Source organism: Schistocerca serialis, chromosome 3 (assembly GCF_023864345.2).
Source record: "Schistocerca serialis cubense isolate TAMUIC-IGC-003099 chromosome 3, iqSchSeri2.2, whole genome shotgun sequence".
In the NCBI taxonomy this organism is placed as follows: domain Eukaryota; kingdom Metazoa; phylum Arthropoda; class Insecta; order Orthoptera; family Acrididae; genus Schistocerca; species Schistocerca serialis.
In genome coordinates, this window is record NC_064640.1 from 769,005,025 (window position 1) to 769,077,113 (window position 72,089).

The following is a 72,089-nucleotide window of genomic DNA, read 5'->3' on the forward strand; positions in this document are numbered from 1 at the left end:
CCTTGTTCCAAGATATTTGATTGCCTTGGTGGTTTTCATAATGTGCTCTACCAGCGGGTTAATTCTCTGTTGTCTGTTGTCTGCATATTTTGTATTTTGGAGCAAGCTTTCATAATCCTTTAGAATCAAAATATTTTGACCATGAGCTCTGCAAGTAATTTAAAACTGCAGGTATAGTTCTGGCTTCTGCAGAAAAACTGGAAGTCTCACTAGCAAGCGAATTTAATTCCTTCAGCTAAAATTTGTGTTCACAGGAACGTGCAAATTAATCTGCCATTACCCGTGTTTTTGTAGTCTTCATTACACATGTCTCGAAATACTCTGGGAAATTATGAACGGTGCCAGTTTTTATTTAACTGTTCGGTTCCAGCGAAAATTTTGTTGGGAAGCAGGGAATTTCGGCTGTTGAAGTTATTTAATTATACTGGTGTGGTGTGCGTACTGTAAGACCTTTGGTACACACCGTCAGATTATTTGACTTGTCGCTCTAACGAAGTAGGCGAGTGTCAGCAATATGTCTCGTGGTCTTATCGTGGCGTGTTTATCTTCTGCCGTTAGGTCAGACGATAGAAATGCCACTTGCACGCTCGGAGTAGCAGGTTGACGGTCACCAACTTTAAACAGAACGTGATTAATTTTCACACACATTTATTAAAATAATAAAAAGGCATAGTACGTAACTTGATTCTGGATGCTGTTTATAATTAACAATCTGAAGTTCCTTTGGGTACAGGAATATGGTAATCTTATTAGGCGCAGATTGAAACTTGACTATAGACTGGTACACACAAGTGTAGACTAAAGCAGACTGATGCAGACTGACTAATCGGAGGTCTGTACACTCGAGCGTTCAGGTATCACTGCGCGAGTGTGATCAGCGAGGAGAAAAGGTTCTACGTTAGCAGCAATCTCATTGACTGCGTTACATATTAATACGCGGATCGGCGGAAGCAGAATTTGGTCTGTCTCTAAGACAGCGCCATATCGTAGTGCGGAGGCGGACGAGCGCTGCGCCTGCGCTGTTGTGCTTAGCGGGGCGCGCTCTATTGGGAAAGTTGTGTACGCGCTGACTACGCGGAACTATGTACACAACAACTGGTAATCTGTGCTGTGGTATGTTCGCTGTCTTCGGAGTTTAGGTAACATTTCCTTTAACTCTAGAAAGCCTGTACATAATTCTAGTTTTTAGGCGGTGTTTGTTATCTGCCCATTCATTTCTCCGTAAGACAGTCTTTAGACTTTCTTTATTAGTGGGTTGTCAATAGTACAGTGAATTCCAGAAGCAATATGTCTGTCGTTAATTAATACTGTAAGGCGTTGAGCATGTCCACAACTTCTAGCATTGCATTTGTTGGCGTGGTACGAATAGCACCCATGCAAGTCCTGAGTCAGCTAAAATGGATTTTTATAGATAAGAAATTTATTTCCTGTTCCTTCTACAGAACAATATGCTACCATAGTCGACTTTAGATATTATTAGTCTCTAATATTAACAGCAAAATATTATGACCAGCACCCCACCATACCCTTGTAACCGAGAGCAACACACTGAGAAAAGGCTAGATCTTCTCTGTGCCCAGTCCATGAGAGGCGTAAATCCATTGTCACTCCCAGAAATTCTAGAAATTTTGTTTGACTCTTCACTGGGAAGAGTCAGTCAGTGTGAAATCCTTCACCATCCGAAACTAACGACAGTCGTCTTGAGAACTGAAGGATACAGGTCTTTAAATGCCAGCCACAGATCTAACTTCAACGTTGCAAAACTTATTACTCTGCTGGTTTCTTCAAGGATGGTAGCAGAACTATATATGCATACGTTGTCTCTTAGCGGCCTGATTCCGATGTCCGCTCTGTGAACATAAAATAGTGGGCTTAATTTCGATCCCTGTGGAAGGCCCACAGTGTCGTACCTCTTGGGGGCCGTACAGGATATTAGGCAGGAGAAGCAGTTTCTTTGGTTCTTCAATGTATATATGTGTTGCAGGAATCATTAACAAACGTGCAAATAAAGGCAATGGGTTTTACAGAAAATGTGTATTTTACGTTTCAGACGCATGCTTGAGTGTAACGTAATGAACGATGAGTGGCAGCTATTAAAATATACACATCACAAATTATGCATCACCCCGGTTCACAGAACTCCTGAAAATAGACGTTGGCTGTCACTATTGTATCACAGACACAGTCCCTTTGACTTTTCAGAGATGTCACTAAACCCGACCAAAGATGTAAACAACCATGCATGAGCAGCGACTATTAGACGGAGGGGTCAGACAGACGATCAGTAAGCCGGTACAGTAGCTCAGCGTGTTCGGTCAGAGGGTTTAACTGCCCTCTCTAATAAAAAACTGAGTTAATCGATTAACAACGAACTTAACGGATGTCTTACGACGTCCGCCCCGAGCACATGCAACGAACAAAAGTGAACAAAATGAGATAAAAAAAATTTAAAAATATGGTCAGCGTGACGGACTGCCGTCTACGGGGCCCGGGTTCGATTCCCGGCTGGGTCGGAGATTTTCTTCGCTCAGGGACTGGGTGTTGTTTTGTCTTCATCATCATTTCATCCCCATCCGACGGGCAGGTCGCCCAATGTGGCGTCGAATGTAATAAGACCTGCACCTAGACGGCCGGACCTGCCCCCGTAAGGGACCTCCTGGCCAATGACGCCAAACGCTCATTTCCATACAAAGAAGGACGTACACGGCTCGTGTTGTCTGTAGTTCGACCATGCCAAGACGGTCAATACCGCGGTTCGATCGCGTCCATATTGTTACTTTGTGCCAGGAAGAGCTGTCAACAAGGGAAGTGTCCAAGCGTCTCGGACTGAACCAAAGCGATGTTGTTCAGACATGGACGATATACAGAGAGACAGGAACTGTCGATGACGTGCCTCGCTCAGGCCGCCCAAGGGCTACTACTGCAGTGGATGACCGCTACCTACGGATTATGGCTCGGAGGAACACTGACAGCAATGCCAGCATGTTGAATAATGCTTTTCGTGCAGCCACAGGATGTCGTGTTACGATTCCATCTTTGGAGCCACAACACAATGCAGCGCAGTACAGATGGGCCCAATAACATGCGGAATGGACCGTTCAGGATTGGCATCACGTTCTCTTCACCGATGAGTGTCGCATATGCCTGCAACCAAACAATCATCGGAGACTTGTTTGGAGGCAACCCGGTCACATTCTCCAGCGAGTGCAGCAAGGTGGAGGTTCCCTACTGTTTTGGGGTGGCAAGATGTGGAGCCAACGTGGGCGGCTTGTGGTCATGGAAGGCGCCATAATGGCTCTATGATACGTGAATGCCATCCTCCGACCGATAGTGCAACCACATTGGCAGCATATTGGTGAGGCATTCGTCTTCATGGACGACAATTCGAGCTCCCATCGTGAACATCTTGTTAATGACTTCCTTCAGGATAACGACATCGCTCGACTATAGTGGTCAGCATGTTCTCCAGACATGAACCCTATCGAACAAACCTGGGATAGATTGAAAAGGGCTGATTATGGACGAGGTGACCCACCAACCACTTTGAGTGATCTATGCCGAATCGCCGTTGAGGAGTGGGACACTTTGAACCAACAGTGCCTTGATGAACTGGTGGATAGTATGCCACGACGAATACTGGCATGCAACAATGCCAGAGAATGTACTACAGGGTATTAGAGTACCTGTGTGTACAGCAATCTGGACCACAACCTGTGAAGGTCTCGCTGTATGATGGTACAACATGCAATGTGTAATTTTCATGAGCAGTAAAAAGGACGGAAGCGATGTTTATGTTGATCTCTATTCCAATTTTCTGTACAGGTTCCGGAACTCTCGGAACAGAGGTGATGCGAAACTTTTTGTGATGTGTGCAAAAGTGTTTTGTGATCGCCCCAAGTGCTTAGAAGAACAAATTATACTTCTGTGTTTATAAGGAGCCCAGCGTAGAGAACGACATGTATCCCAGTATAATTATGAAATTAGGTGGTTTGGCTCGTGTTCTAAGTCAAGTGGCACGGTTTCGCTGTCTGAAGCTGCAACAACAGGAAAAGGCGTTATGCCCCAAATACACATTTGCATTGGATCTATAAGGGGCGGTCGAAAAGTTTACGTCGAGGGTGTTGCTGCAGCATATATGCAACGTACAGTCCAATAGGGGTATATAAGCACTGACATGTAGGTAAGGGATTAGTGAGACATTCGTGTCTTTCCGACGTGCGTCCGTTGACGTTATTACCAAATGCGTCCAGGGGCAGCATGTCTATCGAAAACCACACTTGTGGAATGGTGCGACGAGGGGTGTGTCAGCTTCATGATAACGCAAGTCCCCATATCGCAAATGTAATGAAGAAATTACCCCAACTCAATTGAGATACATTCGAGCACCCGCCCTGTAGTCCTGATCTCTCTTCACGCGATTATCGTGCTTTCGGTCCCTTTGAAAAGGACCTTAATGGGCCGCCGACGATTCCTGTCGTACGAGAATATGTAACAGGCAGTTACGGACTTCTTTAAGCTGTAAGTCACGGTATTTTATCAGAAAAGTTAACTTCACCATGGTGCATCGGTGGGATGATTGCCTCAGTGCTTACAGTGGTTAAGCCTGATTGGCTTACCAATACTGGACTGTACAGCCTCCGAACGGAAACTTTTTACTCACCTCTTGTGCAGTTGCTGAGATGAAGACCGAAAATTTATGGTACTATGATGCTGTAATTACTTTCAGTAGTGGAATCAATGCTAGACTGAGGGTACTTGAGATGCTAGAGAGTGATAGGACATAAGGCTAAGTGGACACAGCAAGAGTAGAAACACCTGATGTTTCAGCAAAAATTATACACAGAAAACGTATAAAAAACGGGAAGGCAGCTGTGACTTTGTACCAGTTGTTATGAAGATGACCTGCAATATACAGCAGGGTGTTTATAATTAACGCCCTGTAGCAAAGTAAGATCATCATGAAGTATGAACCTTGCCGAGGAGCGGAGCCTCAACGAAATAAAGAACGGTTCTGTAGGTGAACCCAAAACAGAGGATTATCTGTGGACCGTCGTTATGCTACTGATCTAAAATGAAAGGTTTACCATTTATCTGAAAGGATTTTCTTTTGTATTCAACTAAGTGAGTTTATTAAAATTTTGACAGTGTAAAGTTTCATATAAACCAGATGAGTTAGATCTATCGCTTTTTGGATTGCTATGGAGAAACCTGTAAAAGTGTAAGGCAACACACAATTTTTTTTTGAGAAGGTGGAATATTTTAGGGACGGAATGAATGAATGTGAAAAAGCATTTCCAAATTTTCCAAGAAATTTCTTACTTTATTGTTTTCATTCTTTTATCCAAAAATTGGTTCAATTCAGCTCTCCACGGTAGACTATCTTGTACATGTTTCTTCCGCTCTGCGTGTCTGCTGGAATCTAGATGCATTTGAACCTCTTCTTGTATTTGGGTCTTTGTCTCACTTTACAATTTTCACTCTCCACACTTCCCTCCATTACCAAATGGATGCTCCCTTAGCGGCTCAGGGTATATGCTGTCAAACAACTCCTCCTTTCAGCCAATTGGGCATAAATTTCATTTTTTTCTCTAAATCGGTTCAGAACCTCATTATCAGTTGTTCGATATAGCTTTCAGAATTCCGTCTTTTTTGGAATTCGTACGAATTTCAGTAACTTCTGTTTGCTTATTTCTGGACTGCTTATTGTCCACGTCTTATGTCTATACAATACTACACTGTAGACAAATACCTTCAGCAAAGACTTCCCAATAATTACATTTATATTCTATGCTAACAAATTCCTCTTTTTTTAAAGAAATTTTTTACTGCTTCTGTCAGTTTGCATTTTATATCTTCTCTACTTTAACCATCATACGTTAATTTGCTGCCCAAATATCAGAACTTATTTACTGTTTTTGTGTTTCATTTGCTAATATAATACTCTCAGCATAGCCTACTTTGTTGATTTTCATCTTATAATCTCTTTTCAGGATGATATCTGTTCTGTTAAACTGTTGTTATAACTCACTTACATCTCTGACAGATTTACGATGCCATCAGGAAAGACCAAAATTTTTATTTTTTCTCCTTGAACCTTAACTCTCTTTTAGTTTTTCTCCTTGTTAATCTTCACAGGTTGTTTAGTGTACAAGTTAAATATCATGAGGCATGGGCTATTACCCCGTCTGTCTCCGTTCTCAACTACTTATTCCCTCTCATGTCCTTCGGCTCGTATGAATGCTGTCCGGTTTGTGTACAAGGTGCAGATAATCTTTTGCTCCTTGCATTTTATCTTTGCTATCTCTAGAATTTCAAAAAGTGTATTCTAGCCATGTTGTGGTTGTTGTTATTGTTGTTGCTGTTGTGGTCGTCAGTCCTGAGACTGGTTTGATGCAGCTCTCCATGCTACTCTATCTTGTGCAAGTTTCTTCATCTCCCAGTACCTACTGCAGCCTACATCCTTCTGAATCTGCTTAGTGTATTCATCTCTTGGTCTCCCTCTGCGATTTTTACGCTCCACGCTGCCCTCCAATACTAAATTGGTGATCTCTCGATGTCTCAGAACATGTCCTACCAACCAATCCCTCCTTATCGTCAAGTTGTGCCACAAGCTCCTCTTCTCCCCAATTCTATTCAATACCTCCTCATTAGTTACGTGATCTACCCATCTAATCTTCAGCATTCTTCTGTAGCACCACATTTCGAAAGTTTCTATTTTCTTCTTGTCCAAACTATTTATCGTCCACGTTTCACTTCCATACATAGCTACACTCCATACAAATACTTTCAGAAACGCCTTCCTGACATTTAAAACTATACTCGATGTTAACAAATTTTTCTTCTTCAGAAACGCTTTCCTTGCCATTGCCAGGCTACATTTTATATCCTCTCTACTTCGACCATCATCAGTTATTTTGCTCCACAAATAGCAAAACTCCTTTACTACTTTAAGTGTCTCATTTCCTAATCTAATTCCTTCAGCATCACCCGACTTAATTCGACTACATTCCATGATTCTCGTTTTGCTTTTGTTGATGTTCATTTTATACCCTACTTTCAAGACACTGTCCATTCCGTTCAACTGCTCTTCCAGGTCCTTTGCTGTCTCTGACAAAATTAAAATGTCATCGGCAAACCTTAAAGTTTTTATTTCTTCTCCATGGATTTTAATCCCTACCCCGATTTTTTTTTTTTTTTTTTTTGTTTCCTGTGCTGCTTGCTCAGTATACAAATTGACCAAAATCGTGGATAGGCTACAACCCTGTCTCACTTCCTTCCCAACCACTGCTTCCCTTTCATACCCCTCAACTCTTCTAACTGTCATCTGCTTTCCGTACAAATTGTAAATAGCCTTTCGCTCCCTGTATTTTACCCCTGCCACCTTCAGAATTTGAAAGAGAGTTTTCCAGTCAACATTGTCAAAAGCTTTCTCTAAGTCTACAAATGCTAGAAACGTAGGTTTGCCTTTCCTTAATCTAGCTTCTAAGATAAGTCGTAGGGTCAGTATTGTATCACGTGTTCCAGCATTTCTACGGAATCCAAACTGATCTTCCCCGAGGTCGGCTTCTATCAGTTTTTCCATTCGTCTGTAAAGAATTCGCGTTAGTACTTTGCAGCTGTGAATGATTATACTGATAGTTCTGTAATTTTCACATCTGTCAACACCTGCTTTCTTTGGGATTGGAATTATTATATTCTTCTTGAAGCGGAGGGTATTTCGGCTGTCTCATACATCTTGCTCACCAGATGGTAGAGTTTTATCAGGACTGGCTCTCCCATGGCTAGCCATACTGTAAAGATTTTCCCTAAATCTACAAATACTGTGATCATGGTTTGCCTTTCTTCAGGCTATGTGCTAGAACAAGTCTTAGTCTTAGTATTGCCTCGCGTAATTGTACATTTCTCAGGAGCCCAAACTGATCACCCCCGAGGTAGACTTCCTCCAATTCTTCCACTCCTGTGGAAATAAATGTAGTCAGTATTTGTACTCATGACTTATTAAACTGAGAGTCTGGAAATATTCGGTTGTCAGCGCCAGCCTTCTTTGGAATTAGAACTTCTATATTCATCTTGAAGTATTGCGGTATTTCAGCTGCCTTGTATATGTTACACTTCAGGTGGAGTAGTTTCGTCATGGTTGGCTCTCCCAAGAGTCTGAGTACTCCTCAGGGAATGTCTTTTACTCCACGAGCCTTGATAATAGTTAAAAAAGTTGACGTGTATTTCATCTTAATGCTGAAATTAGTGAAACAGACGAACAAATATTATGTTCAATTAGAACAATACGTAAAAAAAAATAGGAGCACATATGCGAAGAAAAGCGTCGCACTTCGTTAGTGCAGCCCCGCGACAGGAGATGTCGACGTCACAGTGTGAATCTCCTGCTTGGGATGAACATTACTTCCACCTGCAAGTTTAGAGCCGGCTCGTTTCTCATCGAGTGCCTCCGAGATTTAGTGAGCTGCGTCGCAGAGGATTCATCTCTGGTCCGCATATCTCTCCGCTCGGAATGTTTACTGCAAACCGCAGCCACCATTACATGCTTCATTTACCTTAATCTCTTCCTTCCGCCACGGCTTCCCCTTCATTTGCAGGTTGGCTGGCTGTAACCGCTTGAAAATACGTTATGACGTCGTTCCGCTATATGCGTCAGATTTCTCGGTGTCTTATCTCGCACATTTACCCTTCAAGACCTGCCATTTCCAATCGTAGAAAGTTATACGATCTGTAAGTTATTTAGCAGCTTCAGATTGGAGACTTTCTTCATTCCCCCTGTCCGATTACTTTCATTTGCTCATTATTCCTTCATTACAATAATTACAAAATAAGCTACACTTTCAGGATTTCTACCTGAGAGACACGACGTCTGATTATGTGCCGGGGATGGTGGTTGTCGCTGAAACAACCGGTTTTCGTTTCTTTTTTTTTAGTTTAACTCGACTGTTAAAACTACTCTAAATAACTAGTTTCTGAAATAATCGATTTTCAGTTTTTTATTACTATTATTTCCTCCACTAAACGTCGAAATCGATCTGAGATTGAAAAATTTGGCTTCCTCAGTCTCAAGATACATGGAATCAAAATATTAACTAGGAAAATAACGTAGTCCGTTGTAATGATACTTGAATTACGTAACCATTACGGCACCTCATCTGAAACTCTCGATACCATCAATATTCTACTGTGCTTCTGTAAAGTAGTTAACGTATTTATGAGACAACATTCAGATTTGATTTCATTTTTGATACATCCATATGTTTATATTGCAATGATATTATTCTTACGTGTATTCTTTCTTTCGTCACTATGATCTTTGACGGACTTGTAACTCTGATTTTTGGGTGCGTAAGCAATTGTTAGTTGTTAGAGAGTCAGACCTGGAGAAAGTCAAGTGTTGGAAAGACGTATATTGTATTCAGCTTATAAAATGTGAACTTTAACAGTGACTGTAAGGAAGATGTTTTCAAGTATGTTTTGTATTGTGAAGTGATGTTTGTGTGTTACGTTATATTGCAATAAAAGCAATTAAAAGGAGGTGTAACTTAAATGCGGAGTGCTGATTATGTTTTTTACATCACTATTGTGCTAATTTTCAAAGATCTAATCTTCAAGAATCTTTTGTGAAGCGCATCTACAAAACTTTTGAATATAGCAGGATAAAACCTAGGCCTCTTTGCATCCGAGCTTGGAATCATAACCACCTAGATTTTCAACGATTGAGCCATGATTTTACGACAAGACCAGCGCGGGAAACACAAAAAGATGAGTGCCTAGTTTTTTTATTATTACATGAAATGACTATTAACTGTGCTCTAATGACACCTGCCACATAATATGACTGTTGTTGCCCGAAAATACAGTATTTAGCAGCGTGAGCAATACCACCGTTATTAAATGCTGACCTTTGTTGTGGTAGGGTTGTTAGACCGTCCACCGTTCGCTACTTTTCTAGAAATGTAACAAGCTGTTGAATACCACGAAAAATAACCACTATTCTCCTATTTGTTCTATTTTTTTCCTACTCTCCTTAAAAATCATGTTGTGTTCGGGGATCTATTTCAGCATTACGAATAGTTAGTGCTAAACTGAGGTAGAAGGAATGTATTCTCCGTGTTAATCTGTCAAGTTCTAAGAGCAGGTAAAGGCATATTTTGTAGACATCGGCAGCAATTCAGCCAGTTTTTATTTTATGTTATGAATACATTGTTGTTAAGGTTTAATTTATTACTGATAGCATAATTTCCTTCCTCTTTTATTATTTCACAGTAATTGTAAACAAAACCTTAATTTTGTAAAGTAAATAAAGCATTATACTTCAACGCTACGACACTTCGTAAAAATATTTCCAGACTAGGGACGGTGCTATTCTGCAATACAAAAGATGTCTGGCGACAACTGAGAGAAACTATCGTATAGAGCTGGTGGGAGCAAATCCTGTACTCTGCACGTACATGCGTACCTTAAGCCACGACACGTGTTGCTCGTTTCTGTCGAAACTCTAATTAAAATAGCACTGATCGCTTTTGTCATTTTCTATAATAACCCAATATTTCGAAGCAATGCAAATTTCACGAAGTATAAATTTCTCTTCTTTTATAAAAGGGCTTAATTAAAAACGAAAAATTTTAGCACTGATGATATGGCCAATTGATATTTCGCTCTTTACTCGGTTATCAGTAAAAAAAAAAAAAAAAAAAAAACATCTGTTATAACGGGGAACAAACATATACCGAAGAATATCGGTTACTCGGAACTAAAATACCGATATCGGTTTTAACTAGTTGGCTGTTCTCATCCCTATTACGTTCTGGAATGTTTCGTTTGGTTCCATTTTTATTTCGTCATTTATTTACCTTCTTTACATTTCGTTACGTGCGGATAGCGTCCGGAAGTGGCTATCCATTAAACTGAATTGTATTTCTGACTACTAACGCTATTCGATAAAAAGAGGACGGCTGATCGCTATGTACGGTTAGCAGGATAAGTTTCCACTCTGCAGGTGTTTGACACTTTCTGGGAGATGAAATTCTGGCAGTTTTAATCTACCAGGAAGTTTCAAATCAAAGCACACTGTTCTGCAGAGTGGAAATTTCATTCGTAGACCATTTCTCCGATATTTGCTTCCTTCCAGCAGCGTTAGTCCCGCTTTGTGTAGTTCTCATGGTAGGAGAGAGAACTCCAGGAAGTGAGGCTTTGAAGGCGGGTTATTATTCTCGCCCAGATTTCTCAGTCGATTGAGCATTTGTCCGCGAAGAGCGATTGTTTCAGGTTCGAATCCAACTATGGCACTAATTTTTAACCTGTTAGAAAGTTTTAAATAAGCACTTAACCTGTTATCAGTAAAGCCGCGTACACTGACAGAAAACTAAATCACAATACCGAGAGTGTTAGTGAGTTACAGGAATAAAATTGTTTAGACAACATATTTATTTGATTAAAGTTTCCAAGTCTCAAATTATATTATGTGTGATAAGAAATGTGGAATGGTGGTATCTTAATAACCGCTGCAGTCGCCATGATTCTGAATTAATGCAAGCAAATACAGGGTGTTTCAAAAATGACCGGTATATTTGAAACGGCAATACAAACTAAACGAGCAGCGATAGAAATACACCGTTTGTTGCAATATACTTCGGACAACAGTACATTTTCAGGCAGACAAACTTTCGAAATTACAGTAGTTACAATTGTCAACAATATATGGCGCTGCGGTCTGGGAAACTCTATAGTACGATATTTTCCACATATCCACCATGCGTAGCAATAATATGGTGTAGTCTCTGAATGAAATTACCCGAAACCTTTGACAACGTGTCTGGCGGAATGGCTTCACATGCAGATGAGATGTACTGCTTCAGCTGTTCAATTGTTTCTGGATTCTGGCGGTACACCTGGTCTTTCAAGTGTCCCCACAGAAAGAAGTCACAGGGGTTCATGTCTGGCGAATAGGGAGGCCAATCCACGCCGCCTCCTGTATGTTTCGGATAGCCCAAAGCAATCACACGATCATCGAAATATTCATTCAGGAAATTAAAGACGTCGGCCGTGCGATGTGGCCGGGCACCATCTTACATAAACCACGAGGTGTTCGCAGTGTCGTCTAAGGCAGTTTGTACCGCCACAAATTCACGAAGAATGTCCAGATAGCGTGATGCAGTAATCGTTTCGGATCTGAAAAATGGGCCAATGATTCCTTTGGAAGAAATGGCGGCCCAGACCAGTACTTTTTGAGGATGCAGGGACGATGGGACTGCAACATGGGGCTTTTCGGTTCCCCATATGTGCCAGTTCTGTTTATTGACGAAGCCGTCCAGGTAAAAATAAGCTTCGCCAGTAAACCAAATGCTGCCCACATGCATATCGCCGTCATCAATCCTGTGCACTATATCGTTAGCGAATGTCTCTCGTGCAGCAATGGTAGCGGCGCTGAGGGGTTGCTGCGTTTGAATTTTGTATGGATAGAGGTGTAAACTCTGGCGCATGAGACGATACGTGGACGTTGGCGTCATTTGGACCGCAGCTGCAACACGGCGAACGGAAACCCGAGGCCGCTGTTGGATCACCTGCTGCACTAGCTGCGCGTTGCCATCTGTGGTTGCCGTACGCGGTCGCCCTACCTTTCCAGCACGTTCATCCGTCAAGTTCCCAGTCCGTTGAAATTTTTCAAACAGATCCTTTATTGTATCGCTTTTCGGTCCTTTGGTTACATTAAACTTCCGTTGAAAACTTCGTCTTGTTGCAACAACACTGTGTTCTAGGCGGTGGAATTCCAACACCAGAAAAATCCTCTGTTCTAAGGAATAAACCATGTTGTCCACAGCACACTTGCACGTTGTGAACAGCACACGCTTACAGCAGAAAGACGACGTACAGAATGGCGCACCCACAGACTGCGTTGTCTTCTATATCTTTCACATCACTTGCAGCGCCATCTGTTGTTGAAAATTGTAACTACTGTAATTTCGAAAGTTTGTCCGCCTGAAAATGTACTGTTGTCCCAAGCATATTGCAACAAACGGTGTATTTCTATCGCTGCTCGTTTAGTTTTTATTGCCGTTTCAAATATACCGGTCATTTTTGGTTCAAATGGCTCTGAGCACTATGGGACTCAACTGCTAAGGTCATTAGTCCCCTAGAACTTAGAACTAGTTAAACCTAACTAACCTAAGGACATCACAAACATCCATGCCCGAGGCAGGATTCGAACCTGCGACCGTAGCGGTCTTGCGGTTCCAGACCCGGTCATTTTTGAAACACGCTGTATGTATGTACTGTTTTCTAGAGGTGCATATGTCATACACTATTGGCCATTAAAATTGCTGCACCAAGAACAAATGCAGATGATAAACAGGTATTCATTGGACAAATATATTATACTAGAACTGACATGTGATTACATTTTCACAACATTTGGGTGCATAGATCATGAGAAATCGGTACCCAGAACAACCACCTCTGGCCGTAATAACGGCCTTGATACGCCTGGGAATTGAGTCAAACAGAACTTGGATGGCGTGTACAGGTACAGCTGCCCATGCAGCTTCCACACGATACCACAGTTCATGTTGCTCGGCCACCATTGACCAGGTGTTTTCAATTGGTGAGAGATCTGGAGAACGTGCTGGCCAGGACAGCAGTCGAACATTTTCTGTATCCAGAAAGGCCCGTACAGGACCTGCAACATGCGGTCGTGCATTATCCTGCTGAAGTATAGGGTTTCACAGGGATCGAATGAAGGGTAGAGCCACGGGTCGTAAAACATCTGAAATGTAACGTCCAGTGTTCAAAGTGCCGTCAATGCGAACAAGAGGTGACCGAGAATACCATCACGCCGGGTGATATGCCAGTATGGCGATGACGAATGCGCAAGCGTTCCTGTCTGTGATACAGCGTCAAGGGTAACCGCAGCCATGGTCTCAGAGTTGATAGTCTATGCTGCTGCAAACGTCGTCGAACTGTTCGTGCAGATGGTTGTTGTCTTGCAAACGTCCCCATCTGTTGACTCAGGGATCGAGTCGTGGCTGCATGATCCGTTACAGCCATGTGGATTAAATGCCTGCCATCTCGACTGCTAGCGATACGAGGCCGTTGGGATCGACACGGCGTTCCGTATTACCCTCCTGAAACCACCGATTCCATATAACCAGCCATTGGCTCTCGACCAACGCGAGCGGCAATGTCGCGATACGATAAACCGCAATTGCGATAGGGTACAATCTGACCTTTATCAAAGTCGGAAACGTGATGGTATGCATTTCTCGTCCTTACACGAGGAATCACCCCGGGTTCCCGGGTTCGATTCCCGGCGGGGTCAGGGATTTTCTCTGCCTCGTGATGGCTGGGTGTTGTGTGATGTCCTTAGGTTAGTTAGGTTTAAGTAGTTCTAAGTTCTAGGGGACTGATGACCATAGATGTTAAGTCCCATAGTGCTCAGAGCCACGAGGAATCACAACAACGTTTCACCAGGCAACGCCGGTCAACTGCTGTTTGTGTATGAGAAATCGGTTGGAAACGTTCCTCATGTCAGCACGTTGTAGGTGTCGCCACCGGCGCCAACCTTTTGTGAATGCTCTGAAAAGCTAATCATTTGGATATCACAGCATCTTCTACCTGTCGGTTAAATTTCGCGTCTGTAGCACGTCATCTTTGTGGTGTAGCGATTTTAATGGCCAGTAGTGTAATTTTGGGATGTTGTTGCAGCCTGTTGCACTTGGGAGTCAAATATGCTTTTGTTAACGCTGATATTGGATGATGCTGGATTTGCCACACCATAACTTCCCGTACATGCTGGATTGGAAAAGTCTGGTGATCCCAGTGGCCAAGTCAGCTGGTCGATACTCTGTAGAACACGGTGGGTGACGACAGCTTTATGAGGGCCCGTGTTATCTTGTTGGAAAGCACCCACTTGAGTACTGAGGATGAAAGGTAGTACAACCGATTCAGACACCATCCTGAAGTACAAATTTGCCTCCAAGCAAGTGCTCCTGCTATTATACAAAACCGGTTCGCATATCGTGGTATAGGTCCAATGTGTTTATGCCTCAGACAACTTGATTCCTAGCTCTCATCTAGACTCCTCCTTACTAACATACAGCCATTACTGATATCAAGATGGAAACGGCTCTCACTCAAGAACAAAACGTATATTCACTCCATCCTCCAATGAGATTTAGCTTGACGCAACTGAAGTCAGAGTTGATAGAGATTCGGACTTAATGGAATGAAAGATACAGGGCGTCTGGCTCGGAGCTTTCCTTCAAGTAACCTATTACTTACATTTAGCATGTGTCTCTAGACCAAATGAAATTTTCTGAGGTTTAAAAACAAAAGGATCCAGTTGTATTTCGGTCACGAAACAAAATTATTTTTAAAAGATCTATACTATTACCTATATACTAGCATTACTGCATGACGCCCTTTGTGGGGAGGGGTGGGGGGGGGGGGGGGGAAGGGGTTACAACTTGTGAAGCGAATGTATGGCTATCTCCCTAATATACACTACTGACCATTAAAATTGCTACACCATGAAGATGACGTGCTACAGACGCGAAATTTAACCGACAGGAAGAAGATGCTGTGATATGCAAATGATTAGCTTTTCAGAGCATTTACACAAGGTTGGCGCCAGTGGCGACACCTACAACGTGCTGACATGAGGAAAGTTTCCAATCGATTTCTCATACACAAACAGCAGTTGAGCGGCGTTGCATGGTGAAACGTTGTCGTGATGCCTCGTGTAAGGAGGAGGAATGCGTTCCACCACATTTCCGACTTTGATAAAGGTCGGATTGTAGCCTGTCGCAATTGCGGTTTATCGCATCGCGACATTGCTGCTAGCGTTGGTCGAGATCCAATGACTGTTAGCAGAATATGGAATCGGTGGGTTCAAATGGTTCAAATGGCTCTGAGCTCTATGGGACTTAACATCTGTGGTCATCAGTCACCTAGAACTTAGAACTACTTAAACCTAACTAACCTAAGGACATCACACACATCCATGCCCGAAGCAGGATTCGAACCTGCGACCGTAGCGGTCACGCGGTTCCAGACTGAAGCGCCTAGAACCACACGGCCACACCGGCCGGCCTGGAATCGGTGGGTTCAGGAGGGTAATACGGAACGCCGTGCTGGATCACAACGGCGTTGTATCACTGGCAGTCGAGATGACAGGCATCTTTCCTGCATGGCTGTAACGGATCGTGAAGCCACGTCTCGATCCCTGAGTCAACAGATGGGGACGTTTGCAAGACAATAACAATCTGCACGAATAGTTCGACAACGTTTGCAGCAGCAGGGACTGTCAGCTCGGAGACCGTGGCTGCGGTTGCCCTTGACGCTGCATCACGGACAGGAGCGTCTGCGATGGTGTACTCAACGACGAACATGGGTGCACGAATGGCTAAACGTCATTTTTTCGAATGAATCCAGGTTCTGTTTACAGCATTATGATGGTCGCATCCGTGTTTGGCGACATCGTGTTGAACGCACATTGGAAACGTGTATTCGTCATCGCCATACTGTCGTATCACCCAGCGTGATGGTATGGGGTGCCATTGGTTACACGTCTCGGTCACCTCTTGTTCGCATTGACGCACTTTGAACAGTGGACGTTACATTTCAGATGTGTTACGAGCCGTGGCTCTACCCTTCATTCGATCCCTGCGAAACCCTGCATTTCAGCAGGATAATGCACGACCGCATGCTGCAGTTCCTGTACGGGCCTTTCTGGATACCGAAAATGTTCGACTGCTGCCCTGGCCAGCACATTCTCCAGATGTCTCAACAATTTAAAACGTCTGGTTAATGGTGGCCGAGCAACTGGCTCGTCACACTACGCCAGTCACTACTCTTCATGAACTGTGGTATCGTGTTGAAGCTCCATGGGTAGCTGTACCTATACAAGCCATCCAAGCTCTGTGTGACTTAATGCCCAGGCGTATCAAGGCTGTTATTACGGCCAGAGGTGGTTGTTCTGGGTACTGATTTCTCAGGATTCATACACCCAAATTGCGTGAAAATGTAATCACATGTCAGTTCTAGTATAATATATTTGTCCGATGAATTTCCGTATATCATCTGCATTTCTTCTTGGTGTAGCAATTTGAATGGCCAGTAGTGTAGTCCTCTCGCTACGCGCGTACTTTGTTCTCTGTACTATGCAGCTATGACAGTAATATTGAGACATACGGAGGTCATTGAATAAGTAATCCACAATTTTTTTCTGGGCCAGTGTGGGTTGAAAAAACGCTGATGTTATTGTAGGACATCGTGGAAATTCCTGCTTCAACCCCTTTAGTTTCAGTGAGGTTCCTGTAGGTAGCGGCGTTATACGTAGCGATCGAAATGGAGTCTGTAACGGAAGTGCGTTCGAAGTAGAGAGCCGTCTTTGGCTTTCTGTTGGCTGAAAACCAGAGTATCGCAGATATTCACAGGCGCTTGAAAAATGAAAGACGTTGCAGTGAACAAAACTATGGTGAGTTGTTGGACGAGGCGTTTGTCGCGATCGCAGCATGGTTGCACAAACCTGTCCAATCTCTCACATGCCGGCCAGCATCACACAGCGGTGACTCCAGCAACGTTGAAAAGTGCGGACGAACTCCGAGGTGATCGATGGATCACAGTCGAATACTTCACTGCTCGGCTTAACGTCACTGTTTGTAGTGCTGACACGCCGCGACGAAGGACGATCTGAGCAGAATTGCTTGCGTGTTACGTCATCACAAAAATGCAAACTGTTTTCATACTCTCCGGGACAACGCAAGGCCTCACACAAGTCGGCGCACCCGAGAGGAACTCACAACGCTTCATCGAACTGTTCTTCATGATCCACCCTACGGCCCGGATGTCACACATTCTGACTTCCATCTGCCTGGCCCAATGAAGGATGCATTCCACAAAAACAAGCAGTGCGTGGATGATGCAGAGATTACTAATGGAGCAAGACGCTGGATACGACGTCGACCGGTGGTACCATACAGACCCTGCCAGTAAAGTGGCGTAAGGCCGGTGCATTGGAGGAAGATTATGTTGAAAAACAGAGTTCTGTAGCCAAAGGAGTAAGCCATAATATGAAAAGATCGTCGCATTACTTATTGAAAGCCCCTCGTACATATTCAGGGTGTTACAAAAAGGTACGGCCAAACTTTCAGGAAACATTCCTCACACACAAAGAAAGAAAATATATTATGTGGACATGTGTCCGGAAACGCTTACTTTCCATGTCAGAGCTCATTTTGTTACTTCTCTTCAAGTCACATTATTCATGGAATGGAAACACACAGCAACAGAACGTACCAGCGTGACTTCAAACACTTTGTTACAGGAAATGTTCAAAATCTCCTCCGTTAGCAAGGATACATGCAACCGTCGCATGGAATCCCTGATGCGCTGATGCAGCCCTGGAGAATGGCGTCCACAATACGAGCACGAAGAGTCTCTACATTTGGTACCGGGGTTGCGTAGACAAGAGCTTTCAAATGTCCCTATAAATGAAAGTCAAGAGGGTTGAGGTCAGGAGAGCGTGGAGGCCGTGGAATTGGTCCGCTTCTACCAATCCATCGGTCACCGAATCTGTTGTTGCGAAGCGTACGAACACTTCGACTGAAATGTGCAGGAGCTCCATCGTGCATGAATCACATGTTGTGTCGCACTTGTAAAGGCACATGTTCTAGCAGCACAGGTAGAGTATCCCGTATGAAATCATGATAACGTGCTCCAATGAGCGTAGGTGGAAGAACATGAGGTCCAATCAAGACATCACCAACAATGCCTACCCAAACGTTCACAGAAAATCTGTGTTGATGACGTGACTGCACAATTGCGTGCGGATTCTCGTCAGCCCACACATGTGGATTGTGAAAATTGACAATTTGATCACGTTGGAATGAAGCCTCATCCGTAAAGAGAACATTTGCACTGAAATGAGGATTGATACGTTGTTGGATGAACCATTCGCAGAAGTGTACCGTGGAGGCCAATCAGCTGCTGATAGTGTCTGCACACGCTGTACATGGTACGAAAACAACTGGTTCTCCCGTAGTACTCTCCATACAGTGACGTGGTCAACGTTACCTTGTACAGCAGCAACTTCTCTGACGCTGACATTAGGGTTATCGTCAACTGCACGAAGAATTGCCTCGTCCGTTGCAGGTGTCCTCGTCGTTCTAGGTCTTCCCCAGTCGCGAGTCATAGGCTGGAATGTTCCGTGCTCCCTAAGACGCCGATCAATTGCTTCCTGTCGGGACACCTTCGTTCTGGAAATCTGTCTCGATACAAGCGTACCGCGCCACGGCTATTGCCCCGTGCTAATCCATACATCAAATGGGCATCTGCCAATTCCGCATTTGTAAACATTGCACTGACTGCAAAACCACGTTCGTGATGAACACTAACCTGTTGATGCTACGTACTGATGTGCTTGGTGCTAGTACTGTAGAGCAATGAGTCGCATGTCAACACAAGCACCGAAATCAACATTACCTTCCTTCAATTAGGCCAACTGGCGGTGAATCGAGGAAGTACAATACATACTGCCGGCCGAAGTGGCCGTGCGGTTCTAGGCGCTGCAGTCTGGAACCGCGAGACCGCTCCGGTCGCAGGTTCGAATCCTGCCTCGGGCATGGCTGTGTGTGATGTCCTTAGGTTAGTTAGGTTTAAGTAGTTCTAATTTCTAGGGGACTAATGACCTCAGAAGTTGAGTCCCATAGTGCTCAGAGCCATTTGAAACATTTGAACAGTACATACTGACGAAACTAAAATGAGCTCTAACATGGAAATTAAGCGTTTCCGTACACATGTCCACATAACATCTTTCCTTTATTTGTGTGTGAGGAATTTTTCCTGAAAGTTTGGCCGTCCCTTTTTGTAACACCCTGTATACACAACCTAATCAAAAATATCCGAACATCCCAACGACATGCGGAATTGACCATTAGATGTCACGAGAAGGGGACAGACCAGAAGGAATGAAGGCGGGGAATGTTTTTTTCAGCAGAGTGCAGTAACAAGAGAATGGGTCAGTCAAGAAGACTAAATTACTTCGAACGTGGACTAATTATCGGATGTCACCTGAGTAACAAATGTATTGGAGACATTTCAGGTCTTGTAAATCTACCCAAGTCGACTGTTGATGAACTCGGGACCGAGTCTCTGTCCGGCACACAGTTTTAATCATCCAGGAAGTTTCATATCAGTGCACACTCCGCTGCAGAGTGTAAATTTCATTCTGGAAACATCCCCCAAGCTGTGGCTAAGCCATGTCTCTGCAGTATCCTTTCTTCCAGGAGTGCTATCTCTGAAAGATTTGCAGAAGAGCTTCTGTGAAGTTTGGATGGTAGGAAACGAGGTACTGGCAGAAATGAAGCCGTGAGGACAAGCTGTGAGTAGCGGTTGGGTGTCTCAGTTGGTAGAGCACTTGCCCGCGAAAGGCGAAAGTCCAGAGTTCGATTCTCTGTCCGACACACAGTTTTAATCTGTTAGGAAGTTTGCTATATGCGTACACTCCGTTGCAGAGTGAAAATTTCTTTCTGTTGATGAAGTAATTGTGATGTGGAAACGCGAAGAAACAATAACATCTAAAGGAAGACCAGGCATACCGAAAGTACTGACAGGCAGCGACCGACGAGCATTGCAGAGTGATGTTGTAAAAGGTAGCGTGAAACAGCTGAAGGAATCACTCGTGAGCTATAATGTATTACCAGAACTGCAACTAGCATAATGGCTGTGCGTTTGGTGTTAGAAGCAATAGGGTACGATGGTCGAGCAGCTCCTCTTAAGCTACAGTTTCTGTAGTTAAAGCTAAGCGACGCTTGAGATGTTGTAAAGAGCGACACCATTGGACTGTGAACGACTTGAAACAACAGATTTGGATTGACGAATCACGGTACACCCCGTGGCTCCCGATGCGAGGGTTTTGGTTTGGCGAATACATGGAGAACGTTACTTGCCATAATGTGATGAGCCTACGATGAAATATGAGGGTGTTTTTCGTGGTTAGGGTAAGGTTTCCTTATTACGCCTAATAAGTCGGTAAATGATAAAGGATATGAACTCCTTTTACAGCGTTGTGGCCTGCATACGGTAAGGAACAATTAGGGGATGACGATTTTACCAGCAAGACAGTGCACGCTGTCATACGGCAGTATCTATTAGGCAATGCTTTGTGGACAATAACGTCCCTGCAATGGACTCGACTGACTCCTGACATGAACCCATTGTAACACTTTTGGGATCAGTTAGAGTGTCGACTTCACTACATATCCTACTGTCCTATAACACTACCTTCTCTGGTTCCTGTTCTTGAGGAAGAATGGGGTTATATTCCTCCAAAGACATTCATACATCTCATTAAAAGTGGTCCCAGCAGAGCTGAAGTCGTCATAAAGGTGAAGGGTGGACGCACCCCGGATTAGCCGAGCGGTCTAGGCGCTGCAGTTATGGGCTGTGCGGCTGGTCCCGGCGGAGGTTCGAGTCCTCCCTCGGGCATAGGTGTGTGTGCTTGTCCTTAGGATAATTTAGTTTAAGTAGTGTGTAAGTTTAGGGACTGGAGATCTTAGCAGTTCAGTCCCATAAGATTTCACACACATTTGAATTTTTATTTTATTTTATTTATTTATTTATTTTTTTTTTTGGACGCACCCCGTATTACTGTCGATTACTAGGTTTCCGGATACTTTTTATCGGATAGTCTATCACGTATGCTTAGATATCGCATGAAATGCCGTCTACGAATCGTATGTAGTTGTTGCAACAGATCAGAAATCGTTTCATTATTCACTTTGCAACAATAACTGACAGCAAAAGACAACACTAAAAATGTGACGGCTAGGTCCTGTTGCAGGGTCTTTGCAGTAGTATTACTATCGTTAAATATTTTATTTTTTTATTCCAGTCTTTGAACGCAATATGACTGGTTTCAGTCAGTAATGACCATCCTCAGATCTTTTCTACATCATGTCCTAAAGTGATAAGGCCATAAGGACATCGTCAAAACATATAAATATACTCAACACAGCATCGTCGCATCCAAAATAAGGTGTATAATGGGCCACATCCTCCACACAGCTGCAAAAATGACTGTGTGGACGAGGTGGCCTATTCTACACCTCATTTTAGATCTAAGTGACGATGCTGTGCTGAGTATATTTATATGTTTTGACGATGCCATTACGGCCTTATCACTTTAGACCATGGTGTAGAAAAGATCTGAGGGTGGTCATTACTGACTGCCGGTCATCGTCAAAAGAACTGATATTGTGATCAAAGACTGGACTAAAAAATATTTCACGGTATTGTATCACTGTTCATATACGTGACTATGTCGCAGCTCGTGAATATTGTCTTTATTACTGGTAGTGATCAGATACAAATAATTGACAGCCTGAAGTCTTCCACTTTCTGCCACTTGAGAGGTAAGCTGTCACTAATCAAGTGATTTGCAAACACTAAGTATAGTGCACAGATTGAAATTTGGCTGATTTTACTTGTCGATGCAGGTTGGGTGTGGCAAGCGTCGCTAGGAAGGAAAGTGGCGCGGAGGAAGCATGTTTTGTAACAATTGTCTAACCTGAATGTGAGTAATTACCTTTCTTTTCTGAGAAGAAGTCATAGATAGCACTCGCGATGCACTAAGAATTGCTTCATGATTCTGAATAAAAACAGTTGTTGGCTATAAGCAGTATCAGTTGTCACATTTATTCATTATGTCACGGTTCAATACAACACCTACAACAACTAAATATCATTTATCTTTCAGCATTTTAAAAACATAAGTGTTCTGAGGTAATCTTTTTCAAGCCAAAGTGTAAATAGACGCGAATTTTGATGATGGCAGGGGAAAAGGGGGGTATTAGTAGCTAATACCTCATTGCAATTAGGAGTAATGGTCTCAGAAAGATTGGGAACCGCTGCTCTAAACTCTAGAGTCTTAACAGCACTCATTAGTGATTCTGTTTGCTGCAGCGTCTTGAGCCAACAGAATCACTAATGAGTGCTGCTGATTCATTACGATCGCGACGTTACCTAATGGATATTATGCTGGGTAGTAACTTCTCGAACCAGCATTCAATTGCCACTTTGACCGATATTGTTCGCGCCTAAGGTTGTTGGGCTATGCCCGGCTCTGTTTAAAAGGAATAGTCGGTAATACCGTTGGGTCGAACCGCAAACGTCTGCTTTTATGTCCAGCAGCTAACTTGCTGCAAATAATAACCTGCAGCTGTGACCCTGCGGGGAAATACTATGCTTGGCTAGGGCTGCGAATTAATAAAATAAACATAGATATTAAATAAAAAGATAAATGATAATTACTGAAAACGATTCTATTCTGGCGTCTGTAACTGACGTAAACGACAGCAGAGAATTATGTAGAATAACGTTTATTCAAGAATGTAAATCTCAAATATACGGAAAGTCGCCCTTCGATAACCATTTATAAGAAAGACAGAAAATCACTCTATTAAATGCAGTAACGTTGCGGTCAGAGCGTTACGAGAATGGTAGCAGAATCCCGAAGCTTAAATCATCAAAGATGCGACAAAAACTAAGTACATTTCGTGCTCACATAACACGAAATATTCGCCACCTCAGTTATAACGTAAAGTTCAGCATTACTATTTACCCATAAACACACGAGATATAACATAATGCGACCGGAAAAAGTTAAAGTTCTGCACTGGAGCGCATCCAAATCTTGGGGAAGTTAGTGCCCTTTCAAAAGACAAACTATTGTAGCGGCCATTCACCGTCCAGAATCAATAACCAACAAAACCAAATATCGCATTGTTCCATAGTGCTTCTTCAAGAACTCGCGTAAGTGTGTCAAGAATCGATCCTTCGACCGCCCCACTCAAAAAGTGTCTGTCTCCGATTGACTCCGGTAGTCTCCCACGACAGTCGAACTCTTGTTGACTAAAGGCCATCCCCACCAACAATACATCGTTTCTGTGCTCTACAGACATGATTTCAACTCAACCAGACCATTACCCGCACTAATCTAATACGTTATAACAATATTTAAATAAAGAAATCTCATAAACATTCTTCCACACTCAGAACATTTTCTATGAATACACTAAAAGTTTGTTCACAAATAAATATGCTAGCAATCTTGCGCCACTATTCTCACGTTAAAAGACAACAAAATGTCGTTAAATACTGTTTAAGGAATTATTTATGTCCGTTTGACAGAAGAGTTTTTTTGGCACTCATTTCAGTGGTAGTGTCAGCTAATGCCGGCTGGTGTGGCCGAGCGGTTTTAGGCGCTTCAGTCTGGAGCAGCGCGACCGCTACGGTCGCAGGTTCGAATCCTGCCTCGGGCATGGATGTGTGTCATGTCCTTAGATTAGTTAGGTTTAAGTAGTTCTAGGTTCTAGGGGACTGATGACCTCAGCTTTTAAGTCCCATAGTGCTCCGAGACATTTGAACCATTTTGTCAGTTAACACATGCGATTGACCACTTTTAAATTGTTCAAATGGGTGTGAATTCCTAAGAGAACAGACTGCTGTGGTCATCGGTCCCTAGACTTACACACTACTTACAGTAACGTATGCTAAGAACAACACACACATCCATGCCCGAGGGAGGACTCGAACCTCCGGCGGGAGGGGCCGCGCAATCCGTGACATGGCGGTTCAAACAACGCAGCAATTCCGCGCGGCACTTTTAGATTACCACGGTCTTTACTGCCAGTTGAAATCAACGTTTAAATAAAGTCGCTGCCAAAATTAGTAACATATTTCCTTAGTAACTACGCAAGTATGACAAGAAATGTGGTATTCGTCTTTGCATTCTGTTCCTGTGTTATTGTGGAGTATACAATTTTCTGACAAACATTTACATAATGAGAAGTACGTATTTACATAATTAATCAATAAATAAAATAGATGCACATACGTAGCTTTCAGGGATGATAGCTATAATGCAATGCTATTATCTGAAACTTCCTTGGTTGAAATTTCATGATGCGTTCAAAAGTTGTTAATTCAAAAGTTCATTATAAAAATATTTAGTTACTGTAAAATATTAACTTCAGCAGTTTGTAAGTTATTGGAAATCTATTATTTCATTTCATGTGCCTCATTTTTCTGAGATAGCAGATGTATTTATATTTGCCCTGTTATGTAACTATGATTTATTGTAGAATTTCTGATAGGTGTAAGTAGTCGTATTTCAGAATGTCTTACGCTCCGCCATTTATGATGCATTGTCTGTCCTCAAACCAAGCGAATCCTGACATCCAAATTTTCCGTCTTCTGGGTACTACCCGTTTCCGGCGAAGCATTTGACCATGGTGGCGCAGTGGCAAGTACACTGGACTCTCATTCTGGCGGACAACATTTCAGATCAGTGACCAGCTATCCAGCTTTAGGTTTTCTATGATTTCTCTAAATCTCTTCAGGCATATGCCGGGATCGTTCATTTAAAAGGCCCCAGCCGATTTCCTTCCCCATCCTTGGAACACTCCGATCGTGTGCTACGTCTCTAATGACCACGAAGTCGACTAGATGTTAAGCCCAAATCCTCGTTCTCTCTCCGGCCAAACGATGCACGTCTTCGTGTCTGGGCTGACCAGAAACAGACGCTTGGACCGGCTACGCCGCGCCCTGGGGCAATCGGCTAACGTTCAGCTGCACTACAAATTCACCTCACCTCGTACTAATTCTAGACAGCCGAATCGCTCGCCTAATAGTGTAACTTTACACTATGCACCATAGCTATGTGGTGTATACAGTGATCTTCCTTCAGAGTAGCAGCTCATGTGCGGGTAGACACCAGTATTATTGAGCTAGAAATCCGTACCCCTATTACACTGTCTTATTCAATATCAATGCTGTACTTTTCGTCCCTTTAATTAAGTTTGCGCATAGGCAAATGGAGTCTTATTCTAACGGGTTGCCCACACTGTAAGGCGGGATAGGCGGCGATCATTTGCAAATCTGTCGTCAGAGTATAATGCTGGTACAGGTGCAAGTATTCCCACGTTAACCTAACGACATCGTCAATTACGATTGCTGTGGGCATAATCGAGATAGGACCGTGGACGAATGGAAACGCGTCGCTTGATCGGTTTCATATCGTTTCTTATTACATAAAGTCGGTGGTCGTGTCCGGATATGCCATCATCCACGAAGACACCATGCACGCATTCCCACGGGAGGAATATTACGCTACGGGTGATATTCACCTGGGCTTCCATGGGTCATAAGGTGGTAATCGAACGCACCACGTCAGCTGTCACCGCATGAATATTCTTTCGGACAATCTACGTCCCTTTACGCTTCATATCTTCCCCTATAGCTATGACATCTTCCAGCTGGATAACTCTCCATGTGGCAAGGCCACAATTATGCTTCAGTGGTCTGAGGAGCATGGTGAGGTATTCACGATGATACCATGGCCAAAAATTTGCTTTCTTATCCCGATGGAAAATGTCTGGGACATTATCGGATGCCAGCTCTGCACCTACATACGCCCGGCCCTTAATTTACGGCCGGCCGGGGTGGCCGAGCGGTTCTAGGCGCTAAAGTCTGGAACCTGCCTCGGACATGGATGTGTGTCATGTTCTTAGGTTAGTTAGGTTTAAGTAGTTCTAAGTTCTAGGGGACTGATGACCTTAGAAGTTAAGTCCCATAGTACTCAGAGCCATTTCAACCATTTGAACCTTAATTTACGGAAATCGCATGACCTGTGCACAGGCATCTGGTAACACATACCTCCATAAACCGACCAAAGACATGTCGAATGCATGCCAGATTGAATCGCTGTTTCCGTTGCAAAAGTGGACCAACATCTTATCAAGCAGTCGGTCGTAATGTTTTGGTTCATCGATGTATGTTTAATACATTACATTTATTTAAATAGAGGATCCACCGTCAGTTCCTGCAACAAGCGTCTTTCTTTTGCAGGTCTTGCTGCGGCTCACTAAAATTTCCTAGCGGTGAAACTTTTCTACAAACAGCAGCATCATCCTCGAGTAGCCTCCTGTATCATCCGACTTCATCCACGAGACCATTTATAGATAGATTGTGAATGGTCCGATAACATGATCTTGGCGAACGCCTTAGGTTACTATTACGTCCGAAGACTTCTCTCCTATAAAAATTACATGCAGTGTTTTGTTTGCTAGGAAGTCGTAAATACAGTCACGTACTTGGTCAGCTAATACTGTGCGCCCATATTTTGTTCGAGAACGACAGCGTGAAACTACAACGAACGCCTTCCAGAAGCCCAACTACGAGTACAAGACGACAACCTGTACTTCTGTCCATTCTGTTCACTGGTGCAGGGTGGTTTAGTTCTTACGTGCATCCCTCCTCCCTTTTGCTGGTCTAATCTTATTACACGCACCCAACACCAGAGGTTCAAAAATATTCTGGGACTGTATACTGAAAACCTTTACTCGAAATTTTCTAAGCAGATTTTCCAAGTGTCTAAGTTACCTTCCTCTGTTGTATGGATATTAAAATCTTCTGGCATTTCTCTGATGTATCCCTTTTTTGTGTACGCTGGATGGATCCCATACATCTGAATTTGAAATAACAGTAAATTTCCAATTTTTTCATAGTAAAATGACACTGTTCGAAAATCCTACCAAGGATCTGAAATCTGATGTGGTCGTCTGTTTTCCAAAACATATACGTCATTATTTCGTGTATTTCTATCACACGACCGACTTTTTGTGTTTTGTATAGTGTGGTGTCACCGCCAGACACCACACTTGCTAGGTGGTAGCCTTTGAATCGGCCGCGGTCCGTTAGTATACGTCGGACCCGCGTGCCGCCACTATCAGTGATTGCAGACCGAGCGCCGCCACACGGCAGGTCTAGAGAGACTTCCTAGCACTCGCCCCAGTTGTACAACCGACTTTGTTAGCGATGGTTCACTGACAAAATACGCTCTCATTTGCCGAGACGATAGTTAGCATAGCCTTCAGCTACGTCAGTTGCTACGACCTAGCAAGGCGCCATTACCGGTTTCTATTGATACTGTAATAATGTACCATCAAGAGACGTTCACCATTTATGGATTAAAGTTAAGTATTCCACCAGCAACGTCCGTTTTTTCTAAAGTCTAATTTCCTTGTCCTGTTCCAGACCTCACGCCAGCCTGCGTGAGCTAAAACGTGTGCCTTTCGGCTTCCTCTAGTAACCCAGTGTTGGCTCTCCTGCCAACGCACAACATATAGTGGCTATAAAATTTTACATCTGAACTCCATGTATTTATATTCCTTTGTATTCTGAATCAGCTGTTACATTTTACATGTAACTGTTTAAATGTGTGGCCTCGTATATTATTTTCCCAAAAACGCTTGTTCATGTGCATGCTGTTTCAGTGTTATATGTTAATCTACCGTGACGAGATTTCTTGGGGCAAATAAACAGGGAAAAATTTATTCACGATAGTGTTGTTGTTGTTGTGGTCTTCAGTCTTGAGACTGGTTTGATGCAGCTCTCCATACTACTCTGTCCTGTGCAAGCTTCTGCATCTCCGAGTACCTACTATAACCTACATCCTTCTCAATCTGCTTGGTGTGTTCATCTCTTGGTCTCCCTCTACGATTTTTACCTTCCACACTGCCCTCCAATACTAAATTGGTGATCCCTTGATGCCTCAGAACATGTCCTACCAACCGATCCCTTCTTCTAGTCAAGTTGTGCCACAAACTTCTCTTCTCTCCAATCCTATTCAACACCTCCTCATTAGTTATGTGATCTACCCATCTAATCTTCAGCATTCTTCTGCAGCACCATATTTCGAAAGCTTCTATTCTCTTCTTGTCTAAACTACACTCCTGGAAATTGAAATAAGAACACCGTGAATTCACTGTCCCAGGAAGGGGAAACTTTATTGACACATTCCTGTGGTCAGATACATCACATGATCACACTGACAGAACCACAGGCACATAGACACAGGCAACAGAGCATGCACAATGTCGGCACTAGTACAGTGTATATCCACCTTTCGCAGCAATGCAGGCTGCTATTCTCCCATGGAGACGATCGTAGAGATGCTGGATGTAGTCCTGTGGAACGGCTTGCCATGCCATTTCCACCTGGCGCCTCAGCTGGACCAGCGTTCGTGCTGGACGTGCAGACCGCGTGAGACGACGCTTCATCCAGTCCCAAATATGCTCAATGGGCGACAGATCCGGAGATCTTGCTGGCCAGGGTAGTTGACTTACACCTTCTAGAGCACGTTGGGTGGCACGGGATACATGCGGACGTGCATTGTCCTGTTGGAACAGCAAGTTCCCTTGCCGGTCTAGGAATGGTAGAACGATGGGTTCGATGACGGTTTGGATGTACCGTGCACTATTCAGTGTCCCCTCGACGATCACCAGTGGTGTACGGCCAGTGTAGGAGATCGCTCCCCACACCATGATGCCGGGTGTTGGCCCTGTGTGCCTCGCTCGTATGCAGTCCTGATTGTGGCGCCCACCTGCACGGCGCCAAACACGCATACGACCATCATTGGCACCAAGGCAGAAGCGACTCTCATCGCTGAAGACGACACGTCTCCATTCGTCCCTCCATTCACGCCTGTCGCGACACCACTGGAGGCGGGCTGCACGATGTTGGGGCGTGAGCGGAAGACGGCCTAACGGTGTGCGGGACCGTAGCCCAGCTTCATGGAGACGGTTGCGAATGGTCCTCGCCGATACCCCAGGAGCAACAGTGTCCCTAATTTGCTGGGAAGTGGCGGTGCGGTCCCCTACGGCACTGCGTAGGATCCTACGGTCTTGGCGTGCATCCGTGCGTCGCTGCGGTCCGGTCCCAGGTCGACGGGCACGTGCACCTTCCACCGACCACTGGCGACAACATCGATGTACTGTGGAGACCTCACGCCCCACGTGTTGAGCAATTCGGCGGTACGTCCACCCGGCCTCCCGCATGCCCACTATACGCCCTCGCTCAAAGTCCGTCAACTGCACATACGGTTCACGTCCACGCTGTCGCGGCATGCTACCAGTGTTAAAGACTGCGATGGAGCTCCGTATGCCACGGCAAACTGGCTGACACTGACGGCGGCGGTGCACAAATGCTGCGCAGCTAGCGCCATTCGACGGCCAACACCGCGGTTCCTGGTGTGTCCGCTGTGCCGTGCGTGTGATCATTGCTTGTACAGCCCTCTCGCAGTGTCCGGAGCAAGTATGGTGGGTCTGACACACCGGTGTCAATGTGTTCTTTTTTCCATTTCCAGGAGTGTATTTATCGTCGATGTTTCACTTCCATACATGGCTACACTCCATACAAATACTTTCAGAAACGACTTCCTGACACTTAAATCAATACTCGATGTTAACAAATTTCTCTTCTTCAGATACGCTTTCCTTGCCATTGCCAATCTACATTTTATATCCTCTCTACTTCGACCATCATCAGTTATTTTGCTTCCCAAATAGCAAGACTCCTTTACTACTTTAAGTGTCTCATTTCCTAATCTAATACCCTCAGCATCACCCGACTTAATTCGACTACATTCCATTATCCTCGTTTTGCTTTTGTTGATGTTCATGTTATATCCTCCTTTAAAGACACTATCCATTCCGTTCAACTGCTCTTCTAAGTCTTTTGCTGTCTCTGACATAATTACAATGTCATCGGCGAACCTCAAAGTTTTTATTACTTCTCCATGGATTTTAATACCTACTCCGAATTTGTCTTGTGTTTCCTTCACTGCTTCCTCAATATACAGATTGAATAACTTCGGGGAAAGGCTACAATCGTGTCTCACTCCCTTCCCAACCACTGCTTCCCTTTCATGCTCCTCAACTCTTATAACTGCCATTTGGTTTCTATACAAATTGTAAATAGCCGTTCGCTCCCTATATTTTACCCATGCCACCTTCAGAATTTGAAAGAGAGTATTTCAATCAATATTGTCAAAAGCTTTCTCTAAGTCTACAAATGCAATAAACGTAGGTTTGCCTTTCCTTAATCTAGCTTCTGAGATAAGTCGTAGGGTCAGTATTGCATCACGTGTTCCAATATTTCTACGGAATCCAAACTAATCTTCCCTAGGTCGGCTTCTACTAGTTTTTCCATTCGTCTGTGAAGAATTCGCGTTAGTATTTTGCAGCCGTGGCTTATTAAACTGATAGTTCGGTAATTTTCACATCTGTCAACACCTGCTTTCTTTGGGACTGGAATTATTATATTCTTCTTGAAGTCTCAGGGTATTTCGCCTGTCTCATACATCTTGCTCACCGGATGATAGAGTTTTGTCAGGACTGGCTCTCCCAAGGCTGTCAGTAGTTCTAATGGAATGTTGTCTACTCCCGGGGCCTTATTTCGACTCAGGTCTTTCAGTGCTCTGTCAAACTCTTCACGCAGTATCATATCTCCCATATCATAAGCAATAGACTGTGGTCAGAGTCCACATCTGCCCCTGGAAATGTCTTACAATTTAAAACCTGGTTCCTAAATCTCTGTCTTACCATTATATAATCTATCTGAAATTTGTCAGTATCTCCAGGCTTCTTCCATGTATACAACCTTCTTTTATGATTCTTGAACCAAGTGTTAGCTATAATTAAGTTGTGCTCTGTGCAAAGATAGTGTCTAAGGAGAATTTCGAGGAACTAGGTGCCCCTATGTTGCTGGCTTAAAATGTGCTATAAATGGGAAATCACCAGCAATAAAGCAACGAAAACTGGCTTAGAAGTACACGGTCTAGCCACATTAATGTAAACGCCACCTATGTTCGACGTCAACGTGCAGCAACAGCACACGGATGGAAGATGGCAGCACTAGCAGTGGAGGGTAAATAGAGCCTGTCAGGGGAACACGTCATAACATAGCAGCATTGGTGGATACGGAGCGATTTATCTGACGTCCAAAAGCTCATGATTATTGACTTTCTTGGTGAGGACGGAAGCATTTCCGAAACGACTAACTTTGTAAACTGTTTACGGGCCAATATTGTTGAAGTACACCCTTCATGGAAAAATGGGGCAATCCCAAACCGGCGCCGAGGCAACTGTGGTCCACCATGGGCCAGCGTTCACCTTGACCTCAGCTCGCTCCCAAAGAATGTTACCCCAGCTTCGGTATACCGCTCCCGTTTTGTCGAACTTCGTTCGAAGTTCATTAATATGATCTTCATTTATACAGATGGCTCTAAGACCAATGATGGTGTCGGGTGTTCTTTTATTGTCGGGGCATACAGTTTCAAATACCGGCTCCATGGCCATTGTTCGGTCTTCACAGCTGAGCTATTTGCCCTCTATCTGGCTGTTCTTTACATCTGCCGCCACCGACATTCTGCTTTTGTCATCTGCTCAGATTCCATGAGCGCCATCCGGAGCCTCAGTGATCCGTATGCGGTTCACCCTTTTGTGCACCGGATCAAACACTCTCTTCAGCAGCTGGCGGATGACGGTCCTCCGGTTACCTTTATGTGGGTTCCTGGGCATGTCGGTATCCCTTAGAACGATGCTGCAGATGCCGCGGCCAAGGATGCGGTCCTCCAGCCTCAAATAGCTTATTCTTGTGTCCCTTCATCAGACTGTAGCAGGGTCATTTGTCAGCGCATTTAGTCGCTGTGGCATGCCGATTGGGCTACACTTACGGACAACAAGCTTCGGGCCTTGAAACCTCTTCCACGGCTTGGACGACCTCTTCACGCCCTTCTCGGCGGGAGGAGGTCGTTTTGGCCCGGTTACGAATAGGACACTGCCGGTTCAACCATCGCCATCTGCTGACGGCAGCGCCGGCGCCATTCTGCCCGTGTTGGCAGTTGCTAACGGTACGCCACATTTTGACGTCCTGTCCGAATTTTAATACACTGCGCGTTGATCTTGGCCTGCCATGTAATCTGGATGCCATTTTAGCGGATGATCCAGGAGCAGCTGCTTGCGTTCTTCGCTTTATCCACTTGACAAACATATCTAAGGACATTTGATTACGCTGTTTTTTAATCCTATGCCTGTTAATATGTCTTTTATAGTGTTGTCCCTTTTAGTTGCTGTTTTAACCTTGTGCCTCGCGGTACGTTCCTAACTTAGTCTGGGCGCTAATGACCATTGTAGTTGTGCGCCCTAAAACCACAAAAAAAAAAAAAAATCACGGGCCAGAGGTGACACGGGTGAGCGACGCCTCCGGAGCTGTGTACTGGTGAATAGACGCACAACTGCTGAGCAACTAACCGGCCAGACGAATCAAGATGTTACCAACAGTGCCTCCTCAACGGCCAGCGAACGTTGCTGTGCATGGGCAGCTGCGACACAGTCCTAATTCATGCATCCATGTTGACTGTTTTCCATCGGTGACGAAGACTGGAATTTGCACGACAGTACCGCAACTGGACGTCCACTGTGTCGGGACAGTTGGCATTTTGAGATGAACCACGTTTTATGCTGCACTAGAGTGAAAATTTTGAAAACAAACACACATCAACCACCGGTGAACAGCTCCAGGCCGGGCGAAAATGGTTCAAATGGCTCTGAGCACTATGGGACTTAACTTCTGAGGTCATCAGTCCCCTAGAACTTAGAACTAGTTAGACCTAACTGACCTAAGGACGTCACACACATCCTAGCCCGATGCAGAATTCGAACCTGCGACTGTAGCAGTTGTGCGGTTCCAGACTGTAATGCCTAGAACCACTCGGCCACCACGGCTAGCTCTGTTCAAAAGTCAGGTCGCGTTATCAGTACTTGATATTTTCTGTTTGAGGGGATATTTCAGGAAGAATCGGCAGTTTACAGTTTACAACACTATTCCCGAAGTGCATTGTCTATCAGTGTTGCAATGCTGCTTCAGTTTCCTCTTTTTGAACAGAAACATTAGTTTCATGTTCTGCATAGGTTGAGAGTTCAGCGCACAACACAAATGTTTCGATGACAGTAGTTACATATAGAATGAACACTGGCAAATACTGCAAGCCCAAGTACTCACTGGACTCGCATTCGGGAGAACGACGGTTCAATCCCGCGCCCGCCATCCTGATTTAGAGTTTCCGTTATTTCCCTAACTCGCACCAGGCAAATGACGAGATGGTTCCTTTGAAAGGGCACGGCCAACATCTTTCCCCATCCACCCCCAAATTCGATGAGACCGATGAGCTCACTGTCTGATCTCCTCCCCCAAACAACCCAACCAACCAACCTCTAAATACTCTAAAGCAGGGCTTCCCAACCTTTTCAGCTGGCGGACCTCTTCTTCAGTCGAAAATCCATGGCGGACACCTAGTCAGTCAAGAGCACAGTAACTTTAAATTTCAGAGCGAAACCCATGGAACTGAAAGCTTCTTAACGCAAGTGGCATGTTCCCAATAATCCCCCCCCCCCCCCCACACCCTCACCGAAGTATCAATAGTCTTTGTAACTTCTTGTGATTGTTCTTCCTTTGGTCGTCCTCCCTCCTCATTCATTTCAACTGGAAACTTCCCCTGTTGTGAAGGCGATGGAGAAACTGCACCCTTCTTCAATGATCCTGATTTCAACCACCGATCCATGTTAGAAGCAATAAACTGGTCAAAAATTGACTTATGAAATAGGTAGTGCACTGGCAAAGCAAGATTAACATTTAATGATGCCTGGGGCCGCATACGTACCAGCGAGCGCTGTGACTGGTCGACAAAGCTCGGTCCGCGCATGCGAAAAATGTTTCATCGCAAGACGTTGGAAGTCCTCTGCAGAAATACTGAGCTATGTTGCCTCTATAGTCGTCCATAACTTCGAAAGTGTGGCCGGGCAGGATTTTGTGCACGAACTGATCTCTCGATTGTGACCCATAAATGTTCAATGACGTTCATGTCGGGCGATCTGGGTGCCTAAATAATTTGCTCTAATTGTCCATAATGTTTTCCAAAGCAACTGCGAACAACTGTGGCCCAGGGACATAGAACATTGACATCCATAAAAATTCCGTCGTTGAACAGCTGCAAATGACCTCCAAGGAGACAAACACAACTATTCTCAGTCAGTGATTCGTTCATTCGGACCAAATTACGAAGTCCAATCCATGTAAACACAGCCACACCATTATGGAGTTTCCACTAGCTTGCACAGTGCTTGTTGACAACTTGGATCCGTGGCATCGTGGCGTCTGCATCGCACTCGAATCCTACCATTAGCTCCTACCAACTGAAGTCGGGTTCATCCGACCAGACCACGGTTTTCGAGTCGTCTAAGGTCCAACCAATATGGACAAGAGTCCAGGAGAGGTGCTACAGGCCATGTCTTGCTGTTAGCAAAGGCATTCGCGAAGGTCTTCTGCTCCTATAGACCATTAACGCCAGGTTTCGCCGCACTCCCTTACAGATACCTTCCTCGTACGTCCCAGATTGATTTCTGCGGTTATTTCACGCATTGTTGCTTGTCTTTAGCACTGCCAACTCTACTCAAACGCTGCTGCTCTCAGTCATTAAGTGAAGTCTTCGGCCACTGCGTTATCCATGGTGAGATCTACTCTCTGAAATATGGTATTCTCGGCACACTCTTAACACTGTGGATCTCGGAATACTGAATTCCCTAACGATTTCTGAAACAGTGTCCCATGCGTCATGCTCCAACTACAATTCCGGGTTCAAAGTCTGCGGCTATAATCGCGTCGGAAAGTTGTCAAAATGAGTCACCTGAGTACAAATGACAGTTCCATCAATTCTCTGCCCTTTTATACCTTGCGTATACGGTACGGCCACCATCTGTATACAGGATGGTCCATTGATCGTGACCGGGCCAAATATCTCACGAAATAAGCGTCAAACGAAAAAACTACAAAGAACGAAACTTGTCTAGCTTGAAGGGGGAAACCAGATTGCACTATGGTTGGCCCGCTAGATGGCACTTCCATAGGTCAAACGGATATCAACTGCGTTTTTTAAGATAAGAACCCCCATATTTATTACATATTTGCGTAGTACGTGAAGAAATATGAATGTTTTAGTTGGACCACTTTTTTCGCTTTGTGATAGATGGCGCTGAAATAGTCACAAACATATGGCTCAAAATGTTAGACGAACAGTTGGTAGCAGGTAGGTTTTTTAAATTAAAATACGGACCATAGGTACGTTTGAACATTTTATTTCGGCTGTTCCAATGTGATACATGTACCTTTGTGAACTCATCATTTCTGAGAACGCATGCTGTTACAGCGTGATTATCTGTAAATACCACATTAATGTAATAAATGCTCAAAATGATGTCCGTCAACCTCAATGCATTTGGCAATATGTGTAACGAGATTCCTCGCAACAGCGAGTAGTTCGCCTTCCATAATGTCCGCACATGCAATGACAATGCGCTGACGCATGTTGTCAGGCGTTGTCGGTGGATCACGATAGCAAATATCATTCAACTTTCCCCACAGAAATAAATCCGGGAACGTCAGATCCGGTGAATGTGCAGGCCATGGTATGGTGCTTCTACGACCCGTCCATCTGTCATGAAATATGCTATTCAGTACCGCTTCAACCGCACCCGAGCTATGTTTCGGACATCCATTTTGTCATGCAGTGAAACATCTTGTAGTAGCATCGGTAGAACATTACGTAGGAAATCAACATACATTGCACCATTTAGATTGTCATCGATAAAATGGGGGCCAATTATCCTTCTTCCCATAGTGCTTCACCATACATTAACCCGGCAAGGTCGCTGATGTTCAACTTGACGTAGCCATCATGGATTTTCCGTTGTCCAATAGTGCATATTATGCAGGTCTATGTTACCGCTGTTGGTCAATGACGCTTCGTCGCTAAACAGAACGCGTGCAAAAAATCAGTCATCGTCCCATAATTTCTCTTGTGCCCAGTGGCAAAACTGTACACGAAGTTCAAAGTCGTCGCCAAGCAATTCCTGGTGGATAGAAATATGGTACGGGTGCAATCGATGTTGATGTGGCATTCTCAACACCGACGTTTTTGAGATTCCCGATTCTCGCGCAATTTGTCTGATACCGATGTGCGGATTAGCCACGACAGCAGCTGAAACACCTACTAGGGCATCATCATTTGTTGCAGGTCGTGGTTGACGTTTCACATGTGGCTGAACGCTTCCTGTTTACGTAAATAACGTAACTATCCGGCGAACGGTCCGGACACTTGGATTATGGCGTCCAGGATACCGAGCAGCATACAGAGCACACGCTTGTTGGGCATATTGATCACAATAGCCATACATCAACACGATATCGACCTTTTCCGCAATGGGTAAACGGTCCATTTTAATACGGGTAATGTATCACGAAGCAAATACCGTCCGCACTGGCGGAATGTTACGAGATACCACGTACTTACAAGTTTGTGACTGTTACAGCGCCATCTATCACAAAGCGAAAAAGTGGTCCAACTGAAACATTCATATTTCTTTACGTGCTACACGAATATGTAATAAAAATGGGGGTTCCTATTTAAAAAAAACACAGTTAATATCAGTTTGACCTATGGCAGCGCCATCTAGCGGACCAACCATAGCGCCATCTCGTTTCGCCCTCCAAGCTAGGCGAGTTTCGTTCTTTGTAGTTTTTTCGTTTGACGCTTATTTCGTAAGATATTTGCCCGTTCACTATCAATGGACCACTCTGTATATGCATATCTCTACCCCATGACTTTTGTCGCCTCACTTTAGTCCAAGCTCACAGAATAGGTCAGGAGCCCATTACACGTAGGAGACGGCTACATGGACACCAGGGGCTGTGTGGCGTGGAACGGGATGTTATTTAGGTCAGAGGATCTCGGTGAAACACAAAAAGACCTTCTGTCTCAAAGGGTGCAGGTCTACCACAGGAAGAACGTAGATCTAGGAACCATCGGTGTAACAGGTGCAAATTGTCGTAGATATGTTGAGAAAGTACAAGAGTTCCAAGCGCTAATAGAAGGCATTGATGTTCAGATCGTTACAGGCAGTCAAAGGTAGCTAGAGCCGGAGATAACTTCAGCCGAAATTTTTGCGAAAGACTTAACGGTGTTCAGGAAGGATAGGGTAAATACAGTTGGCGGTAGCGTGTTTGTAGCTGTTAGAGGTAGTTCATCTCGAATTGTCACTAACGTGGATAGTTCCTGTGAGTTAATATGAGTAGAGGTCGTTCTGGGCAACCGGAATAAAATAATAGTTGGATCCTTTTCCCGACCTCCCAATTCAGATGATACAATTGCTGAAAGTCCGAAAGAAAACTTGAGTGTAATTTCAAACACTTACCAGAGTCAAACAAATATAGTTGGTGGTGACTTCAATTTACCCTCGTTAATTGGCTGAAGTATATGTTTAAATCCGGAGGTACGCATAAACGTTATCCGAAATTGTGCTAAACGCATTTTCTGAAATTTACTTCGCGGAATTAGTTCATGAGCCCACTCGAATAGTAAACGATTGTGAAAACGTATTTGAACTCTGAGCAACAAGTAATCCTGAGCTAATGACGAGGATCAAAGGGATTAGTGAATAAGGGGTTGTTGTAGCGATACTGAGTGTCCCAACTCCCAAATCCACGAAAAATAAACGAAAAATATGTCTTTTAAAAAAATCAGACAGAAATTCGCTTGACGTCTTCCTGAGAGACAATCTCCACTCTTTCCAAATTAACAACGTAAGTGTGGACCAGATGCGGCTTGAATTCAGTGGCCTGGTATCGACAGTAGTTAAGAGATTAATACCAAATAAATTAACAAACAGCTGAGCTGATCCACCATGGTACACAAAACAGGTCAGCAAACTGTTGCAGAACCAACGAAAAAAGCATGCTGAATTTAAACGAACTCAAAATCCCCATATTGGTGATCTTTTACAGAATCTCGAAATTTAGCCCTGACTTCAAAGCGAGACGCTTGTAATGAAAACACTATCTCGAAAACTGGCAGAAAATCCAAACAGACTCTGGTCATATATATATACATATAAAGTATGCTAGCGGCAAGATACAGTCAATGCCTTCTCTGCACGATAGTACTGGAAGTACTATCGTTGACATTGCTGCTAAGGCAGGGGTGCTAAACACAATCTTCCGAAATTCCTTTTCCAAAGAAGACCAAGTAAATATTCTAGAATTCGAATCAAGAACAGTTGTCAATATGAGTAACTTAGAAGTAGCTATCCTTGGAGCAGTGAAGCAACTAAAATTACTTAATAAAAGCAAGCTTACCGGTCCAGACTGTATAGCAGTTCGGTTCTTTTCAGAGTATGCTGATGCAGTAGCTCCAAGCTTAACAATCATGTACAGCCGTTCGCTCGACGAAAGAACGGTACCCAAAGACTGGAAAGTTACACAGTTCGCGCCAATATTCAAGAATGGCAGTTGGAGTAATCCACTAAATTACAGGCTCATGTCAATAGCGTCGATATACAGCAGGATTTTGGAACATATATTGTGTTCGAACATTATGAACTACCGCGAAGCGAACGTTCTATTGGCACACAGTCAACACGGATTTAGAAAGCAACGTCTTTCTGAGACAAATAACTCTTTACTCACAGGAAGCGTTGAGTGCTATCGACAAGGGATTTCGAACTGCTTCCGTATTTCTGGATTTCCATAAGTCTCTTGACACCGTAACCTGACAAGCGGCTTGTAATCAAATTGCGTACAACTAGATTCATGATTTCCTGTCAGAGAAGTCACAGTTCTTAGTACTGTCGGAAGGTCATCGAGTAATGCGGAAGTGGTGTCTGGCGTGCCGCAGGGTAATGTTATAGCCCATATGCTGTTCCTTATCTACTGTAAACGATTTAGGAGACAGTCCGAGCAGCCATCCGAGATTGTTTGCAAATGATGCTGTCGTTTATCGTCTAGTAAAGTCATCAGAAGATCAAAACAAATTCCAAAACGATTTGGAATAGTAATTACAATTACGGACAACTTAAATTGTAAAGAACACACAGACAATTTTGTGGGGAAGGTGAACCAAAGACTTCATGTTAATGGCAGAACACTTAGAAGATGCAACAGATCTGCCAAAGAAACTGCCTACACTACGCTTGTTCGCCTTCTTTTGCTGCGTGGTGTGGGATCCATACCACATGGTATTAACTGAGTGCATCGAGCAAGTTCAGAGAAGAGCAGCACACTTTGTATTAACGAGAAATGAGAGTGTCACGGACATCGTTAAAACAAATGCGTTTGTCATTGCAGCGGGAGCTTCTAGCGAAACTGGAATCACTAACTTTCTCCTCCGAATGTGAAAATTTATTGCTGACATCGACCGACATAAGGAGAAACGATCATCATAATAAAATAATGGAAATCAGAGCCCGCACGGAAAGATACAGGTGTTCATTTTTTCCTCGCGCTGTTCGATAATTGAATAATATACAGGGTGAAGAGTATTTAAACCGACAAACTCTAGGAGTTTGTAGGGGACATCAAAACAAATATTTTTCCCTAATGTCATTTTTTCCTATGAGGAGTATTTAAACCGGTAGAGGAAGATTTCTCTGGCGGCAAATTAATTAAACCAACAAACACTTTTCCATTTTTTTATGACCAAGAGACACTACATTAAGACAACCCAATTTCAATTACAGTAGATTTTCAAAAATGCCTCCACTGACACGTAAACAAAGGTTACACCGTCGGATCATGTTCTATCTGACACGGGCAAAACCCCCAGGAGTATCCTGAATTGTTCCTGCTGCTGCTGCTACTATCCGGGCGACCAGATCCTCTTCTGATGCAACAGGAAATGCGTAAACAATGTTACGCATCTCTCCCCACACAAAAAGTCCAGAGGGGACATATCTGGGGATCGAGCAGGCCGTGGTACAGGACCACCCCTGCTAATCCACGTTTCTGGGAACCTTAGGTCCAGGAATCGACGCACACGACGACTGAAATGTGTCGGCACCCTGTCATCTTGGAACGACATGCGTTGTCTTGTAGGGAGCGGGACGTCTTCCAGCAATTCTGTCAATGCTCTTGTGAGGAAATTGTAATGGTTCCTGCCATTTAATGGCGTAGGTAGCAGATACGGCCCAATTAAACAGTCCCCAACAATACCGACCCACACATTAATGAAGAACCGCACTGGATGAGCGCTAGTAACTGTGGCATGTGGGTTATCCTCGCTCCAAACACGCGAATTGTGCATGTTGAAGACTCCATCACGCTCGAACATTGCTTCATCGGTAAACAACACAGAGGGTGGAAATGTAGGATGCATTTCACACTGTTTCAGGTACCACTGCGAAAATTGTGCTCTGGGTGGATAATCAACTGGTTCCAGGTTGAGGACACGCTGTAAGTGAAATGGACGTAACAATTGCTCTCGAGGGACTGTTCTTACATTCGTCTGATTGGTCCCAATTTTACGTGCAATTGCACGAGTGTTGATTGAAGGATCCCGCTCCTCATGCTGCAAGACAGCTTCCTCAGCGTTCTTACCGTGAGACGGCGTCCCTGTCCAGGTAATCTGCTAAATGACCCGGCCCCACGCAGACGTTGGTACACAGCAGCAAAGGTCGTATGGTGCGGGATACGCCGATTAGGATATTGTTGTTGATAAACCCGCTGTGTAGCTCGTCCGTTGTGCTGCGCTACATAGTACGCACCAACCATATCAGTGAAATCACTCCAGGTGTATCGCTCCATTAGTAAACAGAGACAATGCACTACTACACTGGTGGATAGCAGTTGCCTACAACTGAAGAGCGCAATACGCCCTCTAAAAACTAAAGAGCGTAATACGGCTTCCACCGGTTTAAATAATCATCATAGGAAAAAAATGACATTAGGGAAGAATATTTGTTTTAATATCCCCTACAACCTCCCAGAGTTTGTCGGTTTAAAAACTTTTCACCCTGTAGAATTACTGCGAATGTGGCTCAGTGAACCCTCTGTCAGGCAGTTACGTGTGATTTTCAGAGTAGCCAAGCAGATGTAGACGTAGATGGAGATGTAGATAAACCGGAGGAAGTCGGCGTGTGTGTTTCAAGCATGTAGGTTTAGTACACAGGATTGTTGTCACTGTGCAGAAAGCTTTCTCTCGCTCCGGCGACCACGGGATCACGCCACGTGGCGTGACGCAGCGGAGGATGGCGTGCTTCAGGACTTTGCGGTGCGCTCGCTGCTTACTTCGCGTACGTGGCGCCGTCGCTTATGGGAGTCCCCTTACCTGAGTCGCTGGCTACGGCGGTCACCTTGTCCTTGTGTATCTTTTGTCAACATAGACCACATGTTGTGCCGATACACACATGTAATCTTTCTTAAAAGTCGATAATTAAGCCGTCCGCTGTGGCCGGGGGGTTCTAGGCGCTTCAGTCTGGAACCGCGCTACCGCTACGGTCGCAGGTTCGAATTCTGCCTCGGGCATGGATGTGTGTGATGTCCTTAGGTTAGTTAGGTTTAAGTCGTTCTAATTCTTGGGAACTGATGACCTCAGATATTAAGTCCCATATTGCTCAGTGCCATTTGCACCATTTTTTCAATAATTAATATGTTATTGAGAGAAATACGCTGTCACATTTGCTCTACTGTCTATACGACACTGAGTAGAAACGCAAACTATTGTATGCTATGCATCACATCAGGTATGATATACATTACCAGCCATTAAAATTGCTACGCCACGAAGATGACGTGCTACAGAAGCGAAATTTGACCGACAGGAAGAAGATGCAGTGATATGCAAATGATTAGGTTTTCAGAGCATTCACACAAGGTTGGCGTCGGTGGCGACACCTACAAAGTGCTGACATGAGGAAAGTTTCCAACCAATTTCTCATACACAAACAGCAGCTGACCGGCGTTGCCTGGTGAAACGTTATTGTGATGCATCGTGTAAGGAGGAGAAATGCGTACCATCACGTTTCCGACTTTGATAAAGGTCGGATTGTAGCCTATCGCGATTGCGGTTTATCGTATCGCGACATTGCTGCTCTCGTTGGTCGAGATCCAGTGACTGTTAGCAGAATATGGAATCGATGGGTTCAGGAGGGTAATACGGAACGCCGTGCTGGATCCCAACGGCCTCGTATCACTAGCAGTCGAGATGACAGGCATCTTATCCGTATCACTGTAACGGATCGCGCAGCACGTCTCGATCTCTGAGGCATCAGATGGGAACGTTTGCAAGACAACAACCATCTGCACGAACAGTTCGACGACGTTTGCAGCAGCATGGACTATCAGCTCGGAGAGCATGGCTGCGGTTACCTTTGACGCTGCATCATACACAGGAGCGCTTGCGATGGTGTACTCAACGACGAACCTGGGTGCACGAACGACAGTACGTCATTTTTTCGGATGAATCCAGGTTATGCTAACAGCATTATGATGGTCGCATCCGTGTTTGGTGACATCGCGGTGAACACACATTGGAAGCGTGTATTCGTCATCGCCATACTGGCGTATCACCCGTCGTGATGGTATGGGGTGCCATTGGTTACACGTCTCGGTCACGTCTTGTTCGCATTGACGCACTTTGAACAGTTGACGTTACATTTCAGATGAGTTACGACCCGTGGCTCTACCCTTCATTGGATCCCTGCGAAACCCTACATTTCAGCAGGATAATACACGACCGCATGCTGCAGTTCCTGTACGGGCCTTTCTGGATACGGAAAATGATCGACTGCTGCCCTGGCCAGCACATTCTCCAGATGTCTCAACAATTGAAAACGTCTGGTCAATGGTGGCCGAGTAACTGGCTCGACACAATACGCCAGTCACTACTCTTGATGTACTGTGGTATCGTGTTGAAGCGGCATGGGCAGCTGTACCTGTACACGCCATCCAAGCTCTGTTTGACTCAATGCCCATGTGTATCAAGGCCTTTGTTACGGCCAGAGAAGGTTGTTCTGGCTACTGATTTGTCAGGATCTATACAACCAAATTGCGTGAAAATGTAATCACATGTCAGTTCTAGTATAATATATTTGTCCAATGGTTACTCATTTATCATCTGCATTTCATCTTGGTGTAGCAATTTTAATGGCCAGTAGTGGAAATAAAATTGTACTTCATCTATGACTGGGAAGCAGGTACACTCGTAAATTTTATTAGTTCATACTTCATGTGCATTTGGTTAATTGTTTTGTGCTACGGAGTAGATAAACGGAAGAGGTTGAAATTTTCCTTAAATTTTCTCTAGCACAGTCATAGGCGACATGAGGCAGAGGTGGTGACGTAACTATGCACCAGAAAGAAACAAAGAGTATTTTAAGCTGCTCACTGATATAAGCACACGTTGCTGCAACGGCACCAGTTGCCAGGCAGAAGCTACGCATTTAGCATAACATCCACTAAGAGAGAGAGAGAGAGAGAGAGAGAGAGAGAGAGAGAGAGAGGGAGGGAGAAATATTCATTAGCTCTTCTTATGTACAGCAACAAGCTCTACCTCACATGCAATAACACTTCTCTGAGTGTTGAGAGAGCACTTAATAAACTGTAACAAATTGTTAAGCACACCCAGCAGACTGCGGACCACTATTAAGGAAACAGGCTACATTTGGTAATAGCTAACAGAGCTTTGTGTCATTGCCTCCCACTTGACTCCATAAATACTGCAGTTCTCCTGCTCTGTATTCAATTGGTTATTAGGATCGATGGCGTTCACACTGAAGGAATCGAATAAATTATTGCTACAGTGTAATGACATCCATGTATTAGATGTTCCAGTACTTCTTGTAAACATGCTGCTTCCCATTTCCGAGATGACAACATCCAAGTAACCATGATCTATCTTTCGTGGGACTTCGCATTAGCTACCTACCACACCGCTGATTGCGATGCTGAGGGTCTTGCAACACCAGTATATCTCACGGTCCTTATGACAGTATCATCAACGTCAGTTGGGTGTGAGGGCAGTCTGGTGCCTCTGTGCCGTTCAGCGCTCTAGGCACTTCCGGGTGTCAGAGCCTATCTGTCCAGTTGGGCGAGGATCAACCAACCATAGGACCTCTGACAGCACAGTACATCCCGATGGGTCACCACCACCTTTCGAGTGGGGGTCGAGGATCGAGGACACTGTAACAAAGTGTGGGGGCGTAGTCTCACGCTACTGCCTCGCCTGCGAGAAGTCAACCCGCAAGATTTCAACTGTAGTGCTGGAAGGGCAGACCTGCCAGCCGAAGCCGACGAGAGGACAAAGGACTGTAAATCTGAAACAATAAATGTTAAATCACTAATCACGTTGTATTCGCGCCGAAAGATGCTGTACAGGTTGGTTCAAATGGTTCTGAGCACTATGCGACTTAACTTCTGAGGTCATCAGTCGCCTTGAACTTAGAACTACTTAAACCTAACTAACCTGAGGACATCACACACATACATGCCCGAGGCAGAATTCGAACCTGCGACCTAGCGGTCGCTTGGCCCCAGACTGTAGCGCCTAGAACCGCACGGCCACTCCGGTCGGCTGCTGTACAGGTTACACAACACCATCCTGACAATGTACAGGTGTCTTCTCTAGGCATCTCTAAAATTCATTAGTAGTGGCATGTCTGAACAGACGATACAACCTTTATTCCAAGGCATCTGCATTGTTTGTATGGTTTTTACTAGTCACACATAATTAATTAAAGGTTTGGCTAATGTACTGACACACTTTAACAATTTCTGCTGTATCTTATGGCGCAACAGGAGAATGTATGGCTGGCCGCTGTGGCTAGGCGCTTCAGTCCGGAACCGCGCTGCTGCTACGGTCGCAGGTTCGAATCCTGCTTCGGGCATGGATGTGTGTGATGTCTTTACATTAGTTAGGTTTAAGTAGTTCTAAGCCTAGGGGACTAATGACCTCAGATGCTAAGCCCATAGTGCTTAGAGCCATTTGAACCATTTTGAGAATGTGTGAGCAAAGCATAAGTGGGCCGTGCGGGATTAGCCGAGCGGTCTTGGGCGCTGCACTCACGGACTGTGTGGCTGGTCCCGGCGGAGGTTCGAGTCCTCCCTCGGGCATGGGTGTGTGTGTTTGTCCTTAGGATAATTTAGGTTAAGTAGTGTCTAAGCTTAGGGACTGATGAACTTAGCAGTTAAGTCCCGTAAGATTTAAAAAAAAAAAAAAGTGTCAGGAGATAGTCGGTCAGTATGTGATTCACACCAGAACTTTGAAATCATATAAAGTATGTGTCACCATTTTTTCACCTGTTTTTGTAATGTTCATTTTGTTCTTTTCGAGAAATCTAGAACATCAATTGTAGTCCACTCATGGGTCGCAGAATCAGAAAGTATTGTCTTTGGCGTTCTAGTACCACTTCGTGGTCGCCATGTTGTAGGTAAATAGATACCAAGTTTGAAGATGTTGGGGCGGCACTCTTTGCCAGCTGCCGTCCGGAGTCCAGTGATCTTTATACGATGGACGTCGGCCTGCGGCCGACAGAGCGTGCCGTCGACTATCAGTGCCACCACGTCGCAGCTACGCATGAAACTGGAAGTGACATTTCAGTTCGAAAGGCAACACGCGTTTTCATTCGGAAGTATCTACTTTCTCGACGATAATAAAAATAACCATATTAACATTAAAGCAAGGAACTAACAATTTCGTTTTACGCACATGAACACTGAAGTCTAACTTAATGTCGTAAATATAAAGCGCCCACAAATGAAACGATATTTTCCTCATAGGTAAGGAGTGATCTTATTTGCCTATCTAACGCACTTTTTGTTGGTGAACTTGTCTTTTATATCAGAAAAAACGTATTAGGGTTTATTTAAACTTAAACATTTTTATAAAAAGTTGAATACAGATTGTTTTACTAAATTAAAGTCTTTTACTGTCGGACGTGTTAAGTAGCCAGAATCACTTCCCATATGGCCATGAAAATTGTGTTCTCTTCTTTCACTGTAACAATTGCACATGTACCGAAGTGGAGTTGCAATAAAACCAGAACGCTGCAGGGTAGAGATAGTGTTAGAATAACCCATTGTAGTCAAATAGTTAGATTAACCCTGTCCATAGCAAATGCCATTAACCAACTAGTATAAGCTGTTATGCATAATAAAAGGACTCACTAATTAAGTAAGGTGGTGGGTTAGTTTGTATAACATAATGATGTTGTTCATGAATTACTTGCATCAAAATACTTGTTTTCAATTGTATTAAAATCTTGTGTTGTACTAAGAAAGTATTTTCTGATACGTGTAAGTAGTCGTATTTCAGAATGTCTTACGCTCCGCCGTTTCTGATGCATTGTCTGTCCTCAAACCAAGCGAATCCTGACATCCAAATTTTCCGTTTTCTGGGTACTACCCGTTTCCGGCGAAGCATTTAAGCATGGTGGCGCAGTGGCAAATACACCGGACTCTCATTCTGGCGGACAACATTTCAGATCGGTGACCAGCTATCCAGCTTTAGGTTTTCTGTGATTTCCCTAAATCTCTTCGGGCATATGCCGGGATCGTTCCTTTAAAAGGCCCCAGCCGATTTCCTTCTCCATCCTTGGAACATTCCGATCGTGTGCTACGTCTCTAATGACCATGAAGTCGACTAGATGTTAAGCCCAAATTCTCGTCCTCTCTCCGGCCAAGCGATGCACGTCTTCGTGTCTGGGCTGACCAGAAACAGACGCTCGGACCGGCTACGCCGCGCCCTGGGGCAATTGGCTAGCGTTCAGCTGCATTACAAATTCACCTCACCTCGTACTAATTCTAGACAGCCGAATCGCTCGCCTAATAGTGTAACTTTACACTATGCACCATAGCTATGTGGTGAATACGGTGATCTTCCTTCAGAGTAGTAGCTCATGTGCGGGTAGACACCAGTATTATTGAGCTAGAAATGTCCTGCGACCACTACTGTCAGAAATGAGGTACTGTGGATACATCTCGGCTAAATCTTTCTGTAGCATCGCAGAAAGAAAATCCATCTTCCGTACCCCTATTACACTGTCTTACTCAATCTCAATGCTGTACTTTTCGTCCCTTTAATTAAGTTTGCGCATAGGCAAATAGAGACTTATTCTGACGGGCTGCCCACTCTGTAATGCACGATAGGCGCCGATCATTTGCAAATCTGTCGTCAGATACAGTTGCTAGTGTTCCCATGTTAACCTAACGACATCGTCAATTACGATTGCTGGGGCATAATCGAGATAGGACCGTGGACGAATGGAAACGCGTAGCTTGATCGGTTTAATATCGTTTCTGGTCGTGTCCAGATATGCCATCATCCACGCAGACACCATGCACGCATTCCCACGGAAGGAATATTACGCTACGGGTGATATTCACCTGGGCTTCCGTGGGTCATAAGGTGGTAATCGAACGCACCACGTCAGCTGTACCCGCATGAATATTCTTTCGGACAATCTACATCCCTTTACGCTTCATATTTTCCCCTATAGCTATGACATCTTCCAGCTGGATAACTCTCTATGTGGCAAGGCCACAATTATGCTTCAGTGGTCTGAGGAGCATGGTGAGGTATTCACGATGATACCATGGCCGAAAATTTGGTTTCTTCTTATCCCGATGGAAAATATCTGGAACATTATCGGATGCCAGCTCCGAACCTACATACGCCCGGCCCTTAATTTACGGCCGGCAGGGGTGGCCGAGCGGTTCTAGGCGCTAAAGTCTGGAACAGCGTGGCCGCTACGGTCGCAGGTTCGAATCCTGCCTCGGACATGGATGTGTGTCATGTTCTTAGGTTAGTTAGGTTTAAGTAGTTCTAAGCTCTAGGGGACTGATGACCTTAGAAGTTAAGTCCCATAGTACTCAGAGCCAGTTCAACCATTTGAACCTTAATTTACGGAAATTGCATGACCTGTGCACAGGCATCTGGTAACACACACCTCCAGAAACCGACCAAAGACATGTCGAATGGATGCTAGATAGAATCGCTGTTTCCGTTGCAAAAGTGGACCAACATCTTATCAAGCAGTCGGTCGTAATGTTTTGGTTCATCGATGTATGTTTAATACATTACATTTATTTAAATAGAGGATCCACCGTCAGTTCTTGCAACAAGCGTCTTTCTTTTGCAGGTCTTGCTGCAGCTCACTAAAATTTCCTAGCGGTGAATCTTCTCTACAAACAACAGCATCATCCTCGAGTAGCCTCCTGTATCATCTGACTTCATCCACGAGACCATTTATAGATAGATTGTGAATGGTCCGATAACATGATCTTGGCGAACGCCCTAGGTTACTATTACGTCCGAAGACTTCTCTCCTATAAAAATTACATGCAGTGTTCTGTTTGCTAGGAAGTCGTAAATACAGTCACGTAGTTGGTCAGATAATACTGTGCGCCCATATTTTGTTCGAGAACGACAGCGTGGAACTACAACGAACGCCTTCCAGAAGCCCAACTACAAGACGACAACCTGTACTTCTGTCCATTCTCTCCACTGGTGCAATGCAGGGTGGTTTAGTTATTACGTGCATCCCTCCTCCCTTTTGCTGGTCTAATCGTATTACACGCACCCAACACCAGAGGTTCAAAAATATTCTGGGACTGTATACTGAAAACCTTTACTCGAAATTTTCTAAGCAGATTTTCCAAGTGTCTAAGTTACCTTCCTCTGTTGTATGGATATTAAAATCTTCTGGCATTACTCTGTTGTACAACTTCTTTGTGTACGCTGGATGGATCCCATACATCTGAATTTGAAATCACAGTCAATTTCCAATTTTTTCGTAGTAAAATGACAGTGTTCAAAAATCCTACCAAGGATCTGAAATCTGATGTGGTCGTCCCTTTTTCAAAATTTATACGTCATTACTTCGTGTATTTCTATCACACGACCGACTTTTTGTGTTTTGTTTGTGTAGTGGCTATAAAATTTTACATCTAACTCCATGTATTTATATTCCTTTGTATTCTGAATCAGTTGTTACATTTTACATGAAACTGTTTAAATGTGTGGTCTCTTAATTTTTTTTCCAAAAACGCTTGTTCATGTGCATGCTGTTTCAGTGTTATATGTTAATCTACCGTGACGAGATTTCTTGGGGCAAATAAATAGGGAAAAATTTATTCAAGATAGAGTTGTTGTTGTTGTGGTCTTCAGTCTTGAGACTGGTTTGATGCAGCTCCCCATGCTACTCTATCCTGTGCAAGCTTCTTCATCTCCCAGTACCTACTACAACCTACATCCTTCTCAATCTGCTTGGTGTATTCATCTCTTGGTCTCCCTCTACGATTTTTGCCCTCGACGCTGCCCTCCAATACTAAATTGGTGATCCCTTGATGCCTCAGGACATGTCCTACCAACCGATCCCTTCTTCTACTCAAGTTGTGCCACAAACTTCTCTTCTCTCCAATCCTATTTAACACCTCCTCATTAGTTATGTGATCTACCCATCTAATCTTCATCATTCTTCTGCAGCGCCTTATTTCGAAAGCTTCTATTCTCTTCTTGTCTAAACTATTTATCGTCTATGTTTCACTTCCATACATGGCCACACTCCATACAAATACTTTCAGAAACGACTTCCTGTCACTTAAATCAATACTCGATGTTAACAAATATCTCTTCTTCAGAAACGCTTTGATTGCCATTGCCAATCTACATTTTATATCGTCTCTGCTTCTACCATCATCAGTTATTTTGCTCCCCAAATAGCAAGACTCCTTTACTACTTTAAGTGTCTCATTTCCTAATCTAATACCCTCAGCATCACCCGACTTAATTCGACTACATTCCATTCTCCTCGTTTTGCTTTTGTTGATGTTCATGTTATATCCTCCTTTAAAGACACTATCCATTCCGTTCAACTGCTCTTCTAAGTTCTTTGCTGTCTCTGACAGAATTTCATTGTCATCAGCGAACCTCTCCATGGATTTTAATGCCTACTCCGAATTTTTCTTTTGTTTCCTTCACTGCTTCCTCAATATACAGATTGAATAACTTCGGGGACAGGCTACAACCTTGCCTCACTCCCTTCCCAACCACTGCTTCCCTTTCATGCCCCTCAACTCTTATAACTGCGATTTGGTTTCTATACAAATTGTAAATAGCCTTTCGCTCCCTATATTTTACCCCTGCCACCTTCAGAATTTGAAAGAGAGTATTCCAGTCAACATTGTCAAAAGGTTTCTCTAAGTCTACAAATGCAATAAACGTAGGTTTGCCTTTCCTTAATCTAGCTTCTAAGATAAGTCGTAGGGTCAGTATTGCCTCACGTGTTCCAATATTTCTACGGAATCCAAAGTGATCTTCCCCTAGGTCGGCTTCTACTAGTTTTTCCATTCATCTGTAAAGAATTCGCGTTAGTATTTTGCAGCCGTGACTTATTAAACTGATAGTTCGGTAATTTTCACATCTGTCAACACCTGCTTTCTTTGGGATTGGAATTATTATATTCTTCGTGAAGTCTGAGGGTATTTCGCCTGTCTCATACATCTTGCTCACCAGATGGTAGAGTTTTGTCAGGACTGGCTCTCCCAAGGCTGTCAGTAGTTCTAATGGAATGTTGTCTACTCCCGGGGCCTTGTTTCGACTCAGGTCTTTCAGTGCTCTGTCAAACTCTTCACGCAGTATCATATCTCCCATTTCATTTTCGTCTACATCCTCTTCCATTTCCATAATATTGTCCTTAAGTACATCGCCCTTGTATAGACCCTGTATATACTCCTTCCACCTTTCTGCTTTCCCTTCTTTGCTTAGAGCTGGGTTTCCATCTGAGCTCTTAATATTCATACAAGTGGTTCTCTTTTCTCCAAAGGTCTCTTTAAGTTTCCTGTAGGCAGTATCTATCTTACCCCTAGTGAGGTAAGCCTCTACACCCTTACATTTATCCTCTAGCCATCTCTGCTTAGCCAATTTGCACTTCCTGTCGATCTCATTTTTGAGGCGTTTGTATTCCTTTTGGCTGCTTCATTTACTGCATTTTTATATTTTCTCCTTTCATCAATTAAATTCAATTTGTCTTCTGTTACCCAAGAATTTGTACTAGCCCTCGTCTTTTTACCTAATTGATCCTCTGCTGCCTTCACTACTTCATGCCTCAAAGCTACCCATTCTTCTTCTAGTGTATTTCTTTTCCCCATTCCTGCCATTTGTTCCCTTACGCTCTCCCTGAAACTCTGTACAACCTCTGGTTTAGTCAGTTTATCCAGGTCCCGTCTCCTTAAATTCCCACCTTTTTGCAGTTTCTTCAGTTTTAATCTACTGTTCATAAGCAATAGATTGTGGTCAGAGTCCACATCTGCCTCTGGAAATGTCTTACAATTTAAAACCTGGTTCCTAAATCTCTGTCTTACCATTATATAATCTATCTGAAATCTGTCAGTATCTCCAGGCTTCTTCCATGTATACAACCTTCTTCTATGATTCCTGAACCAAGTGTTAGCTATAATTAAGTTGTGCTCTGTGCAAAGATAGTGTCTAAGGAGAATTTCGAGGAACTTGGTGCCCCTATGTTGCTGGCTTAAAATGTGCTATAAATGGGAAATCACCCGCAATAAAGCAACGAAAACTGGCTTAGAAGTACACGGTCTAGCCACATGAATGTAAACGCCACCTATTTTCGACGTAAACGTGCAGCAACAGCACACGGATGGAAGATGGCAGCGCTAGCAGTGGAGGGTAAATAGAGCCTGTCAGGGGAACGCGTCATAACATAGCAGCATTGGTGGATATGGAGCGATTTATCTGACGTCCAAAAGCTCATGATTATTGACTTTCTTGGTGAGGACGGAAGCATTTCCGAAACGACTAACTTTGTAAACTGTTTACGGGCCAATATTGCTGAAGTACACCCTTCATGGAAAAATGGGGCAATCCCAAACCGGCGCCGAGGCAACTGTGGTCCACCATGGGCCAGCCTGCACCTTGACCTCAGCTCGCTCCCAAAGAATGTTACCCCAGCTTCGGTATACCGCTCCAGTTTTGTCGAACTTCGTTCGAAGTTCATTAATATGATCTTCATTTATACAGATGGCTCTAAGACCAATGATGGTGTCGGGTGTTCTTTTATTGTCGGGGCATACAGTTTCAAATACCGTCTCCATGGCCATTGTTCGGTCTTCACAGCTGAGCTCTTTGCCGTCTACCAGGCTGTTCTTTACATCTGCCGCCACCGACATTCTGCTTTTGTCATCTGCTCAGATTCCATGAGCGCCATCCGGAGCCTCAGTGATCCGTATCCGGTTCACCCTTTCGTGCACCGGATCAAACACTCTCTTCAGCAGCTGGAGGATGACGGTCCTCCGGTTACCTTTATGTGGGTTCCTGGGCATGTCGGTATCCCTTGGAACAAAGCTGCAGATGCCGCGGCCAAGGATGTGGTCCTCCAGCCTCAAACAGCTTCTTGTTGTGTCCCTTCATCAGATTGTAGCAGGGTCATTTGTCAGCGCATTTTGTCACTGTGGCATGCCGATTGGGCTACACTTACGGACAACAAGCTTCGGGCCTTGAAACCTCTTCCACGGCTTGGACGACCTCTTCACACCCTTCTCGGCGGGAGGAGGTCGTTTTGGCCCGGTTACGAATAGGACACTGCCGTTTCAACCATCGCCATCTGCTGACGGCTGCGCCGGCGCCATTCTGCCCATGTTGGCAGTTGCTGACGGTACGCCACATTTTGACGTTCTGTCCGAATTTTAATACACTGCGCGTTGATCTTGGCCTGCCATGTACTCTGGATGCCATTTTAGCGGATGATCCAGGAGCAGCTGCTCGCGTTCTTCGTTTTATCCACTTGACAAACATATCTAAGGACATTTGATTACGCTGTTTATTAATCCTATGCCTGTTAATATGTCTTTCATAGTGTTCTCCCTTTTAGTTGCTGTTTTAACGTTGTGCCTCGCGGTACGTTCCTAACTAAGTCTGGGCGCTAATGACCATTGTAGTTGTGCGCCCTAAAACCACAAAAAAAAAATCACGGGCCAGAGGTGACACGGCTGAACGACGCCTCCGGAGCTGTGTACTGGTGAATAGACGCACAACTGCTGAGCAACTGACCGGCCAGACGAATCAAGATGATACCAGCAGTTCCTCCTCAACGGCCAGCGAACGTTGCTGTGCATGGGCAGCTGCGACACAGTCCTAGTTCATGCATCCATGTTGACTGTTTTCCATCGGTGACGAAGACTGGAATTTGCACGACAGTACCGCAACTGGACGTCCACTGAGTCGGGACAGGTGGCATTTTGAGATGAACTACGTTTTATGCTGCACTAGAGTGAAAATTCTGGAAACAAACACCCATCAACATTCGGTGAATAGCTCCAGGCCGGGCAAAAATGGTTCAAATGGCTCTGAGCACTATGGGACTTAACTGCTGAGGTCATAAGTGCCCTATACTTTGAACTACTTAAACCTAACTAACCTAAGGACATCACACACATCCATGCCCGAGGCAGGATTCGAACCTGCCACCGTAGCGGTCTCGCGGTTCCAGACTATAGCGCCTATAACCGCTCTGCCACCCCGGCCAGCTCTCAAAATGGTTCAAATGGCTCTAAGCACTATGAGACTCAACTGCTGTGGTCATCAGTCCCCTAGAACTTAGAACTACTTAAACCTAACTAACCTAAGGACAGCACACACACCCATGCCCGAGGCAGGATTCGAACCTCCGACCGCAGTAGTCGCACGGTTCCGGACTGCGCGCCTATAACCGCTTGGCCACTCCGAAGGCTGGGCGAGAGAGTGTTATGGTCTGAAAAATGTTTTCATGGAACTCTCTTGGTGATCTGGTCATTGTGGAAGGCACAGTAGATCAGTGTAAGTATGCAGCTATCTTTGGACTCCATGTCCACCGCTACATGCAGTTTGTCTTTCCTCGGCACGATGACATCAACCACCAGAAAATGAAACGTGTTATACAGCTTGCAGTGTGAGTGCGTGGTTCGAAGAGCACCAGTATCAGTTTACCATACTCCCCTGGCCACCAGATCTCCCTCCACCTCGGATTTAAATCTGATGGAGAATCTGTGGGACCTCTTCGATCGGGCTGTTTCCGCAATGGATCCTCAACTGACAAACCTAGGGCAGCTGGCCACAGCACTGGAGTCTGCATGGCTTCACATCCAGAACTTCATTGACTTTCTTTCTCCACGTCCGCCCTGCAAAAAGGGGTTATTCACGCTTTTGACAGGTGTTGACAGTAGTGTAACGTGACCGGGCATAAGAAACCTGGCATTACGGAAGCCATTCATACATGAAACAAAAGGTTGCGCTTGCAAGTAACTTATAACTCTGTAGTGCTACACTTCAGGCAGGTTGGTACTATATGTTAAGAAGCAACATGCAGGAAGAACTCGCGAAGATCATATTTGTAGAAAGCATGAATCCTCACCGTTGTTTAGAAAGCGAATATGTGGTGTTCTAGATGTTGGGCACTCTACACTCATCCCTAGCAGGTTATTTGAACTTAGAGTCGGGCTAAAAAAGAAAATGTCATATGCCATTATTGGCTAAGAGTGTGATGGATTATTTATGACGAATTTCGTTAGCAAATATGTGTTGTGATGGTGCAGTTAACATGCCTAACTCTTTGAAGAGTCGCTTACGTGACGACCTGGTGCGAACAGCACATATTACTGTTTGCTTCTGTGCAATCAAGAATTTCTTTCTATGTGATGGTTTATCTCAGAAAATTATTCCGTAAGACATTACTCAGTGGAAATATGTCAGAAGGCTGGTTCGTTTATTTCCAAGAGTAGCAACTAAACGTAGACCAAAATTAGCTGAACTTAATTACTTGATGAACTCCGTAACAAGTTTCGAGTTCAAATTGTCAACAGTATGTACATCAACAACTTTTTAGCAATCTACATTGTTTACTGCCTCTTACTTATGTGCTACATCAATTGTCGGTCTGGCACTATTTGTCGTACAGAACTGCGTTTCCTCAAAATTAATGGCGTGTCCAGTTTCAGAGATAATTCTTTGAAAAATATCATTAACAGTCTCGTCTGTTGCTTTCCCTCTAATAGGATTTATTCTATCCTTGGCCTGCAAGAAGTACCAATCTTGCGTGATGAATGTCAAGTGGAAGGTCATTTACTGTAACAGTATCTGAAACAGGGAACTGGCAAGTACAAGGCTGCAATACTGCATTGTAAAACCCCTACATAACCATAACAATGCCTGTCTTCATGTAGGCTACGAATTTTATAATTTGTCTTAGGGGCGTTCCTGCAAGTGGTAATAGAAAATTTAGTGCTATAGAAAACTTTCGTGCCCTTTGTATTTGTATTTCGTGTGCCCTGTAGGAAACCGACAAGCTTTCTGAAAGGCGGCTGTTTCCTAGCGAGCACCTTTTATACGCTTGGAACCGGACCGCGCTCGTTTTAAGCCACTTGTTGATTCACAGTCAGTTAAGAGTCGCCTCTTTATTGTAGAGCGAGTCATCTTTGCCAAGACAAGGAAGTGCTGGTTAATCTTATCGCGCAGCAAAAACTTTGAACGGAGCCAACAAATGAGAGCGCTAGGTGTGCAGATTTTTAGTTCCATCATACTTTGAAACACAGCCACTCTTGTCTATTCCTTTGGCATTGCGAGCACGCAGTAACAAGCAGTATTTCAGATATTTGTCTTGTGTTTGATACGGACGCACTCGATAGAAACCTTTGGTGTAATAGAGACATTGCAGCAAGCAGCCATCACTTCACTTGCATTCGTATGACTGGGATCCATAATAACATTCGAGGTGCGTATGATAGTGTCTTTATCGTATTGTCTTTTACATGTGGACTTCACGTGCAGTTGCTTCTGAGCACATGGTGATCGGAATCCGTTTCTGTGGTAGGCATCTGTACATTCAAGCACGAAGGGACGCATGTGGTGACTGGTAGCTGTCAGTGTGTCTTCGATTACTACCAAAGGTCCCATTCAAGCGTAGGAGAACGTCTCCCATAGCAAAATACTGCTCCCCCCCTACCTTCCTCCCACCCCCCAACCCAGCCATCATCCGTGGCGGGCTGCACGTTTCTAGCCACTGTTCACCTTGATGACAGCGTTTGTGGAGACGGCCATCGTCCTAGTGTAGCAAAACTGTGATTCACCAGAAGAGCCGACACGTTCCCATAGATGGACCATCCAATCCCAATAGACCCGTGTCCACTGCAGTCGTAATTGACGGCGTCGTTGGGTCAAAATGCGAACACGTAAGGGAGGTCTGCTGCCAGAATCTGTGTTCGACACTGTACTATGAACGGTGTGCTCCGAAAGAGTTATGGGTGAACCAAAATTGTGCTCTTTCGGCAGAGATGCCACAGATCACCATCCATTCTACACTACTGGCCATTCAAATTGCTACAACAAGAAGAAATGCAGATGATAAACGGGTATTCATTGGACAAATATATTATACTAGAACTGACATGTGATTACATTTTCACGCAATTTGGGTGCATAGATCCTGAGAAATCAGTACTCAGAACCTCCAGCCGTAATAATGGCCTTGATACGCCTGGGCATTGAGTCAAACAGAGCTTGAATGGCGTGCACAGGTACAGCTGCCCATGCCGCTTCAACACGATATCACAGTTCATCAAAAGTAGTGACTGGCGTATTGTGACGAGCCAGTTGCTCGGCCACCATTGACCAGACGTTTTCAGTTTATGAGAGATCTGGAGAATGTGCTGACCAGGGCAGCAATCAAACAATTTCTGTATCCAGAAAGGCCCGTACAGGACCTGCAACATGCGATCGTGCATTATCCTGCTGAAATGTAGGTTTTCGCAGGGATCCAATGAAGGATAGAGCCAAGGGTCGTACACAATGTAACGTCCACTGTTCAAAGTGCCATCAATGCGAACAAGAGGTCACCGAGGTGTAACCAATGGCACCCCATACCATCACGCCGGGTGATACGCCAGTGTGGCGGTGACGAATACACGCTTCCAATGTCTGTTCACCGCGATGTCGCCAAACAGGGATGCGACCATCATGATGCTGTAAACAGAACCTGGATTCATCCGAAAAAATGGCGTTATGCCATTCGTGCAACCTGGTTCGTCATTGAGTACACTATCGCAGGCGCTCCTGTCTGTGATGCAGCGACGCGGGTAACCGCAACTATGGTCTCCGAGTTGATAGTCCATGCTGCTGCAAACGTCGTCGAACTGTTCCTGAAGATAGTTGTAGTCTTGCAAACGTCATCTGTTCACTCAGGGATCGAGACGGGGCTGCACGGTCCGTTACAGCCATGCGGATAAGATGTCTGTCACCTCGACTACTAGTAACATGAGGCCATTGGGATCCAGCACGGCGTTCCGTATTACCCTCCTGAAATCAACGATTCCATATTCGGGTAACAGCCATTGGATCTCGATCAACGCGAGCAGCAATGTCGCCATACGATAAAACGCAATCGCGATAGGCTACAATCCGACCTTTATCAAAGTCGGAAACGTGATGGTACGCATTTCTCCTCCTTACACGAGGCATCACAACAACGTTTCACCAGGCAATGCCAGTCAACTGCTGTTTGTGTATGAGAAATTGGTTGGAAACTTTCCTCATGTCAGCACGTTGTAGGTGTCGCCACCGGCGCCAAACTTGTGTGAATGCTCTGAAAAGCTAATCATTTGCATATCACAGCATCTTCTTCCTGTCGGTTTAATTTCACGTCTGTAGCACGTCATCTTCGTGGTGTAGCAATTTTAATGACCAGTAATGTACTTTGCAGAACAGACAAGCCTCCGTATCCCACGTTCTGCACTACCAGCTTCGCCGTTTTCGAGATACTCGTTCACGGGCTCTGCATAATAATAATGTGCCCTTTGTCAACGTCGCTTATCTCTATGGAATTCCCCATTTGCGGCTCACTTCTTCGCTAGGGTGATTCACCAGTCCGTGTCTGCTCCGCTTACATATCTTTGTTACCGCGTCACGTGTCCTCAACGCCACCAGCCGCCATCCAAGGTTGCAATGAGCAGTGGTCATAACGTTGTGGCTCATCAGTGTACATGCATCCTACTCATACGTAGCATTTGATCAGGGGTTGTATTCCGCATGCGTGACGCACCGGTGTTTATTTTTCGTCAGAAATTTTTAACAACTCAGGGCAGTTGACGCCGATCCAGTTGTCTGAGATATTCTGCGGCTGAGACGACGGAATTGCAAAACACCGCATTTTTCAAACAAACTCAGTGTTTACAGACTATTAGGCAGTGTAGGTAACAAACGATAAAAAATATTTGTCTTACACAAATTGAATGTATATGGTGTGATTTCTTATACTCCGAGATTGTGTAATATGTCGTTCGTAGTTCATGCACAAGTGCAGTATTAAATTGTTTCATTTAGGAGTAACTGTCCCCTTCTGCATTGGGCTTTATATAAACTCCTGCATTTTCCATATCTGTTCAAAAATGGTTCAAATGGCTCTGAGCACTATGGGACTTAACTTCTGAGGTCATCAGTCCCCTAGAACTTAGAACTAGTTAAACCTAACTAACCTAAGGACGTCACACACATCCTAGCCCGATGCAGGATTCGAATCTGCGACTGTAGTAGTTGCGCGGTTCCAGACTGTAACGCCTAGAACCACTCGGCCACCCCGGCTAGCTCTGTTCAAAAGTCAGGTCGCGCTATCAGTACTTGATATTCTCTGTTTGAGGGGATATTTCAGGAAGAATCGGCAGTTTACAATTTACAACACTATTCCCGAAGTGCATTGTCTATCAGTGTTGCAATGCTGCTTCAGTTTCCTCTTTTTGAACAGAAACATTAGTTTCATGTTCTGCATAGGTTGAGAGTTCAGCGCACAACACAAATGTTTCGATGACAGTAGTTACATATAGAATGAACATTGGCAAATACTGCAAGCCCAAGTAGTCACTTGACTCGCATTCGGGAGAACGACGGTTCAATCCCGCGACCGCCATCCTGGTTTAGGGTTTCCGTTATTTCCCTAAATCGCTCCAGGCAAATGATGGGATGGTTCCTTTGAAAGGGCACGGCCAACATCTTTCCCCATCCACCCCCAAATTCGATGAGGCCGATGAGCTCACTGTCTGATCTCCTCCCCCAAACAACCCAACCAACCAACCTCTAAATACTCTAAAGCAGGGCTTCCCAACCTTTTCAGCTGGCGGACCTCTTCTTCAGTCGAAAATCCATGGCGGACCCCTAGTCAGTCAAGAGCACAGTAACTTTAAATTTCAGAGCGAAACCCATGGAACTGAAAGCTTCTTAATGCAAGTGGCATGTTCCCAATAATCCCCCCCCCCCCACCCTCACCGAAGTATCAATAGTCTTTGGAGCTTCTTGTGATTGATCTTCCTTTGGTCGTCCTCCCTCCTCATTCATTTCAACTGCAAACTTCCCCTGTTGTGAAGGCGATGGAGAAACTGCTCCCTTCTTCAATGATCCTGATTTCAACCACCGATCCATGTTAGAAGCAATAAACTAGTCAAAAATTGACTTATGAAATAGGTAGTGCACTGGCAAAGCAAGTTTAACATTTAATGATGCCTGGGGCCGCATACGTGCCAGCGAGCGCTGTGACTGGTCGACAAAGCTCGGTCCGCGCATGCGAAAAATGTTTCATCGCATCTATCGCCGTGAGCCGGCGCGCAAACGACCCCTGTATTTTTGCGAAACAGTCGATCAGAGAGGCCGCATTCTCCAGCACTAAACTGTGTATGTGTTCTCACTTAGGAACCGCAAAGGTTGTTTGGGAATACGACTTGAAGTAAAAGTACACATGTTTTTCACACGAAAAAAAATAGTGATGAATTAGATTTTCACATTTTTATTCAATAATTATACTCATTATTTTACACGATTTGGTGAAATGTGGCCTCGGACCCCCCTAGAAAGAGCTGGCGGACCCCTAAGGGGTCCGCGGACCACACGTTGGGAAGCCCTGCTCTAAAGCAAATCGCAGGCGTATTGTTTTGGGAAATCCAAAAAACCAGATATACACCAGACATGCGCTGACGTGACGAAAGTCATTGAATACCTCCTAATATCATGTTGGTCATCCTTTTGACCACTGTAGTGCGTCAGCTCGAAGTGGCATGGACTCAACAAGACGTTGGAAGTCCTCTGCAGAAATACTGAGCTATGTTGCCTCTATAGTCGTCCATAACTTCGAAAGTGTGGCCGGGCAGGATTTTGTGCACGAACTGATCTCTCGATTGTGACCCATAAATGTTCGATGATGAACATGTCGGGCGATCTGGGTGCCTAAATAATTTGCTCTAATTGTCCATAATGTTCTCCAAAGCAACTGCGAACAACTTTGGCCCAGGGACATAGAACATTGTCATCCATAAAAATTCCGTCGTTGAACAGCTGCAAATGACGTCCAAGGAGGCGAACACAACTATTCTCAGTCAGGGATTGGTTCATTCGGACCAAATTACGAAGTCCAATCCATGTAAACACAGCCACACCATTATGGAGTTACCACTAGCTTGCACAGTGCTTGTTGACAGCTTGGATCCGTGGTATCGTGGCGTCTGCATCGCACTCGAATCCTACCATTAGCTCCTACCAACTGAAGTCGGGTTCATCCGACCAGACCATGGTTTTCCAGTCGTCTAAGGTCCAACCAATATGGACAAGAGTCCAGGAGAGGCGCTACAGGCGATGTCTTGCTGTTAGCACAGGCATTCGCGAAGATCTTCTGCTCCTATAGACCATTAACGCCAGGTTTCACTGCACTGCCCTAACGGATACCTTCGTATCACGCAGTGTTGCTTGTCTTTAGCACTGCCAACTCTACTCAAACGCTGCTGCTCTCAGTCATTAAATAGTTCAAATGGCTCTGAGCACTATGGGACTTAACATCTATGGTCAGTAGTCCCCTAGAACTTAGAAACACTTAACCTAACTAACCTAAGAACATCACAAAACACCCAGTCATCACGAGGCAGAGAAAATCCCTGACCCCGCCGGGAATCGAACCCGGGAACCCGGGCGTGGGAAGCGAGAATCTCAGTCATTAAGTGAAGGCCATCGGCCACTGCGTTATCCATGGTGAGATCTACTCTCTGAAATATGGTATTCTCGGCACACTCTTAACACTGTGGATCTCGGAATACTGAATTCCCCAACGATTTCTGAAACAGTGTCCCATGCTTCATGCTCCAACTACAGTTCCGGGGTCAAAGTCTGCGGCCATAATCGCGTCGGAAAGTTGTCAAAATGAGTCACCTGAGTACAAATGACAGTTCCATCAATGCTCTGCCCTTTTATACATTGCGTATACGGTACGGCCACCATCTGTATACAGGGTGGTCCATCGATCGTGACCGGGCCAAATATCTCACAAAATAAGCGTCAAACGAAAAATCTACAAAGAACGAAACTCGCCTAGCTTGGAGGGGGAAACCAGATGGCGCTATGGTTGGCCCGCTAGATGGCACTGCCATAGGTCAACCGGATATTAACTGCGTTTTTTTAAATAAGAACCCCCATTTTTATTACATATTTGCGTAGTACGTGAAGAAATATGAATGTTTTAGTTGGACCACTTTTTTCGCTTTGTGATAGATGGCGCTGTAATAGCCACAAACATATGGCTCAAAATGTTAGACGAACAGTTTGTAACAGGTAGGATTTTTAAATTAAAATACAGACCATAGGTACTTTTGAACATTTTATTTCGGCTGTTCCAATGTGATACATGTACCTTTGTGAACTCATCATTTCTGAGAACGCATGCTGTTACAGCGTGATTATCTGTAAATACCACATTAATGTAATAAATGCTCAAAATGATGTCCGTCAACCTCAATGCATTTGGCAACATATGTAACGACATTCCTCGCAACAGCGAGTAGTTCGCCTTCCATAATGTCCGCACATGCAATGACAATGCGCTGACGCATGTTGTCAGGCGTTGTCGGTGGATCACGATAGCAAATATCCTTCAACTTTCCCCACAGAAAGAAATCGGGGGACGTCAGATCCGGTGAACGTGCGGGCCATGGTATGCTTCTACGGCCAATCCACCTGTCATGAAATATGCTATTCAGTACCGCTTCAACCGCACCCGAGCTATGTTTCGGACATCCATCATGTTGGAAGTACATCGCCATTCTGTCATGCAGTGAAACATCTTGTAGTAGCATCGGTAGAACATTACGTAGGAAATCAACATACGTTGCACCATTTAGATTGTCATCGATAAAATGGGAGCAAATTATCCTTCCTCCCATAGTGCCGCACCATACATTAACTAGGCAAGGTCGTTGATGTTCAACTTGACGCAGCCATCATGGATTTTCCGTTGTCCAATAGAGCACATTATGCCGGTTTATGTTACCGCTGTTGGTCAATGACGCTTCTTCGCTCAACAGAGCGCGTGCAAAAAATCAGTCATCGTCCCGTAATTTCTCTTGTGCCCAGTGGCAAAACTGTACACGAAGTTCAAAGTCGTCGCCAAGCAATTCCTGGTGGATAGAAATATGGTACGGGTGCAATCGATGTTGATGAGGAATTCTCAACACCGACGTTTTTGAGATTCCCGATTTTCGCGCAATTTGTCTGATACCGATGTGCGGATTAGCCGTGACAGCAGCTAAAACACCTACTTGGGCATCATCATTTGTTGCAGGTCGTGGTTGACGTTTCACATGTGGCTGAACACTTCCTGTTTCCTTAAATAACGTGACTATCCGGCGAACGGCCCGGACACTTGGATGATGGCGTCCAGGATACCGAGCAGCATACAGAGCACACACCCGTTGGGAATTTTGAGCACAACAGCCATACATCAACACGATCTAGACCTTTTCCTCAATTGGTAAACTGTCCATTTTAACACGGGTAATGTATCACGAAGCAAATACCGTCCGCACTGGCGGAATGTTACGAGATACCACGTACTTATACGTTTGTGACTGTTACAGCGCCATCTATCACAAAGCGAAAAAAGTGGTCCAACTGAAACATTCATATTTCTTTTCGTGCCACACGAATATGTAATAAAAAAAACGCAGTTGATATCCGTTTGACCTATGGCAGTGCCATCTAGCGGGCCAACCATAGTGCCATCTGGTTTCCCCCTTCAAGCTAGACAAGTTTCGTTCTTTGTAGTTTTTTCGTTTGACGCTTATTTTGTGAGATATTTGGCCCGGTCACGATCGATGGACCACCCTGTATACAGATGGTGGCCGTACCGTATACGCAATGTATAAAAGGGCAGAGCATTGATGGAACTGTCATTTGTACTCAGGTGACTCATTTTGACAACTTTCCGACGCGATTATGGCCGCAGATTTTGAACCCGGAACTGTAGTTGGAGCATGAAGCATGGGACACTGTTTCAGAAATCGTTGGGGAATTCAGTATCCCGAGATTGTTTGCAAATGATGCTGTCGTTTATCGTCTAGTAAAGTCATCAGAAGATCAAAACAAATTCCAAAACGATTTAGAAAAGTAACTACAATTACGAACATCTTAAATTGTAAAGAACACATAGACAATTTTGTGGGGAAAGTGGACCAAAGACTGCATGTTAATGGCAGAACACTTAGAAGATGCAACAGATCTGCCAAAGAAACTGCCTACACTACGCTTGTTCGCCTTCTTTTGCTGCGTGGTTTGGGATCCTTACCACATGGTATTAACTGAGTACATCGAGCAAGTTCAGAGAAGAGCAGCACACTTTGTATTAACGAGAAATGGGAGTGTCACGGACATCGTTAAAACAAATGTGTTTGTCGTTGCAGCGGGAGCTTCTAGCGGAACTGGAATCACTAACTTTCTCCTCCGAATGTGATAATTTATTGCTGACATCGACCGACATAGGGAGAAACGATCATCATAACAAAATAAGGGAAATCAGAGCTCGCACGGAAAGATACAGGTGTTCATTTTTTCCGCGCGCTGTATGATATTGGAATAATATACAGGGTGAAGAGTATTTAAACTGACAATCTCTGGGAGTTTGTAGGGGACATCAAAACAAATATTTTTCCCTAATGTCATTTTTTCCTATGACGAGTACTTAAACCGGTAGAGGAAGATTTCTCTGGCGGCAAATTAATTAAACCAAAAACACTTTTCCATTTTTTTATGACCAAGAGACACCACATTAAGACAACCCAATTTCAATTACAGTAGATTTTCAAAAATGCCTCCACTGACACGTAAACAAAGGTTACACCGTCGGATCATGTTCTGTCTGACACGGGCAAAACCCCCAGGAGTATCCTGAATTGTTCCTGCTGCTGCTGCTACTATCCGGGCGTCCAGATCCTCTTCTGATGCAACAGGAGTTGCGTAAACAATGCTATGCATCTCTCCCCACACATAAAGTCCAGAGGGGACATATCTGGGGATCGAGCAGGCCAGGGTACAGGACCACCTCTGCTAATCAACGTTTCTGGGAACCTTCGGTCCAGGAAACGACGCACACGACGACTGAAATGGGTCGGCGCCCTGTCATCTTGGAACGACATGCTTTGTCTTGTAGGGAGCGGGACGCCTTCCAGCAATTCTGTCAATGCTCTGGTGAGAAAATTGTAACAGTACCTGCCATTTAATGGCGTAGGTAGCAGATACGGCCCAATTAAACAGTCCCCAACAATACCGACCCACACATTAATGAAGAACCGCACTGGATGAGCGCTAGTTGCGAATTGTGCATGTTGAAGACTCCATCACGCCCGAATATTGCTTCATCGGTAAACAACACAGAGGGTGGAAATGTAGGATGCATTTCACACTGTTTCAGGTACCACTGCGAAAACTGTGCTCTGGGTGGATAATCAAGTAATTCCAGGTTGCGGACACGCTGTAAGTGAAATGGGCGTAACAATTGCTCTCGAGGGACTGTTCTTACATTCGTCTGATTGGTCCCCATTTTACGTGCAATTGCACGAGTGTTGATTGAAGGATCCCGCTCCTCATGCTGCAAGACAGCTTCCTCAGCGTTCTTACCGTGAGACGGCGTCTGCTAAATGACCCGGCCCCACGCAGACGTTGGTACACAGCAGCAAAGGTCGTATGGTGCGGGATACGGTGATTAGGATATTGTTGTTGATAAACCCGCTGTGCAGCTCGTCCGTTGTGCTGCGCTACATAGTACGCACCAACCATATCAGTGTACTCACCCCAGGTGTATCGCTCCATTAGTAAACAGAGATAATGCACTACTACACTAGTGGACAGCAGTTGCCTACAACTGAAGAGCGCAATACGCCCTCTAACAACTAAAGAGCGTAATACGGCCTCCACCGGTTTAAATAATCATCATAGGAAAAAAATGACATTAGGGAAAAATATTTGTTTTAATGTCCCCTACAACCTCCCAGAGTTTGTCGGTTTAAAAACTTTTCACCCTGTAGAATTACTGCGAATGTGGCTCGGTGAACCCACTGTCAGGCAGTTAAGTATGTTTTTCAGAGTAGCCAAGCAGATGTAGATGTACGAGGTGTGGCTAGAAAAAAACCGGACTAGTACTGGTGAAACAATAAAACGAATGCAATAACGCTGAAAGTCGCGTGGCCTGTCACGTGACTCTCGCTCCGCCTACTGCTCGAGTTTCATCTGCCTCCTGCACTCAGTCTGCCCGTGGCGTCTGTTTTAAGTAGTTGACGTTCTGTCTGTGCGTCGGAAAATGTTGAGTGTACAGAAGGAACAGCGTGTTAACATAAAATTTTGTTTCAAACTAGGAAAATCTGCAAGTGAAACGTTTGTAATGTTACAACAAGTGTACGGCGATCATTGTTTATTGCGAACACAAGTGTTTGAGTGGTTTAAACGATTTAAAGATGGCCACGAAGACACCAGTGATGACACTCGCACTGGCAGACCATTGTCAGCAAAAACTGATGCAAACATTGAAAAAATCGGTAAACTTGTTCGACAAGATCGCCGTTTAACAATCAGAGCAGTGTCTGAGTTAACAGGAGTTGACAAGGAAAGTGTTAGGCAGATTCTTCATGAAAGTCTCAACATGAACAAAGTGTGTTCAAAAATGGTTCCAAAGTGTCTCACAATTGAACAGAAGGAACACCGAAGAATGATTTGTTCTGACATCCTGGAAAACATTGAAAGTGATCCCACCTTCTTACAAAATGTTATTACTTGCGATGAATCGTGGTTTTTTACTTACGATCCCGAAACTAAACGCCAATCGATGCATTGGAAAACTCCTGGTTCTCCACGACAAAAAAAAGCACGAATGTCAAAATCGAAATTCAAGGCAATGATGATTGTTTTTTTTTGACATCAAAGGGATTGTGCACATTGATTGGGTACCAGAAAGGCAAACAGTGAATCAGCATTACTACATTAGCGTCCTGGCTACCCTACGTGAGCGAGTACGGAGAAAACGCAACGATTTGTGGAGAAAAAAGTCATGGATCCTTCACCAAGACAATGCCCCAGCTCACAGTGCGTTGTCAGTGAAGACGTTTTTGGAAAAACACAACATTCCCATCTTAGATCATCCACCCTACTCACCTGATTTGGCCCCCTGTGACTTTTTTCTTTTCCCTAAAGTCAAGTCAGCTTTGAAAGGAACTAGATTTGATACTGTTGAAGCAGTAAAAGAAAAAGCGACGGAAGTAATGTATGGACTTACCGAAAATGATCTGCAGCATTGCTATGAACAGTGGAAAATTCGTATAGAGCGGTGTAGAGACCGAGGAGGAGAGTACATTGAAGGAGATAACATGAAATTGTAAATAATTGTAAATAAATGTTTTTTCCAGCATCAGTCCGGTTTTTTTCTAGCCGCACCTCGTAGATGGAGATGTGGATAAACCGGAGGAAGTCAGCGTGTGTGTTTCAAGCACACAGGTTTAGTACACAGGATTGTTGTCACTGTGCAGAAAGCTTTCTCTCGCTCCGGCGACCACGGGATCACGCCACGTGGCGTGACGCAGCGGAGGATGGCGTGCTTCAGGACTTTGCGGTGCGCTCGCTGCTTACTTCGCGTACGTGGCGCCGTCGCTTATGGGAGCCCCTTACCTGAGTCGCTGGCTACGGCGGTCACCTTGTCCTTGTGTATCTTTTGTCAACATAGACCACATGTTGTGCCGAGGCACACATGTAATCTTTCTTAAAAGTCGATAATTAAGCCGTCCGCTGTGGACGGGAGGTTCTAGGCGCTTCAGTCTGGAACCGCGCTACCGCTACGGTCGCAGGTTCGAATCCTGCCTCGGGCATGGATGTGTGTGATGTCCTTAGGTTAGTTAGGTGTAAGTGGTTCTAATTCTTGGGGACTTATGACCTCAGATGTTAAGTCCCATATTGCTCAGAGCGATTTGCACCATTTTTCGATAATTAATATGTTATTGAGAGAAATACGCTGTCACATTTGCTCTACTGTCTATACGACACTGAGTAGAAACGCAAACTATTGAATGCAATGCATCACATCAGGTATAATATACACTACCGGCCATCAAAATTGATACACCACGAAGATGACGTGCTACAGAAGCGAAATTTAACCGACGGAAAGAAGATGGAGTGTTATGCAAATGATTAGGTTTTCAGAGCATTCACTCAAGGTTGGCGCCGTTGGCGACACCTACAACGTGCTGACATGAGGAAAGTTTCCAACCAATTTCTCATACACAAACAGCAGCTGATCGGTGTTGCCTGGTGAAACGTTATTGTGATGCCTCGTATAAGGAGGCGAAATGCGTACCATCGCGTTTCCGACTTTGATAAAGGTCGGATTGTAGCCTATCGCGATTGCGGTTTATCGTATCGCGACATTGCTGCTCTCGTTGGTCGAGATCCAGTGACTGTTAGCAGAATATGGAATCGATGGGTTCTGGAGGGCACGAACAGTTCGACGACGTTTGCAGCAGCATGGACTATCAGCTCGGAGAGCATGGCTGCTGTTACCTTTGACGCTGCATCATACACAGGAGCGCTTGCGATGGTGTACTCAACGACGAACCTGGGTGCACGAACGGCAGTACGTCATTTTTTCGGATGAATCCAGGTTATGCTAACAGCATTATGATGGTCGCATCATAAGCGGTGTTTGGCGATATCGCGGTGAACGCACATTGGAAGCGTGTATTCGTCATCGCCATACTGGCGTATCACCCGGCGTGATGGTATGGGGTGCCACTGGTTACACGTCTCGGTCACCTCTTATTCGCATTGACGGCACTTTGAACAGTGGACGTTACATTTCAGATGTGTTACGAGCCGCGGCTCTACCCTTCATTGGATCCCTGCGAAACCCTACATTTCAGCAGGATAATGCACGACCGCATGCTGCAGTTCCTGTACGGGCCTTTCTGGATACGGAAAATGTTCGACTGCTGCCCTGGCCAGCACATTCTCCAGATGTCTCAACAATTGAAAACGTCTGGTGAATGGTGGCCGAGCAACTGGCTCGTCACAATAAGCCAGTCACTACTCTTGATGAACTGTGGTATCGTGATGAAGCGGCATGGGCAGCTGTACCTGTACACGCCATCCAAGCTCTGTTTGACTCAATGCCCAGGCGTATCAAGGCCCTTGTTATGGCCAGAGAAGGTTGTTCTGGCTACTGATTTGTCAGGATCTATACAACCAAACTGCGTGAAAATGTAATCACATGTCAGTTCTAGTATAATATATTTGTCCAATGAATACTCATTTATCATCTGCATTTCTTCTTGGTGTAGCAATTTTAATGGCCAGTAGTGTAAATAAAATTGTACTTCATCTATGACTGGGAAGCAGGTACACTCGTAAATTTTATTAGTTCATACTTCATGTGCATTTGGTTAATTGTTTTGTGCTACAGAGTAGATAAACGGAAGAGGTTGAAATTTTCCTTAAATTTTCTCTAGCACAGTCATAGGCGACATGAGGCAGAGGTGGTGACGTAACTATGCACCAGAAAGAAACAAAGAGTATTTTAAGCTGCTCACTGATATAAGCACACGTTGCTGCAACGGCACCAGTCGCCAGGCAGAAGTTACGCATTTAGCATAACATCCACTAAGAGAGAGAGAGAGAGAGAGAGAGAGAGAGAGAGAGGGAGAGAGAGAGAGAGGGAGAAATATTCATTAGCTCTTCTTATGTACAGCAACAAGCTCTACCTCAGATGCAATAACACTTCCCTGAGTTTTGAGAGAGCACTTAATAAACTGTAACAAATTGTTAAGCACACCCAGCAGACTGCTGACCACTATTAAGGAAACAGGCTACATTTGGTAATAGCTAACAAAGGGGGGGTCGAGGATCGAGGACACTGTAACAAAGTGTGGGGGCGTAGTCTCACGCTACTGTCTCGCCTGCGAGAAGTCAACCCGCAAGATTTCAACTGTAGTGCTGGAAGGGCAGACCTGCCAGCCAAACTGATAACAGGGGTCACCAGACTTCCTCTGTGTCACTGGCACGAGGCGTCAGCCGAAGCCGACGATAGGACAAAGGACTGTAAATCTGAAACAATAAATGTTAAGTCACTAACTACGTTGCATTCGCGCCAAAAGATGCTGTACAGGTTGGTTCCAATGGTTCAATTGGCCCTGAGCACTATGCGACTTAACTTCTGAGGTCATCAGTCGCCTTGAACTTAGGACTACTTAAACCTAACTAACCTAAGGACATCACACACATACGTGCCCGAGGCAGAATTCGAACCTGCGACCTAGCGGTCGCTCGGCCCCAGACTATAGCGCCTAGAACCGAGAGGCCACTCCTGTCGGCCGCTATACACGTTACACAACACCATCCTGACAATGTACAGGTGTCTTCTCTAGGCATCTCTAAAATTCATTTGTAGTGGCATGTCTGAACAGACGATACAACCTTTATTCCAAGGCATCTGCATTGTTTGTATGGTTTTTACTAGTCATACATAATTAATTAAAGGTTTGGCTAATGTACTGACACACTTTAACGGTTTCTGCTGTATCTTATGGCGCAACAGGAGAATGTATGGCTGGCCGTTGTGGCTAGGCGCTTCAGTCCGGAACCGCGCTGCTGCTACGGTCGCAGGTTCGAATCCTGCTTCGGGCATGGATGTGTGTGATGTCCTTAGGTTAGTCATGTTTAAGTAGTTCTAAGCCTAGGGGACTTATGACCTCAGATGCTAAGCCCATAGTGCTTAGAGCCATTTGAACCATTTTGAGAATGTGTGAGCAAAGCATAAGTGGGCCGTGCGGGATTAGCCGAGCGGTCTAGGGCGCTGCACTCACGGACTGTGTGGCTGGTCCCGGCGGAGGTTCGAGTCCTCCCTCGGGCATGGGTGTGTGTGTTTGTCCTTAGGATAATTTAGGTTAAGTAGTGTGTAAGCTCAGGGACTGCTGAACTTAGCAGTTAAGTCCCGTAAGATTTAAAAAAAAAAAAAAATTGACAGGAGATAGTCGGTCAGTGTCTGATTCACACCAGAAATTTGAAATCATATAAAGTATGTGTCACCATTTTTTTCACCTGTTTTTGTAATGTTCATTTTGTTCTTTTCGAGAAATCTAGAACATCAATTGTAATCCACTCATGGGTCGCAGAATCAGAAAGTATTGTCTTTGGCGTTCTAGTACCACTTCGTAGTCGCCATGTTGTACATAAATAGATACCAAGTTTGAAGATGTTGGGGCGGAACTCTTTGCCAGCTGCCGTCCGGAGTCCAGTGATCTTTATACGATGGACGTCGGCCTGCGGCCGACAGAGCGTGCCGTCGACTATCAGTGCCACCACGTCACAGCTACGCATGAAACTGGAGGTGACATTTCAGTTCGAAAGGCAACACGCGTTTTCATTCGGAAGTATCTACTTTCTCGACAATAATAAAAATAACCATATTAACATTAAAGCAAGGAACTAACAATTTCGTTTTACGCACATGAACAACGAAGTCTAACTTAATGTCGTAAATACAAAGCGCCCACAAACGAAACGATATTTTCCTCATAGGTAAGGAGTGATCTTATTTGCCTATCTAACGCACTTTTTGTTGGTGAACTTGTCTTTTATATCAGAAAAAAACGTATTAGGGTTTATTTAAACTTAAACATTTTTATAAAAAGTTGAATACAGATTGTTTCACTAAATTTAAGGCTTTTACTGTCGGACGTGTTAAGTAGCCAGAATCACTTCCTATATGGTCATGAAAATTGTGTTCTCTTCTTTCACTGTAACCATTGCACATGTACCAAAGTGGAGTTCCAATAGAGTCAGAACGCTGCAGGGTAGATATAGTCTTAGAATAACCGAGTATAGTCAAATAGTTAGATTAACCCTGTCCATATCAAGTGCCATTAACCAGCTAGTATAAGCTGCTTTGTTATGTATAATAAAAGGACCCACTAATTAAATAAGGTGGTGGGTTAGTGTGTATAACATAATGTTGTTGTTCATGAATTACTTGTATCATAATACTTGTTTTCAA